This window comes from Pseudophryne corroboree, chromosome 1, assembly GCF_028390025.1.
Source record: "Pseudophryne corroboree isolate aPseCor3 chromosome 1, aPseCor3.hap2, whole genome shotgun sequence".
Taxonomy (NCBI): domain Eukaryota; kingdom Metazoa; phylum Chordata; class Amphibia; order Anura; family Myobatrachidae; genus Pseudophryne; species Pseudophryne corroboree.
The window spans coordinates 945,344,170-945,416,258 of record NC_086444.1 but is presented as its reverse complement, the minus strand read 5'-3'; positions in this window follow the sequence as shown (position 1 = coordinate 945,416,258).

Genomic DNA, 72,089 nt, shown 5'->3' with positions numbered 1-72,089 from the left:
GGAGAAATGGGTGCAGTGTGTGCGGTGTGGCCCCCCTGGACTCAGGGGCAAGTGTGCACTGCACACACTGCACCCATTATAGAAACGCCAAGGATCCAAACATTCCGAAATACGGAATATTCCGAAATAAGGAATTTTTTGAGTGAGATAGTGAAACCTTTGTTTTCGGATGGCTCAATGTACACAAACTTTGTTTAATACACAAACAGAGGTGTAGCTAGGCGCCATGGTGCCCGGAACAAAAGTATGTCTTGACGCCCCCCATCCTCTGTACCGAATTGGGGGCCTGGCCCATATGTGGTGGCATGTTACATTTAGAAAGAAACAATATTTAAAAATCCTAAATTAGTGACAGGGCCGGTTCTAGACCTTGTGGAGCTCAGGATAAAAGTTTCCTTTGGGTGCCCCCATGTTTAAAATAGGGTCAGTGCTTGTCGAAAACATCAATATAGAGGTATGGCTTCATTAGGAAGGTGTGTGGCCACAGTACAGTACCAATTCACATTACACCGCACAGTAGTGTCCGTTATTCATGTTACGCCACACAGTAGAGCCCCTTATACACGTTACACTATGGTTGAGCCCCTTATGCATGTTACACTATGGTTGAGCCCCTTATACACATTACACTATGGTAGAGCCGCTATGGAAGTAGCTGTATTTAACTATTTACTTGTTTAATTCAAATAAATGAAAAACAATATATATATATATATATATATATATATATATATACCTGACCTCACAACCCCCCAATTCCTCAATGAAAATAAATACCTAAATGTGACTTGAAACCCCCCAAACTCCCAATGAAAATAATGCACCAAATTTCCCCCCTCCCATACTTGATAATCCCCCAAAGCCTCAATGAAAATAATACCCTATAACTGCCATCCCAGACCTGATAATCACGCTGTGCTTCAATGAAAATTATGTCCCAGAATTGCCTGCCTCTCTCTGAAGCAGCCGGGGCAGAAAGAGTTGCTGCAGCAGCTGCTGCAGAGTGAGGTGCTTCGGCAGATAGAGGTGCTACAGCAGCCAGGGCAGAGAGAGGTTCTGCAGAAGCCAGGGCAAAGAGAGGTGCTGCAGCAGCTAGGGCAGAGAGAGCTACTGCAGACAGGAAAGAGAGAGGTGCTGCAGCAGCAGAGGTGCTGCAGAAGCGGAGGCAGATAGCGGTGTTGCAGGACAGAAGTAACCCTGTTGCACAGTCTCCAAGTCTGATCAGTGTGTGCCACATCTACTTCTCCTCCTCCTGCTCTGCGGCTGCCAGTACAGTGGCCCGCAGGAAGGGAGGAAGGCGGTGACTGGCAGAGCGCCCTTTAACTTTTTTGGAGCCCGGAGCTCGCGTCCCACTGCAGCCACCCTCGCTACACCTCTGTACACAAAGGCCCTCATTCCGAGTTGTTCGCTCTGTAAATTTCATCGCATCGCAGCGATTTTCCGCTTAGTGCGCATGCGCAATGTCCGCACTGCGACTGCGCCAAGTAAATTTGCTATGCACTTAGGAATTTTACTCACGGCATTTTCATCGTTCTGGCGATCGTAATGTGATTGACAGGAAATGGGTGTTTCTGGGCGGAAACAGGCCGTTTTATGGGCGTGTGGGAAAAAACACTACCGTTTCCGGGAAAAAACGCGGGAGTGGCTGGAGAAACGGAGGAGTGTCTGGGCGAACGCTGGGTGTGTTTGTGACGTCAAACCAGGAACGACAATCACTGAACTGATCGCAGATGCCGAGTAAGTCTGAAGCTACTCTGAAACTGCTAAGAAGTTTGTAATTGCAATATTGCGAATCTTTCGTTCGCAATTTTAAGATGCTAAGATTCACTCCCAGTAGGCGGCGGCTTAGCGTGAGCAACTCTGCTAAAATCGCCTTGCGAGCGAACAACTCGGAATGACCACCAAAGTTATTAAAAATATTGTATTGCTGTGTGTATAAGGTATACAGTATATGAAACATAAATTAATTGTGTGAATGTGCACACACTTTGTTTAATACACAAAGTTATTAAAAATATTGGGTAAAATTACCTTCAGGCTGTGTGTATAAGGTGTATATGAAACATAAATGCATTCTGTGCTTAGACTTAGGTCTAGGGAGGCCAATCCCGGGATCGGGATCGGCGGGATCCCGGGATTTAGGCCCAAAAACGGCCGGGATTCAATCCCGGGATTGGAAGCTCCAATCCCGGGGATTGAGGGATCAGCGTTGAGCGTCCTCAGGACGCTCAGACGCTGCCCGGCTCCCTCCTCCTGTCTCCCCCTGCGCAGCGTGACCTGTGACTGTGAGGTCACGCTGCGCTTTCAGCAGCCGCCGAGCCGGAAAGTACGGCGGTCTTCACCCGCCGCCTCCTCCTGGTTCACCCTGTACTCACCCGCTGCCTCCTCCCGGCTCCCCTACACTCACCCGCCGGCTCCGCTGCACTCACCCGCCGGCTCCTTATCACCCGCTACCTGGCTGTGCAGGTACGGGTTTTTTTTTATGTCTGCAGGGCAGGAGGGGCGGGGCATGGGGGGCGGCCAGACACAGTCTAAAGCCAATCCCGGGATTGACCATTTTTCAATCCCGATACCCGGGATTGAAAAAATGGCCCGGGATTGGCTTCCCTACTTAGGTCCCATCACTATGATATATCATTATGGTGTGCAATTATCCCAAAATACAGAAAAATCCGATATCCAAAATAATTCTGGTCCCAAGCATTTTGGAAAAGGGATGCTCAACCTGTAATAATAAAATGTGAAAGAAATTGGCCCTCATTACGAGTTGTTCACTCGCTAGCTGCTTTTAGCAGCATTGCACACGCTAGGCCGCCGCCCTCTGGGAGGTGTATCTTAGTTTAGCAGAATAGCAAACGAAAGATTAGCAGAACTGCTAATAAATAATTCTTTGCAGTTTCTGAGTAGCTCCAGACCTATTCCTAGATTGCGATCAGCTCAGTCCGTTTAGTTCCTGGTTTGACGTCACAAACACGCCCTGCATTCGGCCAGCCACTCCCCCGTTTCTCCAGACACTCCCGCGTTTTTCCCCTGACATGCCTGCACACTCCCGGAAAACGCTCAGTTACCACCTACAAACGCCACTTTCCTGTCAATCATTCACGATCAGCAGTGCGACTGAAAAGCACCACAGAATCCACAGCAAATCTACTAAGTTTTTAGTTAAATAACTAAGCGCATGCGCCCTGCGTGCCTTGCGCATGTGCATTTTGCAACAAATCGCAGCATAGCGAAAATCGGCAACGACTCGGAATGACCCCCATTGTCTGCATAATTAAATGTTCATTAGGTTGCAGAAAAAAAAATACAATGATTGTAAAAATGGGGTAAAACATTTGTATACTCCAGTTACTTTCTATTTAAGCTGAACAGACAGGACATTTCTCCTATATATAGTCACACTTTTAAAGTACTAAATTTTATACTTTTTATTGAACTATTTGCAATAAAAAGTGATTTTCTTTGACAAATAGCAGTTCATGCCACCGATCCATCAATAAATCTTAAAACTGGAGAGTGATAAACGATTATTAACTTGGTATTATTTTACATATACTTACTAATTAAATTGATGAATGTCACAAATCATTTGACAAGCTTATTATAATTTTTTTTTAATAAATGGAGTGTATGGGAGCAAAGATGATTTAAATGGTTGTTTTTTCCCATGGATATGAATGATATGCCTTATTCACATAGTTTGTTGACTTATACTAAACATCAGAAGAAATCAACATACACAGGACCGTCTTTGGAGTATTGTAGACCCAGGGCCAAGCAGTGCACTAGAACAGTGGTTCTCAAACTCGGTCCTCAGGACCCCACACGGTTCACGTTTTCCATGTCACCCAGCAGCTGCACTGTGTATCACCCAACTGTCACATTTTAAAAATCTACAGGTGACCTGCAAAACATTGACCGTGTGGTGTCCTGAGGACCGAGTCTGAGAGCCTGTGCACTAGAGCCCCTACACACCCATTCACGGGAACCAATAAAAAATAAAAATCATATCATGCACCTCCTGCGGTCCCACACATTCTCTCCACATACTTCCATACAGTGAATGGCTCTCTGATTGTTGGATAGAACCATCAATTTAATGCCACAGCAATGTGTTATGAGTCACCGCTGTGACTCATTCCTATTTGTATTCTGACTGTCTCCTAGCAACCTGGAAGCCGGTTGCTACATATGTAAAACACCTGTTTGAAATGCTTTTGTTACATGACTCCCCCTGTGATTGGTCTCTTTCCCTTATATTAGGGATTCTGCCTTGTTCCTGAGACCGGTGATACTACTAAGTTTCTGCACCTAGTGAGCCTGCCATACGGTCTCTGCATACTCTGTAGTTCCCAGTTCTTGTAACCCTGGTTTGTCTTTCTGAACCCCTCATCTGTTCCTGAGTCTTGGTTCCTTGCCAGTCCTTGGACTCGTGCCTCATTGGCATACCCTCCAACATGACCCGCCCCACTAGGTACAAAATGCTCTGTTTCTGGACTTTCCTCTTAATTTATGATTGCCATCACCTGTGAAGAAACAGCTTTCTAATCATTTAACTACTTCAACACAGGTGATGGAAATCATAAATTAAAGGGAAGTCCAGAAACAGAGCAATTTGTACCTAGTGGGGCGGGTCAGGTTGGAGGGTCTGCTCATTGGATCCTGTCCAGTACCTGCCATCCTGTGCCTGTTTCAGCTCCGTGTCAACATCCACCATAACCATCCAGTTATTCTCATGCATGGCCCTGATACTTGTCTAACTCCTGCCAAGTCTTCGTGAGCTTATCCTGCCACCTCAGGTCTCGTGAACATCCAGCCTGTGTGTTCTTGGTTGTCGGTAACAAACTTTATTCACTACAGCCGTGCCTGTATTCACAGGCCTGCAGCACTTTCTGGCTATCTGTATCAGTACTCAAAGCTACAACTCTGCCTCTGTGTGTTATTACAGCCTAGTCACTATTCATCAAGCAAGTCTCTTTGCTCAAGCTGACAGAACTTTGCTTTTAATCAAAACACACACACACACACACGTACACACACACACACACACACACACACACACACACACACACACACACACTCTTACACTTACTCCCAGCAGTTATCACCTCATTCATTCAATTACCAGTGCATATTCAATCCTGTGGCTTCCAGTTGTCATACCTTGTCAAGCATGTCTGCAGTAACCATTTCAGTATCCTGTTAACCTGACCTGCAATAAACCCATACTTTGCTATCTGGTTAATCAAGTCTTGCTGTCTTCACTTGCATCGCCTTGCCAGTATCACCTAGCAAAAGTGTACAATTAAACCCAGCCTTCCCAAGTCATCTTGCATCCAGCCTGTCTGCAATTAACCCTTGCCTTGCCAGTTGCTATACTCCAGGTAAATTAACCTAGTGGATCTCTGCCAATCCCAAACTTGGCTTATAGACCCAACACACTGGGCGATAATCCTCAAAGATATGAACGATCTTGTTCATTATTGAACAAGATAACGTTCATATCTTTGAGTATGGAGTCCCCAGCGATGAAAGATGCGTGGCCCCATGCTCGTTCATCGCTGGTACCCCGTCGGCTGTGCATGCAGGCCAATATGGACGATCTCGTCCATATTTGCCTGCACTTCTATGGAGCCGGGTGACGGGGGGAGTGAAGAAACTTCACTCCCCTCGTCACTGCCCCCCCCTAACCCTGCCGGGTCGCCCGTCACCCGTATCCGCTGTCGGGCAGCTCGGCGACGGATCGTTAAATGTGTAGGGCCCATTAGGCAAATCATAACTGAATGAGATAAATTAGTAGCTATTGAAATGTTGAGCTATATATATATATATATATATTTATATACATATATATATATATATATTTCTATACAACAGATACTTGATTGGGTGACTGTGACTTCATTAACTGGTCCCAGGGTATAGATGCCCACCTTTGTATTACTTGTGCTAGAAGTTCTCCCTGGGTGATCATTTTCTTTAGGTATACTTAAAGTGCAATAATTCCATTTTGGATTTCATGGTTTAAGATGAAAGCCCAGATTTATATTGTTGCAGAACTTCATTGACATTTATAATATTACAGCCCTTGCAATGAATAAATAATTATAACACAAATAACCAAAATTAACTTTTTATTAATCTTAGCAAGTTTCAACAAAAATATAAATTGTCCTGATTTTTGTGGGACAGTCCCATATTTTTTGGGACTGTCCTGCTGTCCCATCCACGGGCTGCAGTGTCCAGCCGTCGGGGGGCAGTTGGGAGGGTCCTGTCACTCATAGTGAATAGACGCATCTGTGCACTGGGAGAGAGGGACAGGGGGCGTGCCAGCAGCTCACAGAGCGCTGGACATGTCCTCTCTATGATGAAAACAAGGGCATGTCTCATGATCGCAGCACTCCCACAAAGTCACACCCCTTTTACACAGACCACACACCCTTTTGGTTGTCTTTGTTGCACAAGGGAATCACGCTTTACACAGCTTTGATATTGGGAGGTATGGATATGATATATAGTAATGAGGAATTTCTCAAATCTATTTTTGTGTCTTGTTCTTCCTTTTAAGTGGCTGGCTAAGGAAAAACATACTTTTAAACTAAATCTCCTCCAAAGATTAATCTTACAATGGTATGACTTTTAATAATGTAATCAGTAGCATTTTGAGTTACTACACTACTGCCTTTATCTCTCTGTCTAATCAAGAGTGAGGGATTATTCATAAAAGAATTTAAAGTCAATCTCTCATGAGCAAATTATTATATCTTCGTTTCTAAAATTTAATTGTGACAAAGTTTAATAAAATATGAATATACTAGGTGATAGGTGATAAAAACTCTTTACGAAATGGCCTCTCAAATGAGATGGATAATATCCAGATCTAGGTTTTAATAATTGGAGCCTCTTTCACTGTAGATGAGAATGTACAGTACTAGAGTATACAATGGATTACTGCTATATGATATATATATATATATATATATATACATACATATATATATATATATACCCACAGAATGTCCTGCACTCTCATCAGTTCATGGAAACAAGTAGGCGGGTGCTCCCAATGACCTTTTCAGGCCACCAATATACCGCATCTACCACCCATGTGGTGGGTGCACTCTCGCGAAAATCAATCACTTTGGAAAATTGATGTATCATTCAATTTAATCAGGTTCAGTGATGTTGCCTTTAACAATCGACGTTTCGGTCCTATTAATGGACCTTTATCAAGACCGGCAAATCATAACATCTAAACAATCAAGGAAATGTATAAAATCAGTCAATATAAATATCGAATCACACACACACCACCACCACCAGTGCCTCCCAGGCCCTTATAGCAGAAAGGAGTGGCATATGTAATATTAATTAGATGGCAAGCTACTATATCAAAAAAGAGATAGGGGTCAACCTCCACCATATCTACTGCCAGAGGACAGGCATTATAACAAACACTGAACAAGACTAAAATAATTACCTGGGGTAATATTAGGTCACAAAGGGATCAGAAGTAGCTCCTTAAACACAGGACTACTGAAATAGAGAATTCAAAGCTAAACATAAAAAAAAAATAGACATAAAAAATAATTTCAACAATAATAGTGACATAAACAAATATATATAAAGATACTGAAAATAATAACAATAGAAAAAGTATTTTTTTTTTAAATAACTATTTTTTATGTTTATATTTTTCCCAGAACCACCCAGGTCCTTGGCAGAACCCCAGTGTGACCCATTGCATATTATCCCATATAGTGACAGTTGATTGATGGAGTTCTCATTGATAGGTGGCACTCTAGTGTGACCAGTTAAAAATAAAAATTGATGTATTAGGTATTTACTATGTGGGATTCTCTGTGATTGTGTTCCACTGATACTAGGCATTTTTTTCATATGCGAAACCAACATTCTAATTGTCATTCGTGTACACTAAGGTCTACTCAGTTGATTGACAGGCTTATCCTCCTCTCATTGTTGCATATTGAGCTATGATGTCACTTCCGGTCGGGCCGAATAGACACTTGACTAGTTGTGGCAAGATTATGGAGTTTTGAACCCCTGATGCTTTGATGTCTCCCTAAAGTCTGTAGTTGAGTGCTGCTAACTCACTAAAACCTTAGGTCTATGGAGCGGCTTAGCGGAGCTTCCGGTCCGTGGAACGCATCCACTTTCGGCCCGTGGAACGTGGAAGTCGCGTTCCCGGCGGCCGCAATTGTTGTAATTGATGTGTTTCTGAGCGCTACTGGACTGTTACAGCTATTAAATGTGCGGCTTTAAGTACACTGGATATTAGGACATTGAGGCTGTGTGCATCCCCCGTGTGTCATTTGTGCTTTGCACGAATATGCTTATATTCTCTGGTTAAGTGGCATTTCCTGTCTCATGATGTTAAATAGCTGACAGCTGCTGATGTACAGCTGCAGCTACCATTAGTCTTCTGGCAGCAGAGTGGTGAGTAAATTGGCTTATGTGGACACTAGAGGTAGGAATATCTTACTTTATTTGGATTATTAAAACATCCTGTTTGTATTTAGAGTTGTAGACTCTGTTGCTGAACCTATCTGGCATTTGCCGATTGACATGTAGTTGCCACGTGTTGTTTTTTTAAGTTAACCAGGTATGACTCTCATATGGTACTTTTGTGTCTTAATATACATTTTTGTAGGTTAGTGTTTGAGAGGCTTTGAATTCTCTATTTCAGTAGTCCTGTGTTTAAGGAGCTACTTCTGATCCCTTTGTGACCTAATATTACAGTTACAGAGGGAAAAGGGCCCTAATTTGCACACCTTAATTAGGTAGTGAGGTGCTACTCTGCTTGAGACTTAGTAAAGTGTACAGAGGGAAAAGGTAGCAGGTGCACTATCTCACACTAGCTCAACCTGTAGAAACCAGAGGCACTTAGCATATTCCTGGCCAGGGCTATGAGCTTACCCACCGCATCAAGGTAGCCTCTCATTCGGTAAGTCCCTAACACTAACTATAGGGGTTCAGGTCCGGGGGGCAGGACACCCCAGAGCCACCCAGCCAGACAATCCCAGGGCATCGCAGGAGTGATAAAAATATAGGGTTAAAGAGGTAGGAGCAGCTGTTGCTGCATGTGTGAATAATGTGAGGAGTAAAAGAAAATTCTGTGAAGGTGTTACATATATATAAAACAAACTATAAGTGCCATGGAGTGATGAAGTAGTGTTAAATTGCGATGCCCCAGGGACACCCAGCCACGGCAGGCACAGGGAGCCCCGCACCCCAGAGAATTCCCCCCATTATGGACTGCCATATTAAACAAAATGTAGGAGTCTTACCTCAGTGTGCTCATTCCAAATGTAAAGGCTAGAGTGTTGGACTATTTAAAATCAGAGGGGTGGGTGGGGCATGGTGCTAAATTAGGGTGAAGGTGTCTCCTACCTTCAAAAATGTATGAATACATCAGTTACAGAGGGAAAAGGGCCTAATTTGCACACCTTAATTAGGTAGTGAGGTGCTACTCTGCTTGAGACTTAGTAATGTATACAGAGGGAAAAGGTAGCAGGTGCACTATCTCACACTAGCTCAACCTGTAGTAACCAGAGGCACTTAGCATATTCCTGGCCAGGGCTATGAGCTTACCCACCGCATCAAGGAAGCCTCTCATTGGGTAAGTCCCTAACACTAACTATAGGGGTTCAGGTCCAGGGGGCAGGACACCCCAGAGCCACCCAGCCAGACAACCCCAGGGCATCGCAGGAGTAATAAAAATATAGGGTTAAAGAGGTAGGAGCAGCTGTTGCTGCATGTGTGAATAATGTGAGGAGTAAAAGAAAATTATGTGAAGGTGTTACATATATATAAAACAAACTATAAGTGCCATGGAGTGATGAAATAGTGTTAAATTGCGATGCCCCAGGGACACCCAGCCACGGCAGGCACAGGGAGCCCCGCACCCCAGAGAATTACCCCCATTATGGACTGCCATATTAAACAAAATGTAGGAGTCTTACCTCAGTGTGCTCATTCCAAATGTAAAGGCTAGAGTGTTGGACTATTTAAAATCAGAGTGGTGGGTGGGGCAGGGTGCTAAATTAGGGTGAAGGTGTCTCCTACCTTCAAAAATGTATGAATACATCAGTTACAGAGGGAAAAGGGCCCTAATTTGCACACCTTAATTAGGTAGTGAGGTGCTACTCTGCTTGAGACTTAGTAAAGTGTACAGAGGAAAAAGGTAGCAGGTGCACTATCTCACACTAGCTCAACCGGTAGAAACCAGAGGCACTTAGCATATTCCTGGCCAGGGCTATGAGCTTACCCACCGCATCAAGGTAGCCTCTCATTGGGTATGTTCCTAACACTAACTATAGGGGTTCAGGTCCGGGGTGTTCAGGTGGCTCTGGGGTGTCCTGCCCCCCGGACCTAAACCCCTATAGTTAGTGTTAGGGACTTACCCAATGAGAGGCTACCTTGATGCGGTGGGTAAGCTCATAGCCCTGGCCAGAAATATGCTAAGTGCATCTGGTTACTACAGGTTGAGCTAGTGTGAGATAGTGCACCTGCTACCTTTTCCCTCTGTACACTGACCTAATATTACCCCAGGTAATTATTTTAGTCTTGTTCAATGTTTGTTATAATGCCTGTCCTCTGTGAGTAGATATGGTGGAGGTTGACCCCTTTCTCTTTTTTGATATAGTAGCTTGCCATCTAATTAATATTACATATGCCACTCCTTTCTGCTATAAGGGCCTGGGAGGCACTGGTGGTGGTGGTGTGTGTGTGAGATTCGATATTTATATTGACTGATTTTATACATTTCCTTGATTGTTTAGATGTTATGAATTGCCGGTCTTGATAAAGGTCCATTAATAGGACCGAAACGTCGATTGTTAAAGGCAACATCACTGAACCTGATTAAATTGAATGATACATCAATTATCCAAAGTGATTGATTTTCGCGAGAGTGCACCCACCACACGGGTGGTAGATGCGGTATATTGGTGGCCTGACAAGGTCATTGGGAGCACCCGCCTACTTGTCTCCATGAACTGATGAGAGTACAGGACATTCTGTGGGTATTTCTGTTTGAACTGCTTGTGAGAGCAGTTCCTACTTCCTGACACCCATTCTATCATTCGGATTATATTCCTTCACCTGTATCCACCATTGTAACTGGGTAAGATATTGTCTTTGTATCTATTTGTGTTTGTTCTTTTCTGAATATTTTATGTATGTATTAAGTGTTATCACACAAAGTGGGGTGTACTTGTTGGATGATGGGCTTTTGGCCCAGGCCGAAACCGGCACTGTTTCCTTTACTGATGAGGACACTGAAAAGCTTCTATTCGACAAGCTCGAATTTGAAGCGTTACCAGCCAAAACACCTGTTGACCTGTTCTACAAAGTATTAAAACATAAACAAAGAGAAGTTGACCTTACTCTACACGGGCAATTTCTCTCGGAATACTTGAGATGTATACAAATCCTGCGAGGTTTTCGCATTTCCAATGTTACAACATTGGGTAGAAATAACCCGGTCTTCTGCAGCCGGTGGTGTGGAGTATTGAATAAATGCTCGTTAAATCTTATGACCCTTGTGGTAGAAGAAGTGGGTATAGAAATGAAAAAAACAATCCACTGAAGTTGATTCTACCATGAAGTCACACACCACCGTGCTGCAGAATGACAGACCCAAAATTGGACTGAGCGATTGCAGTCCCAAATTGATACCTACAAACGGGATCTGATTTCATTCAAACGGAAAAAATTATCGACAGTAACCAATGACTATCAGACACACACGGTATATAGATGGTTACTAGGTAGCAACACCAGTGACCGCTCTACCAGGCAACCCATAAGACGAAGGGCCCCACCTTTTTCTCAAGAATTCGTATCTTCTGCCTCTACCTCTGATACGGATTATTACGATGGTGTAAGTGAGTCCACTCGTTTTTTAGGAACATGAGGCGAAATAACCTCTACCCACTCCAGGGTATTAAGAAGCGGCACAGACCGCACCCACGGAGAGGGGGGTATCAAGAGAAGAGGCCGGAGGAGACAACATTAAGCACTGTGTTTAATCTATCAGATATTGAATTGAGTGAAGCTGAAATTAAACTTCTCTCACGTGGTCTTTCGTTTGTTCCCACCTGCAGGACCAATTCTTTTAATAGGACCATCGACCAATATAAATTCAGTCGTTCTCTTCGTCTGCGTGAATTCTTTGCCAATAAACCTACTAATGAAAACACATCTGTTTTCAGGCCCAAATCCACATTTGATCCGCCCTCCGCGAACCCCAGTACCAAAACGTTTCTACGACTTGTACAGAAGGATTCCGAAATCCCTCCCCCTAAACGGATGTTTGATAATCTGTCTCCTGCAGAAAGGAAGGCGATTAAAACTTTAAGAGATTCCACCGAGATAGTGATCCGCCCGGCGGACAAGGGCGGTGCTATTGTCGTCCAAAATTAGACTGACTATGATCTTGAGGTTAATAGGCAACTAGCTGATGATTTGACCTACTGCAGGTTGCCTACAAACCCCATACCAAACATTAAATCCAGAATAGATTCGTGTTTGAAACTGGGACTCAAACAGGGCTACATTTGTGAAGACTTATTCAAGTATCTAACGGTTAATTCACCTAAGTGTCCCATCCTGTAAACCAGAGCTGGCCAAACCAGTCCTCAAGATCTACCAACAGTTCACATTTTCCAGAACACCTAGCTGGTGCTCAGGTGTAGTCATTACTAATTAAGATGTGCTGCATTCATTCCTAACTGACAATTCTACAGATCTCCATGAGGACTGGAAAACATGAACTGTTGGTAGAACTCGAGGACCGGTTTGGCCAGCCCTGCTGTACACCCTACCCAAGGTGCATAAAACATTAGTGCACCCACCCGGTAGACCCATCATCGCAGCAGAGGGTTCATTATTGCAGCCCATAGCCATTTTCTTTGACAGTTTCTTACAGCCCTTAGTTTTGGGAACCGAAAGTTGTCTGAGGGATACTGGAGATTTTCTATCACATCTCCAAATATTTGATCAGCTTAGTGAACACACCCTATTAGCCACTATGGATGTGTGCTCCTTGTACACTGTTATACCACACCAACAGGGCATAGAGGTCTTACGGACTCTGTTTTTCAACTCCCCATGCAAAGATTACCCAACTGAGTTTTTGTTGGAATTAACGTCATTGGTACTGACATGTAATAATTTTATGTATAAAAATGATTATTTTTTACAGGTTGCAGGTACAGCAATGGGGTCAAATCTGGCCCCTTCGTATTTTTCAAACGTTTCATTGACGATATCTTTTTACTTTGGGGGGGTACTGAACCTGAATTTATAGATATGGTGAACCAACTTACCTCCCTTGATAGTCCCATCAAGTTTACATATTCAGTTTCAGCCACGTCCATTAATTTTTTGGACGTTAATGTTACTAAAACTGGGAAACAGTTAAATACTACCATGTTCCGTAAAGCAACTGTTCGTAATTTAACCCTACATGCAACAAGCCATCATCCCCCTGCCCTGGAAGAGGGCCTACCCATTTCACAATTCCTTAGAGCTATGAGGATCAATTCGATTCCTGCTTTAAAGGACCAGCAGTGTGCTGAAATAACTACGCGCTTTCTGGAACGAGGTTACTCCAAAAATGTATTGGAACAATGTTTAAGGAAAGCTAATAGTATTTTTCATGGACAACATTCTAAAAGAAAAGTATGTGAGAAGCGTATGATTTTCCCCACGCAGTTTGATGGCACCTCGGACAGAGTGAGGAAGGCATTACGAAAACACTGGCCCATTGTGGCATCTGATGGAAATCTCCCTTTTGCAGGAGCCCCTGCCCCTATGGTGGCCTACCGGCGGGATGCCAATTTAAAACAGCTGTTAATGAGGCCCACTATGTTCCCTGAACAAAAAAAAAAATCAAATTTCCAGCTTATGCAAGCCAGACCAGGCAGTTTTTCTTGTGGAGGATGTACCACTTGTAGATCCATGTTAACCGGACCCTACTTCTATCATCCACATACAGGGAAGAAGATATTTCTTAAGTATCATCTCCACTGTAGATTGGATTATGTAATTTGCATCCTAAAATGCCCGTGTGGGCTTTGTTATGTTGGAATGACTACTCGTCCCTTTTGGGACCGAATGGCCAACCACCGGTCCTCAATCCACACGGCCTTGCTCTCTGGCCACACTGATAAGCCTGTAGCGCAACATTTTTTGTCCGCCAGACATCAAGTTGTGACTATGAAATGTAAACTCATCGACTAGGTCCCACCATCTCAACTAGGAGGGGATAGGACTCGGATCCTTAAACAGAAGGAACGTTTCTGGATACATAAACTTGATACAGTTGCCCCAAGGGGCCTCAATGAGGCAAACCCCTTAAATGTATTTTTATAAGGAACACCTATCTGTTTTTGGTTAGGGACCCTAGTCAGAGTCTATGAGGGTGCTATCCTTGAGGTATACATACACATATTTTGGTTGTCAATACTAAACAAGTACACGTTCATTTAGTGTTATTTTTTTTAAAAAAAAGTATTTTTCTAAAAACTTTTTCTATTATTATTATTTTCAGTATCTTTATATATATTTGTTTATGTCACTATTATTGTTGAAATTATATTTTATGTCTATTTTTTATGTTTATATTTTTCCCAGAACCACCCAGGTCCTTGGCAGAACCCCAGTGTGACCCATTGCATATTATCCCATATAGTGACAGTTGATTGATGGAGTTATCTCATTGATAGGTGGCACTCTAGTGTGACCAGTTAAAAATAAAAATTGATGTATTAGGTATTTACTATGTGGGATTCTCTGTGATTGTGTTCCACTGATACTAGGCATTTTTTTTCATATGCGAAACCAACATTCTAATTGTCATTCGTGTACACTTAGGTCTACTCAGTTGATTGACAGGCTTATCCTTCTCTCATTGTTGAATATTGAGCTATGATGTCACTTCAGGTCGGACCGAATAGACACTTGACTAGTTGTGGCAAGATTATGGAGTAACCCCTGACCCCTGTGCTTTGGTGTCTCCCTAAAGTCTGTAGTTGAGTGCTGCTAACTCACTAAAACCTTAGCTCTATGGAGTGGCTTAGCGGAGCTTCCAGTCTGTGGATCGCATCCACTTTCGGCCTGTGGAACGTGGAAGTCGCGTTCCCAGTGGCCGCAATTGTTGTAATTGATGTGTTTCTGAGCGCTACTGGACTGTTACAGCTATTAAATGTGCGGCTTTAAGTACACTGGATATTAGGACATTGAGGCTGTGTGCATCCCCCGTGTGTCATTTGTGCTTTGCACGAATATGCTTATATTCTCTGGTTAAGTGGCATTTTCTGTCTCATGATGTTAAATAGCTGACAGCTGCTGATGTACAGCATGCAGCTACCATTAGTCTTCTGGCAGCAGAGTGGTGAGTAAATTGGCTTATGTGGACACTAAAGGTAGGAATATCTTACTTTATTTGGATTATTAAAACATCCTGTTTGTATTAATAGTTGCAGACTCTGTTGCTGAACCTATCTGGCATTTGCCGATTGACATGTAGTTGCCACGTGTTGTTTTTTAAGTTAACCAGGTATGACTCTCATATGGTACTTTTGTGTCTTAATATACATTTTTGTAGGTTAGTGTTTGAGAGGCTTTGAATTCTCTATTTCAGTAGTCCTGTGTTTAAGGAGCTACTTCTGATCCCTTTGTGACCTAATATTACCCCAGGTAATTCTTTTAGTCTTTCTCAGTGTTTGTTATAATGCCTGTCCTCTGGCAGTAGATATGGTGGAGGTTGATCCCTATCTCTGTTTTTGATATAGTAGCTTGCCATCGAATTAATATTACATATGCCACTCCTTTCTGCTATAAGGGCCTGGGAGGCACTGGTGGTGGTGGTGTGTGTGTGATCCAATATTTATTGACTGATTTTATACATTTCCTTGATTGTTTAGATGTTATGAATTGCCGGTCTTGATAAAGGTCCCTTAATAGGACCGAAACGTCGATTGTTAAAGGCAACATCACTGAACCTGATTAAATTGAATGATACATCAATTTTCCAAAGTGATTGATTTTCGCGAGAGTGCACCCACCACACGGGTGGTAGATGCGGTATATATATAAATATATATATATATATATATATATATATATATATAAATATTAGTGATGAGCGGGTTCGGTTTCTCGGAATCCGAACCCCCCCGAACTTCAGCCTTTTTACACGGGTCTGAGCCATGCTCGGATTCTCCCGTGTGGCTCGGGTAAACCGAGCGCGCCTGAACGTCATCATCCCGCTGTCAGATTCTCGCGAGACTCGGATTCTATATAAGCAGCCGCGCGTCGCCGCCATTTTCACACGTGCATTGAGATTGATAGGGAGAGGACGTGGCTGGAGTCCTCTCCGTTATAGTAGAAAAGACACAGAGTGACTTAGTTATAATTGTGGGGAGGATTGGGGACGGGGAGCAGCTGTTAGGGAGTACAGTGCAGGGTTTTGATTATAATAGTAGTGACCACCAGTTTAATCCATTGGTTCTCTGCCTGAAAAAAACGCTCCACCATATCTGTGCTCAGTGTGCTGCACTGCTGCATGATATATCTGTGCTGAGTGCACTGCTCACACTGCCTAATTGTGGGGACTGGGGAGCAGTTATAGCAGGAGTACAGTGCACAGTTTTGCTGACAGTGACCACCAGTCCAGTATACGTTTGTCTGCCTGAAAAACACTCCTGTGGTGGCTTTTTTTTTCTTCATACTAGTTTAGCAGTCTGCTGACAGTGTCCACCAGGTCCGTTATTATTATACACGGCTGTACCTACCTCTGTGTTGTCAGTGCACTCGTCGTCCATAAGTAATATAATACTATACTATCCATCCATCTACATTGTATACCTGTGGTGGCTTTTTTTTTCTTCATACTAGTTTAGCAGTCTGCTGACAGTGTCCACCAGGTCCATTATTATTATACAGTATATTATATATATATATATATATATAGCAGTACGGTAGGCCACGGCTGTACCTACCTCTGTGTCGTCAGTGCACTCGTCGTCCATAAGTAATATAATACTATACTATCCATCCATCTACATTGTATACCTGTGGTGGCTTTTTTTTTCTTCATACTAGTTTAGCAGTCTGCTGACAGTGTCCACCAGGTCCGTTATTATTATACAGTATATTATATATATATATATATATATATATATAGCAGTACGGTAGGCCACGGCTGTACCTACCTCTGTGTCGTCAGTGCACTCGTCGTCCATAAGTGATATAATACTATACTATCCATCCATCTACATTGTATACCTGTGGTGGCTTTTTTATTATTCATACTAGTTTAGCAGTCTGCTGACAGTGTCCACCAGGTCCGTTATTATTATACAGTATATATATATATATATATATATATATAGCAGTACGGTAGGCCACGGCTGTACCTACCTCTGTGTCGTCAGTGCACACGTCGTCCATAAGTAATATAATAATACTATACTATCCATCCATCTACATTGTATACCTGTGGTGGCTTTTTTTTTCTTCATACTAGTTTAGCAGTCTGCTGACAGTGTCCACCAGGTCCGTTATTATTATACAGTATAATATATATATATATATATATATATATATATATATAGCAGTACGGTAGGCCACGGCTGTACCTACCTCTGTGTCGTCAGTGCACTCGTCGTCCATAAGTAATATAATACTATACTATCCATCCATCTACATTGTATACCTGTGGTGGCTTTTATCTTCTTCATACTAGTTTAGCAGTCTGCTGACAGTGTCCACCAGGTCCGTTATTATTATACAGTATATATATATATATATAGCAGTACGGTAGGCCACGGCTGTACCTACCTCTGTGTCGTCAGTGCACTCGTCGTCCATAAGTAATATAATAATACTATACTATCCATCCATCTACATTGTATACCTGTGGTGGCTTTTTTTTTCTTCATACTAGTTTAGCAGTCTGCTGACAGTGTCCACCAGGTCCGTTATTATTATACAGTATATTATATATAGCAGTACGGTAGGCCACGGCTGTACCTACCTCTGTGTCGTCAGTGCACTCGTCGTCCATAAGTAATATAATACTATACTATCCATCCATCTACATTGTATACCTGTGGTGGCTTTTTTTTTCTTCATACTAGTTTAGCAGTCTGCTGACAGTGTCCACCAGGTCCGTTATTATTATACAGTATATTATATATATATATAGCAGTACGGTAGGCCACGGCTGTACCTACCTCTGTGTCGTCAGTGCACTCGTCGTCCATAAGTAATATAATAATACTATACTATCCATCCATCTACATTGTTTACCTGTGTTGGCTTTTTTTTTTCTTCATACTAGTTTAGCAGTCTGCTGACAGTGTCCACCAGGTCCGTTATTATAATTATACAGTATATTATATATAGCAGTATGGTAGGCCACGGCTGTACCTACCTCTGTGTCGTCAGTGCACTCATCGTCCGTAAGTAATATAATACTATACTATTCATCCATCTACATTGTATACCTGTGGTGGCTTTTTTTTTCTTCATACTAGTTTAGCAGTCTGCTGACAGTGTCCACCAGGTCCGTTATTATTATACAGTATATTATATATATATATATATATATAGCAGTACGGTAGGCCACGGCTGTACCTACCTCTGTGTCGTCACTCGTCCTCCATATGTAATATAATACTATACTATCCATCCATCTACATTGTATACCTGTGGTGGCTTTTAGTTGTGCGCAATAAAATATGGAGAACAAAAATGTGGAGGTTAAAAAAATAGGGAAAGATCAAGATCCACTTCCACCTCGTGCTGAAGCTGCTGCCACTAGTCATGGCCGAGACGATGAAATGCCATCAACGTCGTCTGCCAAGGCCGATGCCCAATGTCATAGTACAGAGCATGTAAAATACAAAATACAAAAGATCAGTAAAAAAATGACCCAAAAATCAAAATTAAAAGCGTCTAAGAAGAAGCGTAAACTTGCCAATATGCCATTTACGACACGGAGTGGCAAGGAACGGCTGAGGCCCTGGCCTATGTTCATGGCTAGTGGTTCAGCTTCACATGAGGATGGAAGCACTCAGCCTCTCGCTAGAAAAATGAAAAGACTTAAGCTGGCAAAAGCACAGCAAAGAACTGTGCGTTCTTCGAAATCACAAATCCCCAAGGAGAGTCCAATTGTGTCGGTTGCGATGCCTGACCTTCCCAACACTGGACGGGAAGAGCTTGCGCCTTCCACCATTTGCACGCCCCCTGCAAGTGCTGGAAGGAGCACCCGCAGTCCAGTTCCTGATAGTCAAATTATAGATGTCAGTGTTGAAGTACACCAGGATGAGGATATGGGTGTTGCTGGCGCTGGGGAGGAAATTGACAAGGAGGATTCTGATGGTGAGGTGGTTTGTTTAAGTCAGGCACCCGGGGAGACACCTGTTGTCCGTGGGAGGAATATGGCCATTGACATGCCTGGTCAAAATACAAAAAAAAATCAGCTCTTCGGTGTGGAATTATTTCAACACAAATGCGGACAACAGGTGTCAAGCCGTGTGTTGCCTTTGTCAAGCTGTAATAAGTAGGGGTAAGGACGTTAACCACCTCGGAACATTCTCCCTTATACGTCACCTGCAGCGCATTCATCATAAGTCAGTGACAAGTTCAAAAACTTTGGGCGACAGCGGAAGCAGTCCACTGACCAGTAAATCCCTTCCTCTTGTAACCAAGCTCACGCAAACCACACCACCAACTCCCTCAGTGTCAATTTCCTCCTTACCCAGGAAAGCCAATAGTCCTGCAGGCCATGTCACTGTCAAGTCTGACGAGTCCTCTCCTGCCTGGGATTCCTCCGATGCATCCTTGAGTGTAACGCCTACTGCTGCTGGCGCTGCTGTTGTTGCTGCTGGGAGTCGATGGTCATCCCAGAGGCGAAGTCGGAAGACCACTTGTACTACTTCCAGTAAGCAACTGACTGTCCAACAGTCCTTTGCGAGGAAGATGAAATATCACAGCAGTCATCCTGCTGCAAAGCAGATAACTCAGGCCTTGGCAACCTGGGCGGTGAGAAAAGTGGTTCCGGTATCCATCGTTACTTCAGAGCCAACTATAGACTTGATTGAGGTACTGTGTCCCCGGTACCAAATACCATCTAGGTTCCATTTCTCTAGGCAGGCGATACCGAAAATGTACACAGACCTCAGAAAAAGAGTCACCAGTGTCCTAAAAAATGCAGTTGTACCCAATAACAAAGCTAAATATTTATCTTATTAAAAACACGTTAAAGGTTAAAGAACACAGTACGCAATTGGCGCAAAAAGTACCGCAAGGGTACTCCCTTAACTATACCTTAAGGAATGTACTTATACTGTAAACCTCTGTGTAGTGGTAGAGTGTAAATGCAACACAGAATAACCTTATTACCTTTAAAGCTGTTCGAGCGTCACCGACGCTCTGAGAATACTTAACACTATAAGAAATACACAGATACCGTGCTCAGGGTCCAACGCCTAATATATATATTATGAATGATATACTTGCAAAAGAATTAATACAAATACAAATCATACACTACAATATAACATAGACTACCTAACCAGATAACTACACAGGAAATACAATACAATACAATACTATTTAAGGGAAAATAAGAGAGAAAGAGGGGAAGAGAGAGAGAGAGAGAGAAATGGCTCACAATAACAAGAAGATCAATATGATTGCAGAGAAGCTTACACGTGTGAGGAACAATCGCTGCGCAGTTAGTCAATGCTGATGAAATACTTGAGCTTACTCATACTGGCTGTCTCTATATACACATCCCTACAATACCGCATGGGACAGAAGCTAGACTCCATTTTATTGAAGCTCCCATGATTCCAAAGACTGCAACACATGGTTGAAAGGGGGAGGGGAAAACACCCGGCAGCAGCCATTTTAGATTTGCAGGTCCAAACACATGGCACTCTCTACTACACCACAATCACATAGCAGAAGACACAAGACTCCATTTTATTCCAAAATGTCCAAGCCTCAGAACAATGCATATGTTCTGATTTTACAATTCCAAACCATCTAAATCACCTTTCACAATTTCAATCCAACTTCCTAGAACCATCTTATTCACTTTCACATTCCAAACAACTTCAGTATCTCAATAACCAGAGCATATTCATCACAAGACCAGATCACAATGTAACCACACATCTCAGCCCGCCACTGCCACAAGCACATGCCCAAATGCAACTGCATGGTGGTATTTATGATTAACAAGATATATATTATAACTAACCAGTACAATCTATTTTAAATCACCATAGGCAAACAAATACCACAAATGCTATGCTACAGGTTGTCTAATGTCCCAGCTACCATCACAGATTCCCAGATCTATCACACAAACACCCAACAATCACACAACCAAGTTACAATATCCTATTTAAACCAGAAAGCAATCTGTCTATATTTCCTTATCTAGCCATGTGAATTCAATACTTAGCCTTTGGTGCCTGGTGATGATCCAGCCATGCTTCTGAGTGCTTTGTTCTGAGTGTAGCTTCATTACATCTGTTCTCTGAGGCCACCAGCAAAAACTGACCCCCAACCCCCCCAGACAGGAACTATCCTCCTGTGTGTCGGTTCCTAGGGGAGGGGTCTCTCTCTCTCCTTTGTATATGTTAATCAGGTTCAGCCCTGAAAATCTTAGTAAAAGGTTAGCTTGATCATCCATTGTTCATCTAACAAAGTGATCTTAACTTTTATACATATAATCATATCTATCCGCTGCAATGTCCCACAACTTCACAACCAGCATCAAACTAACCCACACATCATTCTGCTTGCTTCAATACCAAACATGATGGGCGCATCTGGTTCTGTTCAGATAATACATATTCATGACATCAATTCATCAGCCAATTCTAAATCTCCATGATGTCTGGTGCTTGACATTATTATAACCATGTACTGTATGAAACAAGCGCCGAATCCATCTCCGTGCCATGTCCGAGCAAATGCGTGTGTTTCCATATATTGCTGTGCTCGCTGCACATATTTGCAAGTATAGCGACTTAAATGTGTGTGTGGTTTGTATGTTCTCTCTATGTAATATTTTTGACTTTGACAGTCCACCCTTTGGCAGTCACCAATAACTGCCACTTCCTAAAACATTTCAAAAAGAGAAAAATATATGTCATATGTAAATACATTTCTATGATTGGGTAAGGGAGGAGAGAAGAAGGTGGGAAAAAGGTATGACCTAGTGAGATAGTAGAAGTATGTATGTATGAATCCATGTTTGGGGGGTCATGTATCATCGTGCCGTACGTGTTTTAAATCAAGCTTCGAGGTATTGCGAAGTATACATTTGAATTCCTTCTTATCCCGTACTAAGGGTCTGTGGATGGGCTGTCAAACTTTACCGAGCTCGTTTCGGCTTTTGGTTGCAACAAAATGGGGGAGCACATTTTAGTTGATGATACATGAATGGGGGAATATGTGATTGCTGATATCTGTGCCTGTATTCCCTATCGACTATGTGTGTCACTACCTGAGGGTTGTAGAAATGAAGATAAAGAACACTTATGGTAAATGCAGTGGTATTCTATGTCAGGTTAATGTACATTTGTCGGTTGAAGTCTTGTTCGGTGTCTGTTGGTTGCAGTCTTCTTTGTGCTTTTGCCCATAAGGTGCGGGCAAAAGCTGTCAATGTCCATAGATTTACATAAGTGTTGGGCTAGCGTAATTTTAAAATTTCTAGGGAAACTGGGGATCCATGGCATAGTTCATCAAAAATCTGTGTATAAGGTTGTCAAAACTTCTTCTTTAATCCATCTGTTGTCTGTATATCGGCTCATCAAATTCCTCGTCCAAGTGGGTCTTTTTACCTTGGAGAAAAACGGAAAAACAGGTGAAAGAAACGGACCGTATAATCGCATTTTCATCACATCATTGTTTCTACAGTTGGGTCATAAATCAAATCCATTGAAATTACAGTTTCCTCACTCCTTAGACTCATTACCTCAGGTAGTACTTTTCCAATATAACACATTCCTTCAGAGTTTGGGGCAAGCCGCTCATAAGCCTTTCTCCCGCATATGAAATATGCATCATCGGGGAGAACATATGGGACGGAATATGTCATTACCATGTTACACATTTTCCATGTGAACTCTCCTAACCCTAATTCTCCCATCTGTTTAGTACACCTATCAGTTTGTACGATCTGTGCACTATATCCTAGTGATACCTCTCCAACTCTCGTAATCCTACTTCCTAGGGTATACCTATATCGGAAATATTTTCCACTATCGGCTATGTGGCGTATGAGCTCTGTATCTGTAGGCATTCTATCGGTTCTATATGAAAAGGTCATGGTTTGGTTACTCCATGACACTTCCCAATTTCCCGGCTTTCGGGGATTGGAGATGTTAAAACATAATAGGGACCTATCCACATGATATTGGTGGAGCTTCAAACTAGGAGGGCTGGAGATATTAAACCTCCTGTCCACCGGTCTCCCACCCTTTAGCTCAAGTACCTCCCCTACCGTTAAAGGAAATGGTACTAGCCCTGATTTGCTATGACCTTGAGGTACTTGAGAGCATACCCAACAATCTGTCTTATTTAACACACTACCCACTAAGGAGTGATAGTCACTCAATGGATGCCGGTCCATATGGATATTAAAACTGGATTGGCATTTCTTAATGCACCCATCCTCAACTACGTTGTCACAGAGCCTACAGATACAGTTTTCTTCAGTTAACAATCCAAAAAAAAAATGTTTACAAATAACATGGCTGTTAGATTGTTTCCGGTACTCGCCTTTGTTCGGTGCTTGTGTTGCTATTGGAAATTTACACCTCCGTCTCAGTCGTCAGAACCTTTCTGGATCCTTTCTCGACCTCACTGGTACTCTCACCGAAACAGACTGCTCTGGTCAACATCATGGTCAACAGGAAAAATCCATATCACAGTCTCTTGGGGCAAGTCCATCTTACAGGAGGAGAAAAGAAGAAATTTGTAATGGGGTGCAGAAAATCAGTTTGAGGGGGAGAGAAACTTGTTACGATAATTAGTTCTCTCGTCTTGTTGTTCTTCTTGTTCTGCTGTCTTCTCAAAGGTGCTGTCTCTCAGTCTTCCAAACGAACATTCTGGTGATGCAATATTCCCTCCAAACCAGCGATCTTTCTGTAAGGAGCAAAAATCTTGCATTACCATTTGTCTAACTGATGGGTGACATACCATCTTTAAAACATGAAAGCATGAGTGAGAAGAGAGAGAAAACAACAACAGCAAAAAAAAAAAAAAAAGAGAGAGAACAATTTATATGCATGTGTATATTACTTAAATCAACAATAGCCATCAATAGGAAAAGAGAAAAAAAAAAATTTTTCAAACATTTTAAAACATTGTCAGATCGTCAGGCTGTCATATCTACATGTCCAATGGTTTCTTTGCGCCGCCCCTCCCCCCAGCACCATACTCCACTTTCTGTATCTGGCCAGGATACATTGATGCGGATAGGTCATGCTGGGGTTTGGTAGACTTCTGCAAAGACCAAGCGGATATGCAACGTTTGAGTCCTTACTAATAATCGTCAGAGATGGGGAGATAGAGAGAGAGAGAAAAAAAACATTTCACAGATACATTTACAATGTTTCACCTGGTCATTCCTGTGTCTTCAGGGAATGACCTCCCAATTTATTAACCGTTACCTCAGGCTTACCATCAGTTCTAATGATCACCTTTCCTGACCACATATCATGGGTGTGGCCCAAAATTCTTCCTATATGATCCCTGATTATAATTTGGTGTGTCCTAACTTTTCTCATTTCTTGGTCTAGGGGGTCTGACTTTATGTGGGCTATTACAGTTGCTGGCATAATGCCCTTCTCTTTTGCAAAGATCACAAATCCTTGAGTTCCTCCATGTGCCAATGGCCTGGGGTTTTGGTTGATTTGATGCCTCCTCAAACGCTTGGATGCTCATCACCATCAACCGCTTTCCCTGTACCTACCTGATTCCTTGGATACCATGATTATGTCGTTGTCTAGGGAGTTGATATACCTTCTGTGAATCTTTGATCATACAGTTAGATCTTTCCTAGGATCTGGGTAATCAGACATGATTGATCTCAATTCTGTCCGGGACCAGGGATGGCGCATTGCACTGTCCTTGACGGGAATGGTTCCCTGATCGTCAGTCTTCCCATTGGGGACTGTGATCACCCTGACAGGACTAAACTCAATTACATCACCTTGTTTTGGTCTTACAATATGGGGTACATTTGTTTGTGCGTGATATAAAACATTGTACGTACCTGTGGACACGACCTCACCTGACCCTCCGTTAGGGGGTTTGATTATTGCCTTTACCAATTTGGTCACGTCCACCTGGATGTCTTGTAGGATGGCTTCTGGAAGAGGTGCCGACATCGTTCTGGGCTCACTTTCTTGTTGGTAATCCTGAGGGAAGTTTAACATGGGGTGCGACTTGCACAGGTTAACATTTGTAATTTTTACACTTTCATTTTCATAAACATTATTACATTTAACACTTTCATTCTTAATACAGTTACTAAGTGCATTTTTATCGTACAACATTGTGCCATTTCTCTGCAACCATAATCCTCTCCATTGCCATGTCTCTCCTCTCAAGATGAAAGTTAGGTATGTAAGTTACATTTCTTTGCATTTCACTTTCCTGTTGCCATAACTGCAAACAATCATCATGTTTAACTCGTTTCCAGGATTTTATGAGACAGATCCTCCGCCTTAAATTATGCAACACCTCTGAGTCAAAACTACCTATCCCAGGAAATGGTGCTTTATCCCCCGCAGTCATTCGTGTCCATTCATCACAAAAGGTCTCAGTGTGGGGACCATACTTCCCCCACATTACTAACCGAGCAGACCCTCGGGGTCTGCAAGCCTCTGCAGTCTGAACCCTGACTGCTGAACGTCCCTGTGTTGTGCACTTGGCTGCCATTGTGGACCTCTTTTAACACAGAAAAACTTCCTAAAATGCACCAAACACAGAAGTCTACGGTGGGAATTTTCCAAGCTCTTCCACCAGCTTCTTCTGCTCCGGGTATCTCCGGTCCGCCTTCTAGCAGACACGTGTAGCCGTTGCAGGCCCTATCTCTAGAGATTTTACCAGTGAAAATTCTCTTCCTTTTTTTTTTTTCTTTACACAAATCACGCTTGCATGTGCTTCCCACAACACGTATGAGGGCAATTTACCTCGTATCACGTTGCGTTATTGGTCACACCTACAACCGTGCGGTCCAATCGTACCCCTTATAGACACTTGTTGCCCATAAATGGTAGGATCATTGGAGTCTCCCTACTGTGCTCCAAAACAGCCAGAGCGTAATACAACGAAAACTTTATCACACTCTGTTGCACGTTTTCACTCAGACCGTGCTCATCACGTTCCACTAAAGATCACACAGATCACAAAGTCCACAAAGCGGAATTCAATACCGTTTTATCACATAGATCACAAAGTCCACAAAGCGGGATTCAATACACTCATACCGTTTTCAACCCACTATCATTCTTATAGTTTTCTGATCAGAAAAATCATTTCCCGTAGTCTGATAGCTCTCCCCAGAGGCGTTACAGTAAAGTAAGGTATTTAAACTAAGTTTTGGAAACTGAAATCAATTTGTGCTATGATCACGTGGCTATACTATACCGCCCCCACTAGAACAATGCTATTGTGCGATTTGAGTTTTGGTGGGCGTACCCAGACGCTCCGTTGCGTAATATACGCTGCGTGCGTCGGCCTTTGTGTTGCGTTCGCGAGTCTCAGTCTTTTGTTAGAGACACGTGTACGCTGGCCACAAAAATACAATTAGCACGTTTATCAATGTAGATGATCTTTAACTGTAATCATCTACCAAGCACCACACAGGTCTTTCCTTGTATCTCAGGTAAAGCTGTGCGTGTGTCTTACAATTTACCCCTTAATGTATTACTTTTACACTTTAACTATTTAAATAGCGACAAATCTCTCTTAGCACGTTTATCAATTCAAATGGCAAACAGGAAGGTGAGATATGTAAAAGTACACAGATGAAAATGCAATTCTAAATTTAATCTAATAACATACATTGATGTAAGCACACGCATATAGATTTTACATATAAGTACCAATCACTATTACTTATGATTGACTATGATATAGATTAAATAAATGCATTAAAAAAACTCATTAAATGATGATTTCTTTTTGACAATGGATGGCTGATTATTTCCTGAGTCAACTGAAAATCAGCCGTTCAAAAAAAAAATATTGACCTTCCCAAAATGGCCGCTGCTCCTCCCCCTTCCACCTCCATGAGGGTCACACAAAATGGTGGACAGACCATGCGGCCTCTCCTGCCATAAAGAAAATCACCATGCTAGCTCCCAAAGTAACTTTTAAATGTACTTTTAAACCTACTTAAACAGATAAACAATCTAATCTTAATCAAACACGATATGATCCATTTGAACCTGGTTTTGCGACAATAAAAATACATTTTAGCATCTTAAATATTATGAGAAACGCCTTGTCCCTTAAAATTTCCTATCAGCGTCTTACTGATACCACAATACATTAACGTGGATGTTTTTTTTTTTTTTTTTTTTTCAGCATTTTGCGAGATGTCCATCATTAGCCGGTCAATTACAGCCGCGTTTGTAATGTACAGTGCATCATTAAGATCGTGATATCCCGGACGAGCCCCCATCTAACAAAGCTAAATATTTATCTTATTAAAAACACGTTAAAGGTTAAAGAACACAGTACGCAATTGGCGCAAAAAGTACCGCAAGGGTACTCCCTTAACTATACCTTAAGGAATGTACTTATACTGTAAACCTCTGTGTAGTGGTAGAGTGTAAATGCAACACAGAATAACCTTATTACCTTTAAAGCTGTTCGAGCGTCACCGACGCTCTGAGAATACTTAACACTATAAGAAATACACAGATACCGTGCTCAGGGTCCAACGCCTAATATATATATTATGTATGATATACTTGCAAAAGAATTAATACAAATACAAATCATACACTACAATATAACATAGACTACCTAACCAGATAACTACACAGGAAATACAATACAATACAATACTATTTAAGGGAAAATAAGAGAGAAAGAGGGGAAGAGAGAGAGAGAGAGAGAGAAATGGCTCACAATAACAAGAAGATCAATATGATTGCAGAGAAGCTTACACGTGTGAGGAACAATCGCTGCGCAGTTAGTCAATGCTGATGAAATACTTGAGCTTACTCATACTGGCTGTCTCTATATACACAACCCTACAATACCGCATGGGACAGAAGCTAGACTCCATTTTATTGAAGCTCCCATGATTCCAAAGACTGCAACACATGGTTGAAAGGGGGAGGGGAAAACACCCGGCAGCAGCCATTTTAGATTTGCAGGTCCAAACACATGGCACTCTCTACTACACCACAATCACATAGCAGAAGACACAAGACTCCATTTTATTCCAAAATGTCCAAGCCTCAGAACAATGCATATGTTCTGATTTTACAATTCCAAACCATCTAAATCACCTTTCACAATTTCAATCCAACTTCCTAGAACCATCTTATTCACTTTCACATTCCAAACAACTTCAGTATCTCAATAACCAGAGCATATTCATCACAAGACCAGATCACAATGTAACCACACATCTCAGCCCGCCACTGCCACAAGCACATGCCCAAACGCAACTGCATGGTGGTATTTATGATTAACAAGATATATATTATAACTAACCAGTACAATCTATTTTAAATCACCATAGGCAAACAAATACCACAAATGCTATGCTACAGGTTGTCTAATGTCCCAGCTACCATCACAGATTCCCAGATCTATCACACAAACACCCAACAATCACACAACCAAGTTACAATATCCTATTTAAACCAGAAAGCAATCTGTCTATATTTCCTTATCTAGCCATGTGAATTCAATACTTAGCCTTTGGTGCCTGGTGATGATCCAGCCATGCTTCTGAGTGCTTTGTTCTGAGTGTAGCTTCATTACATCTGTTCTCTGAGGCCACCAGCAAAAACTGACCCCCAACCCCCCCAGACAGGAACTATCCTCCTGTGTGTCTGTTCCTAGGGGAGGGGTCTCTCTCTCTCCTTTGTATATGTTAATCAGGTTCAGCCCTGAAAATCTTAGTAAAAGGTTGGCTTGATCATCCATTGTTCATCTAACAAAGTGATCTTAACTTTTATACATATAATCATATCTATCCGCTGCAATGTCCCACAACTTCACAACCAGCATCAAACTAACCCACACATCATTCTGCTTGCTTCAATACCAAACATGATGGGCGCATCTGGTTCTGTTCAGATAATACATATTCATGACATCAATTCATCAGCCAATTCTAAATCTCCATGATGTCTGGTGCTTGACATTATTATAACCATGTACTGTATGAAACAAGCGCCGAATCCATCTCCGTGCCATGTCCGAGCAAATGCGTGTGTTTCCATATATTGCTGTGCTCGCTGCGCATATTTGCAAGTATAGCGACTTAAATGTGTGTGTGGTTTGTATGTTCTCTCTATGTAATATTTTTGACTTTGACACCAATGTCCACTTAACCACGGACATGTGGACAAGTGGAGCAGGGCAGACTCAGGACTACATGACTGTGACAGCCCACTGGGTAGATGTATTGCCTCCCGCTGCAAGAACAGCAGCGGCGGCACCAGTAGTAGCATCTCGCAAACGCCAACTCGTTCCTAGGCAGGCTACGCTTTGTATCACTGCTTTCCAGAATACGCACACAGCTGAAAACCTCTTACGGCAACTGAGGAAGATCATTGCAGAATGGCTTACCCCAATTGGACTCTTCTGGGGATTTGTGGCATCGGACAACGCCAGCAATATTGTGCGTGCATTACATCTAGGCAAATTCCAGCACGTCCCATGTTTTGCACATACCTTGAATTTGGTGGTGCAGAATTATTTAAAAAACGACAGGGGCGTGCAAGAGATGCTGTCGGTGGCCAGAAGAATTGCGGGCCACTTTCGGCGTACAGGCACCGCGTACAGAAGACTGGAGTACCACCAAAAACACCTGAACCTGCCCTGCCATCAACTGAAGCAAGAGGTGGTAACGAGGTGGAATTCAACCCTCTATATGCTTCAGAGGATGGAGGAGCAGCAAAAGGCCATTCAAGCCTATACATATGCCCACGATATAGGCAAAGGAGGTGGAATGCACCTGTCTCAAGCGCAGTGGACAATGATTTCAATGTTGTGCAAGGTTCTGCAACCTTTTGAACTTGCCACACGTGAAGTCAGTTCAGACACTGCCAGCCTGAGTCAGGTAATTCCCCTCATCAGGCTTTTGCAGAAGAAGCTGGAGACATTGAAAGAGGAACTAAAACATAGCGATTCCGCTAGGCATGTGGGACTTGTGGATGGAGCCCTTCATTCGCTTAACCAGGATTCACGGGTGGTCAATCTGTTGAAATCAGAGCACTATATTTTGGCCACCGTGCTCGATCCTAGATTTAAAACCTACGTTGTATCTCTCTTTCCGGCAGACACAAGTCTGCAGGGGTTCAAAGACCTGCTGGTGAGAAAATTGTCAAGTCAAGCGGAACGTGACCCGTCAACAGCTCCTCCTTCACATTCTCCCGCAACTGGGGGTGCGAGGAAAAGGCTAAGAATTCCGAGCCCACCCGCTGGCGGCGATGCAGGGCAGTCTGGAGCAAGTGCTGACATCTGGTCCGGACTGAAGGACCTGCCAACGATTACTGACATGTCGTCTACTGTCACTGCATATGATTCTGTCACCATTGAAAGAATGGTGGAGGATTATATGAGTGACCGCATCCAAGTAGGCACGTCAGACAGTCCGTACGTATACTGGCAGGAAAAAGAGGCAATTTGGAGGCCCTTGCACAAACTGGCTTTATTCTACCTAAGTTGCCCTCCCTCCAGCGTGTACTCCGAAAGAGTGTTTAGTGCAGCCGCTCACCTTGTCAGCAATCGGCGTACGAGGTTACTTCCAGAAATTGTGGAGAAGATGATGTTCATTAAAATGAATTATAATCAATTCCTCCATGGAGACATTCACCAGCAGCAATTGCCTCCAGAAAGTGCACGGGGACCTGAGATGGTGGATTCCAGTGGGGACGAATTAATAATCTGTGAGGAGGGGGCTGTACACAGTGAAAGGGGTGATGAATCGGACGATGATGATGAGGTGGACATCTTGCCTCTGTAGAGCAAGTTTGTGCAAGGAGAGATTGATTGCTTCTTTTTTGGTGGGGGCCCAAACCAACCAGTCATTTCAGTCACAGTCGTGTGGCAGACCCTGTCGCTGAAATGATGGGTTCGTTAAAGTGTGCATGTCCTGTTTATACAACATAAGGGTGGGTGGGAGGGCCCAAGGACAATTCCATCTTGCACCTCTTTTTTCTTTCATTTTTCTTTGCGTCATGTGCTGTTTGGGGAGTATTTTTTTGAAGGGCCATCCTGCGTGACACTGCAGTGCCACTCCTAGATGGGCCAGGTGTTTGTGTCGGCCACTTGGGTCGCTTATCTTAGTCACACAGCTACCTCATTGCGCCTCTTTTTTTCTTTGCGTCATGTGCTGTTTGGGGAGCATTTTTTGGAAGGGCCATCCTGCGTGACACTGCAGTGCCACTCCTAGATGGGCCAGGTGTTTGTGTCGGCCACTTGGGTCGCTTATCTTAGTCACACAGCTACCTCATTGCGCATCTTTTTTTCTTTGCGTCATGTGCTGTTTGGGGAGTATTTTTTTGAAGGGCCATCCTGCGTGACACTGCAGTGCCACTCCTAGATGGGCCAGGTGTTTGTGTCGGCCACTTGGGTCGCTTATCTTAGTCACACAGCTACCTCATTGCGCCTCTTTTTTTCTTTGCGTCACGTGCTGTTTGGGGAGTATTTTTTGGAAGGGCCATCCTGCGTGACACTGCAGTGCCACTCCTAGATGGGCCAGGTGTTTGTGTCGGCCACTTGGGTCGCTTATCTTAGTCACACAGCTACCTCATTGCGCATCTTTTTTTCTTTGCGTCATGTGCTGTTTGGGGAGTATTTTTTTGAAGGGCCATCCTGCGTGACACTGCAGTGCCACTCCTAGATGGGCCAGGTGTTTGTGTCGGCCACTTGGGTCGCTTATCTTAGTCACACAGCTACCTCATTGCGCATCTTTTTTTCTTTGTGTCATGTGCTGTTTGGGGAGTATTTTTTTGAAGGGCCATCCTGCGTGACACTGCAGTGCCACTCCTAGATGGGCCCGGTGTTTGTGTCGGCCACTTGGGTCACTTATCTTAGTCACACAGCTACCTCATTGCGCCTCTTTTTTTCTTTGCGTCATGTGCTGTTTGGGGAGTATTTTTTGGAAGGGCCATCCTGTCTGACACTGCAGTGCCACTCCTAGATGGGCCAGGTGTTTGTGTCGGCCACTTGGGTCGCTTATCTTAGTCATCCAGCGACCTTGGTGCAAATTTTAGGACTAAAAATAATATTGTGAGGTGTGAGGTGTTGAGAATAGACTGGAAATGAGTGTAAATTATGGTTATTGAGGTTAATAATACTATTGGATCAAAATGACCCCCAAATTCTATGATTTAAGCTGTTTTTTAGGGTTTTTTGAAAAAAACACCCGAATCCAAAACACACCCGAATCCGACAAAAAAAATTCGGTGAGGTTTTGCCAAAACGCGTTCGAACCCAAAACACGGCCGCGGAACCGAACCCAAAAACAAAACCCGAAAAATTTCCGGTGCACATCACTAAAATATATATATATATATATATATATATATACAAACACCAATATTGCCGGCACTCGGTTTGCCCCCATGGGCTGTCTTGCTCTGGTGCCTTCCACTAGGGTGTTATCCCCATATACAGACAGCAAAAGAACGAGGCGGCACTCAGAGACTTGTGGATGCAACGTAACTTTAGTGAAACCACAGCATATCAACGTTTCGGGGCGCAGAGCCCCTTCATCAGGATAACCAGTGCAATACACAAAACCACTTTAAAAGGTACACTCACCCCCTGAAATCCTCCCCATGCCGGATCGCCATGGCCGCGGGGATCCAGGCCCGTCATCCGCCACCCTGGAGTAATCACTTCCGCCGGAAGTGACGTCGCAAGGTGACGACGCGGGTCCCGGTTGCGTTACCATGGTGACCCTGTGAAGCATAACACACTGATTAGGGAGAAGCCGCTGGCAGTAACGTTAATAGGATACTTGGTGTGCATAAGGGTCAAACGGCAGCTCAAAGGTGCCTATGGCTAGAAGGTACATATTGTAACTTCATGATATAAAGTGCATAAAGTGAAAAACATAAACACATATCAATAAAAGCAGTGTAAAAATGTGTAAAACAGTATACAGTCATGTGCTGCAGAACATGTGAGCCTAATCATAAAACCTCTACCTTGTGGGCAGGTAACATACCAAGTCCTCGCTTCCAGATACTGGCCTTCATTCCGAGTTGTTCTCTCGCTAGCTGCTTTTAGCAGCAATGCACACGCTAAGCCGCCGCCCTCTGGGAGTGTATCTTAGCTTAGCAGAATTGCGAACGAAAGATTAGCAGAATTGCGAATAGAAATTTCTTAGCAGTTTCTGAGTAGCTCCAGACTTACTCAGCCACTGCGATCAGTTCAGTCAGTTTCGTTCCTGGTTTGATGTCACAAACACACCCAGCGTTCGCCCAGACACTCCTCCGTTTCTTCAGACACTCCCGCGTTTTTCCCAGAAACGCCAGCGTTTTTCCGCACACTCCCATAAAACGGCAAGTATCCGCCCAGAAACACCCACTTCCTGTCAATCACACTCCGATCACCAGAACGATGAAAAATCTTCGTTAGGCCGTGAGTAAAATACCAAACTTTTGTGCTAATTTACTTGGCACAGGCGCACTGCGAACATTGCGCATGCGCAGTTTGCGACTAATCGCTCCGTAGCGAAAAAAAATAATGAGCGAACAACTCGGAATGACCCCCATAGTGTATTACAGTGCAATGCTGTGCGCAAATAACCTGTAACCTATTACACACCCCATGGCAGCTCCCCAATCTATACCTCTATCACAAAACAATATCAAACTTCATAACCTAAAACACAATCCATCATAGTACAATTTGTGCGTCTTCAACATTTAAATTCATGAATAAAATGTGTCATATAGTTATCACATACATAATGGAAATACTAAACATAAAAACACACGAACAAAGCATGTAAAAAGAGCACATAAAAACTCCACACCGTAGGCAGCAGCATCCTATACAGAACAAAAAAATGTATATTAAACATTTTTACACTGCTTTTATTGATATGTGTTTATGTTTTTCACTTTATGCACTTTATATCATGGAGTTACAATATGTACCTTCTAGCCATAGGCACCTTTGAGCTGCCGTTTGCCCCTCATGCACACCAAGTATCCTATTAACATTACTGCCAGCGGCTTCTCCCTAATCAGTGTGTTATGCTTCACAGGGTCACCATGGTAACGCAGCTGGCACCAGCGTCGTCACCTCGCGACATCACTTCCGGCGGAAGAGATTAGTCCAGGGAGGCGGATGACGGGCCTGGATCACCGCGGCTATGGCGATCCGGCATGGGGAGGATTTCAGGGGGTGAGTGTACCTTTTAAAGGGGTTTTGTGTATTGCACTGGTTATCCTGATGAAGGGGCTCTGCGCCCCGAAACGTTGATATGCTGTGGTTTCACTAAAGTTACGTTGCATCCACAAGTCTCTGAGTGCCGCCTCGTTCTTTTGCTGTATATATATATATATATATATATATATATAAACAAAGGATTACTGGTGTAACCCCTTTTCACTTTTAAAACAATAATAATGTGCACATTAAAGGGCGGGATGTATTAACATACATTGCCGCCTACCGCCGCCCATATGCGATCAACATCGCAATGCGGTGACGGAGGCCCCCGTGATACCTGTGAGGTGGTGTGGGGGGGTCTCTAACTTATAGGGTATCACCATCCAAAGATGGCGATACCCTGGTCAGCGAAAACCCGGCGGCCGGATCTTAGTACATTTGAAAATGCGGTAAAACCCACCTTAAATGTTTATATATGAAGAATTAGTATCTCCCCATCAATTTCGTACAACATCCATAACACTCCCCACAGTCACTAGGTGGGTGGCAGCCAGTGACGTGCAGTGAGGTGAGGCAGAGCCTTTCCTGTCATACTAACATATATGCCAGAGTTTGACTATATAAAGTATATGAAAAAAACAAAGAATATATTAAAAATATCTTCTTTGTATCATTCTAATCATTTTTATAGTCAAAACTCTGACAGGTGACGCAGTGCCTCCCCTACCTATCTTTTCAGCACATCATTTTGGAGCAACACTCACCTTATACTGCTGCACCTGTGTATAATGTCCACATGAACCCTTGGGCTCATGCAGTATATTGTGTGTAAATCTGGTTCTGGTACTAGCCAGCACCTCCTCAGCCATTTACCACACCACACGTTCCTGGTGGGAGCTCAGTCTTTCAATAAACCGATGGATTAGCCAGTACAGTAATCCGGATAAATGAAAATAAGACAAGTGCCTAATAGTGTATTAAATTAGAGAACTCATATATTATTTACATGCTTAAAAGTAATATGCATACCAGAATAATAATATATCTGCATGTAGTGCATTCAATGACATCATGTCTCTTGGCTCCTGGCTCTTTTGGTCGCCCAACCTGAATACATCTTTTAGATAACTGATGTCTTGTGTTGTACCCCCAATCATGTGCGGTGCCAGTGGTATTTGTGACCACACCATTTAAATAAAAACAATCAGCCCCTTTACAGTAATTCCCATTTAGTCAGTCCCTACACTGACACTAGTACCACTGGCACCGCAGATGTATGAGTGCTGTGGATTCTAGGCCTATTGTTTATATAACATTTTTGTGGCCACACTTTTTCTTGCACCTCTATTGTCCATATGTGAATTAAATGTTTAGAAACTCCCCAGTGTTTATTAACTGATATGCTTAGATGTTGTTCCTGTCTTTAAAAGAGTGAGACAGGCCCTAAACCCGTGATAAAAGCATATTGTGTATTTAAAATCCAAAAGATGCCTGAGAGCAATGCTCATATTTTTGAAAGCCAGTGTAGGGACTGACCAAATGGGAATGGCCGTGAAGGGGCTGGTCAGCTTAACAAACTATTGCAATATTTTGGAACTAACATTCCCCGAATTCAGATGAATTACAGATTGAAGTGTTAATATTATTAATATTAGGTGAGTGCTGAATTTGTATGATTATATATATGTGTATATATATATTGTAAGAAGGTCAGGGTAGGCGTGTCATCTCCTGGGCACTGCCAAACACACAAAAAGTCCCACCTGTCCAGGGCTTTTGTGCAATCTAAACGTGACAGTACATCAGATAATACATAAAAACAAATTATAGCCTGTCTGAGCACTAACTAAACATAACACTAAGGACAGTAACATCAAGTTCACCTACAAGGTCAGTGAAAATTGTGTCAACTTCCTGGATGTCCAAGTCTCCCTTGTGGACAATTACCTGCACACCAGCCTTTTCAAAAAAGCTACAGATCGCAACCCCTATTTGCACGCAACTAACCAGCACCCTCTGGCTTGTGTAAAAGTTTTACCCTTTTCTCAATTTTTGAGAGTCTGCTGCATTTCTGATACAAAGCAAAAAGCCTGTGATGCCATTGATGGGATGATATCCCTTTTCCTGTAGAGAGGATACGACCAAAAAGATTTGCTAAGATCCAACAATAAAGCCCTGGCTATGCCGAGGGAGAAACTCCTAGTATCACCACCACGGACTGATAACATGAAAGACAAAATTACATTTGTTCAGCAATATCACCCCAACAGTCAATACAACATGAGTGAAGCTAAACGCCTGTGTCCGGTCGTTACCCTGGATCCTGACCTGAAAGGTTTTAAGAACACCAAGATACAACCTAGCTACACAAGGAACAGGAATTTAAAGGACCTCTTGGTGGTTAACGATACCCATTTACAAACGGTACCAAAGACCAATTTCTTGACTAAAAACCCCGGCTGTTATCGCTGCACGACTTGCAGCTGCCTTGAAACGAGACCTTATTTTACACATCCCAGTATGGGTAAACATATACCCATTAAAAATATATTGACTTGCTCTAGTAAATATGTGATTTATTTCATTCGTTGCCCCATGCAGGCTATTCTATGTGGGGAAAACCACTTGTACTTTTAAGTAGTGATGAGCGGGTTCGGTTTCTCTGAAACCGAACCCCCCCGAACTTCACCTTGTTTACACGGGTCCGAGGCAGGTTAGAACCTTCCCGCCTTGCTCGGCTAACCCGAGCGCGCCCGAACGTCATCATCCCGCTGTCGGATTCTCGCGAGATTCGGATTCTATATAAGCAGCCGCGCGTCGCCGCCATTTTCTCACTCGTGCATTGGAAATGATAGGGAGAGGATGTGGCTGGCGTCCTCTCCGTTTATTGTAGAACTAGAAGTTGATTGGTTTATTGCTTTTGCTTAATTGTGGGGAGGATTGGGGAGCAGCTGTTAGGAGGAGTACAGTGCAGAGTTTTGCTGATAAGTGACCACCAGTTTTTATCCGTTCTCTGCCTGAAAAAAACGCTCCATACCATATCTGTGCTCAGTGTGCTGCATAATATATCTGTGCTGAGTGCTCACACTGCTTAATTGTGGGGACTGGGGAGCAGCTATAGCAGGAGTACAGTGCAGAGTTTTGCTGACAGTGACCACCAGTATACGTTGTCTGCCTGAAGAAAAACACTCCGTATCTGTGCTCAGTGTGCTGCTTTATTGTGGGGACTGGGGACCACCAGTATAATTAATATTATATAGGAGGAGTACAGTGCAGAGTGCACTGCTGTACCTACCTCTGTGTCTTCATCCATTAAGTATACTATCCATCTACATTCTATACCTGTGGTGCATTTTAGTTTTGCAGTTTGCTGACAGTGTCCACCAGTATACTATATATAGCAGTACGGTAGGCCACTGCTGTACCTACCTCTGTGTCGTCACTCGTCATCCATTAAGTGTACTATCCATCTACATTCTATACCTGTGGTGCATTTTAGACAGTTTTGCAGTTTGCTGACAGTGTCCACCAGTATACTATATATATACTTATAGCAGTACGGTAGGCCACTGCTGTACCTACCTCTGTGTCGTCACTAGTCATCCATTAAGTATACTATCCATCTACATTCTATACCTGTGGTGCATTTTAGACAGTTTTGCAGTTTGCTGACAGTGTCCACCAGTATACTATATATATACTTATAGCAGTACGGTAGGCCACTGCTGTACCTACCTCTGTGTCGTCACTCGTCATCCATTAAGTATACTATCCATCTACATTCTTTACCTGTGGTGCATTTTAGACAGTTTTGCAGTTTGCTGACAGTGTCCACCAGTATACTATATAATATACTTATAGCAGTACGGTAGGCCACTGCTGTATCTACTTCTGTGTCGTCACTCGTCATCCATTAAGTATACTGTCCATCTACATTCTATACCTGTGGTGCATTTTAGACAGTTTTGCAGTTTGCTGACAGTGTCCACCAGTTTATTATATATTTACTTATAGCAGTACGGTAGGCCACTGCTGTACCTACCTATGTGTCGTCACTCGTCATCCATTAAGTATACTATCCATCTACATTCTATACCTGTGGTGCATTTTAGACAGTTTTTCAGTTTGCTGACAGTGTCCACCAGTTTATTATATATATACTTATAGCAGTACGGTAGGCCACTGCTATACCTACCTCTGTGTCGTCACTCGTCATCCATTAAGTATACTATCCATCTACATTCTATACCTGTGGTGCATTTTAGACAGTTTTGCAGTTTGCTGACAGTGTCCACCAGTATACTATATATATATACTTATAGCAGTACGGTAGGCCACTGCTGTACCTACCTCTGTGTCGTCACTCGTCATCCATTAAGTATACTATCCATCTACATTCTATACCTGTGGTGCATTTTAGACAGTTTTGCAGTTTGCTGACAGTGTCCACCAGTATACTATATATATACTTATAGCAGTACGGTAGGCCACTGGTGTACCTACCTCTGTATCGTCACTCGTCATCCATTAAGTATACTATCCATCTACATTCTATACCTGTGGTGCATTTTAGACAGTTTTGCAGTTTGCTGACAGTGTCCACCAGTATACTAAATATATATACTTATAGCAGTACGGTAGGCCACTGCTGTACCTACCTCTGTGTCGTCACTCGTCATCCATTAAGTATACTATCCATCTACATTCTATACCTGTGGTGCATTTTAGTTTTGCGCAGTAAATATAGTAGTAGGCCGTTGCTATTGATACTGGCATATAATGCCACACATTAAAAAATGGAGAACAAAAAGTGGAGGTTAAAGGGAAAGATCAAGATCCACTTCCACCTCATGCTGAAGCTGCTGCCACTAGTCATGGCCGAGACGATGAAATGCCATCAACGTCGTCTGCCAAGGCCGATGCCCAATGTCATAGTAGAGAGCATGTAAAATCCAAAACACAAAAGTTCATTAAAATGACCCAAAAATCAAAATTAAAAGCGTCTGAGGAGAAGCGTAAACTTGCCAATGTGCAAATTTACGACACGGAGTGGCAAGGAACGGCTGAGGCCCTGGCCTATGTTCATGGCTAGTGGTTCAGCTTCACATGAGGATGGAAGCACTCATCCTCTCGCTAGAAAAAAAGAAAAGACTTAAGCTGGCAAAGGCACAGCAAAGAACTGCGTTCTTCAAAATCACAAATCCACAAGGAGAGTCCAATTGTGTCGGTTGCGATGCCTGACCTTCCCAACACTGGACGGGAAGAGCTTGCGCCTTCCACCATTTGCACGCCCCCTGCAAGTGCTGGAAGGAGCACCCGCAGTCCACTTCCTGATAGTCAAATTGAAGATGTCACTGTTGAAGTACACCAGGATGAGGATATGGGTGTTGCTGGCGCTGGGGAGGAAATTGACAAGGAGGATTCTGATGGTGAGGTGGTTTGTTTAAGTCAGGCACCCGGGGAGACACCTGTTGTCCGTGGGAGGAATATGGCCATTGACATGCTTGGTCAAAATACAAAAAAAATCAGCTCTTCGGTGTGGAATTATTTCAACACAAATGCGGACAACAGGTGTCAAGCCGTGTGTTGCCTTTGTCAAGCTGTAATAAGTAGGGGTAAGGACGTTAACCACCTCGGAACATCCTCCCTTATACGTCACCTGCAGCGCATTCATCATAAGTCAGTGACAAGTTCAAAAACTTTGGGTGACAGCGGAAGCAGTCCACTGACCACTAAATCCCTTCCTCTTGTAACCAAGCTCCGGCAAACCACACCACCAACTCCCTCAGTGTCAATTTCCTCCTTACCCAGGAAAGCCAATAGTCCTGCAGGCCATGTCACTGTCAAGTCTGACGAGTCCTCTCCTGCCTGGGATTCCTCCGATGCATCCTTGAGTGTAACGCCTACTGATGCTGGCGCTGCTGTTGTTGCTGCTGGGAGTCGATCGTCATCCAAGAGGGGAAGTCGGAAGACCACTTGTACTACTTCCAGTAAGCAATTGACTGTCCAACAGTCCTTTGCGAGGAAGATTAAATATCACAGCAGTCATCCTGCTGCAAAGCAGATAACTCAGGCCTTGGCAGCCTGGGCGGTGAGAAACGTGGTTCCGGTATCCATCGTTAATTCAGAGGCAACTATAGACTTGATTGAGGTACTGTGTCCCCGGTACCAAATACCATCTAGGTTCCATTTCTCTAGGCAGGCGATACCGAAAATGTACACAGACCTCAGAAAAAGAGTCACCAGTGTCCTAAAAAATGCAGTTGTACCCAATGTCCACTTAACCACGGACATGTGGACAAGTGGAGCAGGGCAGACTCAGGACTATATGACTGTGACAGCCCACTGGGTAGATGTATTGCCTCCCGCAGCAAGAACAGCAGCGGCGGCACCAGTAGCAGCATCTCGCAAACGCCAACTCGTTCCTAGGCAGGCTACGCTTTGTATAACCGCTTTCCAGAATAGGCACACAGCTGACAACCTCTTACGGCAACTGAGGAAAATCATCGCAGAATGGCTTACCCCAATTGGACTCTCCTGGGGATTTGTGACATCGGACAACGCCAGCAATATTGTGCGTGCATTACATCTGGGCAAATTCCAGCACGTCCCATGTTTTGCACATACATTGAATTTGGTGGTGCAGAATTATTTAAAAAACGACAGGGGCGTGCAAGAGATGCTGTCGGTGGCCCGAAGAATTGCGGGCCACTTTCGGCATTCAGGCACCGCGTACAGAAGACTGGAGCACCACCAAACATTCCTGAACCTGCCCTGCCATCATCTGAAGCAAGAGGTGGTAACGATGTGGAATTCAACCCTCTATATGCTTCAGAGGATGGAGGAGCAGCAAAAGGCCATTCAAGCCTATACATCTGCCCACGATATAGGCAAAGGAGGGGGAATGCACCTGACTCAAGCGCAGTGGAGAATGATTTCAACGTTGTGCAAGGTTCTGCAACCCTTTGAACTTGCCACACGTGAAGTCAGTTCAGACACTGCCAGCCTGAGTCAGGTCATTCCCCTCATCAGGCTTTTGCAGAAGAAGCTGGAGACATTGAAGGAGGAGCTAAAACAGAGCGATTCTGCTAGGCATGTGGGACTTGTGGATGGAGCCCTTAATTCGCTTAACCAGGATTCACAGGTGGTCAATCTGTTGAAATCAGAGCACTACATTTTGGCCACCGTGCTCGATCCTAGATTTAAAACCTATGTTGTATCTCTCTTTCTGGCAGACACAAGTCTGCAGAGGTTCAAAGACCTGCTGGTGAGAAAATTGTCAAGTCAAGCGGAACGTGACCCGTCAACATCTCCTCCTTCACATTCTCCCGCAACTGGGGGTGCGAGGAAAAGGCTAAAAATTCCTAGCCCACCCGCTGGCGGTGATGCAGGGCAGTCTGGAGCGATTGCTGACATCTGGTCCGGACTGAAGGACCTGCCAACGATTACTGACATGTCGTCTACTGTCACTGCATATGATTCTCTCACCATGGAAAGAATGGTGGAGGATTATATGAGTGACCGCATCCAAGTAGGCACGTCACACAGTCCGTACTTATACTGGCAGGAAAAAGAGGCAATTTGGAGGCCCTTGCACAAACTGGCTTTATTCTACCTAAGTTGCCCTCCCACAAGTGTGTACTCCGAAAGAGTGTTTAGTGCAGCCGCTCACCTTGTCAGCAATCGGCGTACGAGGTTACTTCCAGAAAATGTGGAGAAGATGATGTTCATCAAAATGAATTATAATCAATTCCTCCGTGAAGACATTCACCAGCAGCAATTGCCTCCAGAAAGTACACGGGGACCTGAGATGGTGGATTCCAGTGGGGACGAATTAATAATCTGTGAGGAGGGGGATGTACACAGTGAAAGGGGTGAGGAATCGGAGGATAATGATGAGGTGGACATCTTACCTCTGTAGAGCCAGTTTGTGCAAGGAGAGATTGATTGCTTCTTTTTTGGTGGGGGCACAAACCAACCAGTCATTTCAGTCACAGTCGTGTGGCAGACCCTGTCGCTGAAATGATGGGTTCGTTAAAGTGTGCATGTCCTGTTTATACAACATAAGGGTGGGTGGGAGGGCCCAAGGACAATTCCATCTTGCACCTCTTTTTTCTTTCATTTTTCTTTGCATCATGTGCTGTTTGGGGACAATTTTTTGGAAGGGCCATCCTGCCTGACACTGCAGTGCCACTCCTAGATGGGCCAGGTGTTTGTGTCGGCCACTTGTGTCGCTTAGCTTAGTCACACAGCCACCTTGGTGCGCCTCTTTTTTTCTTTGCATCATGTGCTGTTTGGGGACAATTTTTTGGAAGTGCCATCCTGTCTTGATTGACACTGCAGTGCCACTCCTAGATGGGCCAGGTGTTTGTGTCGGCCACTTGTGTCGCTTAGCTTAGTCACACAGCCACCTTGGTGCGCCTCTTTTTTTCTTTGCATCATGTGCTGTTTGGGGACAATTTTTTGGAAGTGCCATCCTGTCTTGATTGACACTGCAGTGCCACTCCTAGATGGGCCAGGTGTTTGTGTCGGCCACTTGTGTCGCTTAGCTTAGTCACACAGCCACCTTGGTGCGCCTCTTTTTTTCTTTGCATCATGTGCTGTTTGGGGACAATTTTTTGGAAGTGCCATCCTGTCTTGATTGACACTGCAGTGCCACTCCTAGATGGGCCAGGTGTTTGTGTCGGCCACTTGTGTCGCTTAGTTTAGTCACACAGCGACCTTGGTGCGCCTCTTTTTTTCTTTGCATCATGTGCTGTTTGGGGACTATTTTTTTGAAGGGCCATCCTGCCTGACACTGCAGTGCCACTCCTAGATGGGCCAGGTGTTTGTGTCGGCCACTTGTGTCGTTTAGCTTAGCCATCCAGCGACCTCGGTGCAAATTTTAGGACTAAAAATAATATTGTGAGGTGTGAGGTGTTCAGAATAGACTGGAAATGAGTGGAAATTATGGTTATTGAGGTTAATAATACTATAGGATCAAAATGACCCCCAAATTCTATGATTTAAGCTGTTTTTTAGGGGTTTTTGAAAAAAACACCCGAATCCAAAACACACCCGAATCCGACAAAAAATTTTCGGTGAGGTTTTGCCAAAACGCGTCCGAATCCAAAACACGGCCGCGGAACCGAACCCAAAACCAAAACGCAAAACGCGAAAAATTTCCAGTGCACATCACTACTTTTAAGGAAAGGATGACGAACCACAGGATGTCTATCAGACAGGCACTGGAGGCCACAGATTCGGAACAGCCTGTAGCCAGACATTTTAAACATCATAATCACACACTGGCTACCCTCCGTTACAAAATCATTGACCATGTCCCCCCCAACATAAGGGGAGGGGACAGAGGTCGTAAGTTACTGCAGTTAGAATTGAGGTGGATTCACAATCTGAATACAGTTGCCACCATGGGTCTGAATGAGCAACTTAACTGGAGTTGTTTTCTCTGATTGCCTTGCATCTGTAATTCATATTATGTGCTTAATATATTATGTGTCTGTGGGCTGTTTGTTCTACATAGGCATGCCACAATGTATATGTGACTGCTGGGGCTATAAGTTCCGAATGCGGCATCTGATTACCATTTGCTGCAGTACTTTTTTTTTTTCATTTTACATTACACTACATTATATCATATATACAGAGTATCATAGGATTGATTGGTAGCAAACAGCACACAGATACTGTTATCCTGATGACTTTTGTGAGTTAACTGTTCAGATGGTGGTGGCACGATCTCATTTGAAATTAGTTTTTCTGGTTGCTAGGCAACGGCGGCACCGGAAGTAGCGCTGAGAAGCGCACGTCGCGTTCCTGTGACGTCACCGTCCCCGGCGTCCATCATGGAACCACGCTTCACTTGTTCACAGGGTGCTTCCTATTTAGGTAAGATTGTTTTCTCTTATTCTTTGTTCTGACGAAAAACTGAAACGTTAACCTGTTCAACATAGTGCCAGTCGCTTAAATGTATTGATTTCTTGAAAGACCCAGGAGTGCCACCCCACACAAGGACTACTGTACATTGAATCTGCTGCCAAACGATTTGGGAAGGCACCCGGGCACATTACCTATTGATATCTGAGTACCGGTTTTTCTGCATCTATATAAATATACATATATATATATATATATATATATATATATATGTACATATACATATATACTGTAAGAAGGTCAGGGTAGGCGTGTCCTCTCCTGGGCACCTCCAAACACACAAAAAGACACACCTGTCCAGGGCTTTCATGCAATCCAGACGTGACAGTACATCAGATAATACATAAAAACAAATTATAGCCTGTCTGAGCACTAACTAAACATAACAGATTCTCTCTCAGGGTGGTAGGGCCTAATGCCCCTATAACAAACCTGTACTCAGGAACACAGATGTAAAACTGGGCATTGTGATTGTACGCCCAATATAGTGCCTGTTGGGCCTGTTCCAAGTGCTCTCTCACTATCGACACAACTGCAGCAATCCTTTCCTGCATCTGAGAAATATGTATTTTTGGCAATGTCCAGTAATTCCATTGGGTGCCTCCCATATAACATATCAAATGGTGAAAACCCAGTGGAGAATTGGGGAACCTCTCATATGGCCAGCAACATTGTTCCAATTATAAAGCATAACGGAATATGCTGCACTATATAAGAAACTGTTAATAAATAATAATAAATAATAATAAGATAGTAAATAATCCCAAATTCTTCCATCTCTATCCACCACTTTCTTTAGCATGTTTTTTAAAGCTTTTTTAAACCTCTCCATTAACCCATCAGTCTGTTAGTGATACTGAGTAATTTCTGTTCTTCACTGAGTGATTTTAAACAGGCTGCATTATTATTTAATGAATTTTGACATAAATGGAGTACCCTGCTCAGTCAGGATTTCCTTACGTATACCCAACCTGCTAAAGACATGTACAAGTTCTCTAGTAATGTACAAGTGCACTTCTAAACTTTAGAGCCTCTGACATCAATCCTTATATCTTTCAAAACCCGCTGTTCCATGATATATATTATGCATGGCTTGCTGTTAATTAGAAATTTTGCTGAAGCCCGTTAACATCCCCACATATTCCACATTGCAGGTTGAGACCTGGGCCCCTTGCGTAAATCAGCTATACTGTACCTTTCTTTACTATATTGGTAATGGTATCTAAGAAAATAATCCTAACCCATTGGATTTCTAAATCATCCCTTTCGCTCACAGAGGTCCACAGAAAAGCATTGCAAATACTTTTTTTTGATTGGAAATCTGTTCAAACAAATAGAGAATCTGGATAATAAGCTTCTACAAGAAATGGGGGCTTTACATTGAATATTGAGACTGTTACGTATTGGCTCTCAGCCGCTGCCTAGCAAACTCCACTGTGGCTCTTTCCTGTTTGCATTCCAGCTGCTGGAATGCAAACTTGGACACTGGCTGCTACATGCAGAAATACACTTCTTTTGAATACCTTGTTACCTGACTCCAGCCTGATAACTCTTGTCATTGGTCCGCCTCCCTTTCTTTAGGGATTATGGAGATTTCCTGCCTGCCGGTTATATTACCTAGTTCCTTTGTTCTAGTGAAGCCTGTCACATGATCATTGTACACTTTCTGTCTGTTCTTGTGCACTGGTCTGTCTGTACAAGTCCTGCACCCTTGTATCCTGCCTCAGTCCTCTGTGTTCTGTCCCTGATATTCCTGCACCTGTGCCCTGTTGGATCCTACCCTGTACCTGCCATCCTGTGTTCATTCCTGCTTCATGTCCTTGTCTTGCGGTGGCCCTCCAGTCATTCTCTTGCATGGCCCTGAACTTTATCCAACCCCTGTCAAGTCTCTAAATATATATCCTTCCGCACTTCCGGTTCCGGGTGAATGGAGTGAGAAGCTTCCTTTCACAGCTCCGCTCCGTGCCCGGCTACAACTTACCTTTACACGGCTGAAAAGCCTCCCAGAGCTACCACATTGCTCTCCAACCCTCAGTGATTGTCCCTCATGGACAAATTTTTGACCTATTCGCAGCCGCAGCACTCACTCCAACAGACGCTGCGCCAGGTGAAGCGCGCTGTGGATCCCAACATGGCGCCGGAAATAGACGCGCAGACGGCGTCCCCGGCCAACAAGAAATCGGCTGCAGAGGGGGGACCTGACGCTTCCCCTTACTCCCTCTGGTCACCCGACGCTCCCCTCACCTACGCAGATCTGGTGGATGCAGTTATCTCTGTGGTGGGGCCGCTTCTCTCCCAGGCGGTGAGTGACATTTCAGCACAAGTACAGCAGCTCAATGTCCGTGTGTCAGGGGCTGAAAACAGAATAGGCTCCTTAGCCCATGATATGGCTGATGTATAAACCGAGTTAAAACGCTTAGAGAAAGATAATTATATTCTTATTAACCGTATGGAAGACATTGAAAATCGCTCGCGACATAATAACACGCGAGTAGTGGGGCTCCCCGAGTCCATTAAGGGCCCCGACTTGAAAAATTCGTTAAGCAAACTGTGCCACAACTTCTGGGAATTCAGGAACTTTGTAAAGATATGATAATTGAGCGTGTCCACCGGGTGGGTCCTCCACCAAGCCAGAATGACCCCCGGCCACGAGTCACACTTTTTAAATGTCTTAGCTACACGCATAAACTTGAGATATGGAGAGCGTCTCGGAAAATTCCTGTTATAAACTGGGAAGGAGCCAGGCTGCGGATATTCCAAGACTTCTCAGCTGAGCTGACGAAAGCGAGAAAAGCTTTCTCACCCATCTGTTCCAGGCTTGTGCGTAACAAACAGAAGTTCGCCCTAATATACCCTGCAAAGCTACGCATATTCTACAAAGATAGACATTACGACTTTCTCTCTCCTTCTGATGCTGATGACTTTCTTCGTGATGATAATTATGGTGTGTCGGGTGACATCTCGGATCTTCCCCCTTCTGCTGCTTCTCCATGATGTTGGCGACATTACAAGTCTACTACCATTTGACTCTCATTTAGCTCACTTTATTACACCTTACCGGGCACGGTCGGTGCTCATGCTCTGGGTATTATGTTGGTAGCACGTTGGTGCTTGCACTATTGTTGTTTTGTTGTTTTTTTTCCAGAAGTCTAGTGTCTGCTTCCGCTCTCAGACTATCATGCTGCGCGTGAACCCCTTTCTACCAGTCTATTTCTTTTCTATTTTTGACTATTTGTCTGTGTGTTCCCCCCCCTGTTTTTCCCTCCCCCCCCCTTCTACCACTGATAATATTTCGATATATATAGGTATGACATTTCCTTTTTTCTGCTAGCCTGCGTATGGATGGTCTAATTCCCATGTTAGATTCTACATGTCTAGTGTGAAAATAGGATCATGTAATGTAGGGGGCTTTAACTCCCCTGCAAAAAGGAGGAAAATCCTGGTTTACTTTAATGCAATGAAATTAGATATGGTGTTTATACAAGAAGCGCATTTAGTTCCTACAGAAATGGTCAAACTCCAGATGCTGGGTTGGAAACTCCTCGCCTCTGCCTCATTTAACTCCAAGGCCCGTGGGGTGGCGATACTTATTAGACGCAATATTCCCTATACTATACTTCACACAATTACAGATCCTGAGGGTAGATTTACTATCACTAAACTAACGATTCACTCTCAGATATACACTCTCTGTAACGTCTACGCCCCCACTATCTATTGTAAAAGCTTCTTTCTCACCCTTATTGCTAAACTAATCCCGTATATAGATGAGCCCCTTATCATTTGTGGAGACTTTAACCTCATTTCTGATGCCTCCCTGGATAGGTCCAACGCCCATACAATACGCAGGCCCCCTCAAACTTTGCCTAAAATTGGTATCCCTCATTTAATTTCCCAGTTAGCCTTAGTGGATATTTGGAGGTCCTCTAACCCCACCGCACGGGAATACACTTGTCTCTCTGCTGCCTATGGAACATTCTCTAGGATAGACTATCTCCAGATATCTACGACCTTGTTCACAAGAGTATCCTCGGTAACAATTGAACCAATCACTATTTCCGACCATGCCCTGCTGTGGTTCGAGATTGACATCTCGGATGAACGGCCCTCCCATGCTTCCTGGCGCTTCCCCTCCCACCTCCTCACCTCGCCTGATTTTAAATTATTGCTGTCAGACAGCTGGAAAAGCTTTGTCACCGACAATGGTTCCAGTTTGGTAAATGACCCTCCTTTGTTTTGGCAAACCGCCAAGTCGGTCCTTCGGGGCTCTATCATCTCCTATGTGTCCCGTTTGAACAAGGAATACGCAACAACCTACCTCTCCTTGCAGATTGCTCTCACCTCAACTTTTTCCTCCTACCAAAGTAACCCATCCCCATCAACCAAATCAGCTTATCTGTCGGCCAATACTCATTACACTGAGTTTCTCAATAAGAGAGGTAACAAAAACTTATATCGTATGAATTACCGCTACCATCGCTTCGGAAACAAAACAGGTAAACTCCTCACAAATATCCTTAAAGGATCCAGCCCTGCGGCTGTGGTTCATCCTTTACGTACTCCAGATGGCTCACTAACGTCCACCAACAAACAGATAGCTGACACTATGAAGGAATTCTACACTGCTCTATACTCTCCTCCTGATACCCCTCCTAATTCCTGTTTTCCTTCTTCTACAGACCAGGACACAATTTGGTCATCCCTTCCTCTTCCTGCTATTCATTCTGGGCAGGGGGAGGTCTTGTCCGCTCCCATCACACCTGGGGAGGTATCCCGCGTTATAGGCTCTCTTAAGCCTAGTAAGGCTCCCGGACCTGATGGGTTCGGAGGTAGTTTCTATAAGACACTTCATTTGGAGATCTTGGATACTCTTGTTGCCGTCTTTAATCACATTTTGCAATCAGGTACAGCCCCTCTTTACTTTAATTCAGCGTATATTAAAGTCCTTCCTGAGCCTGGCAGGGACCTGACACTGCCAGGCTCCTACAGGCCTATATCCCTCCTCAATTCCGATTATAAGATCCTGGCTAAGATACTCGCAGACCGATTACAGAGCGTCTTACCAACCATCATTCATCCGGACCAAACCGGATTCATTAGAGGCAGACACTCGGTCCTCAATGTACGCAAAGTGCTGTCGGTGGTCCATCATCTCCAAAACTCTCGTGGGATTTCCCCCCCCAGGTGTGATAGTTTCATTGGATGCGGAGAAGGCCTTCGACCAGGTATAGTGGCCTCATCTATATGCTTGTATGTCCCGCTTTGGCCTTCCCCCCTTCTATATCTCCTGTATTAAAATTCTTTACACTAACCCTACCTCCCAAATTCTTTGTAACGGGCAATTGTCTGACTCCTTTCATATCTTCAGGGGAACAAGGCAGGGATGCCCCCTTTCCCCCCTTCTATTTGCTATGGCCATTGAGCCCCTAGCAACAGCCCTTCGCTCCTCTCAAGACTTCAAAGGTGTCCGGATCTCCTCCCAAGAGGTCAAACTATCTCTTTTCGCAGATGATATGCTGCTCTACGTAACTTACCCAATGCATTAACTTCCAAACATTATGGAACTGGTAACGGCCTTTGGGAGGACCTCCGGATATAAAATTAATGTAGACAAGTCTGAGATTCATCCAATTGGCACCTTTTCTTTAGACCTCTCTTCCTCTTCTGTCTTTTCGAAATTTAAAATCGCCTCTACTCATATTAAATATTTAGGCTTACTAGTTCCCAGTAGGACGGATACATTATATTCACTTAATTTCTCACCCTTGACTCGCAAAATTGAAGCGCTTCTCACCTCCTGGAATCCCTTGCCCCTCTCACTGTTAGGTAGAACCGCTGCAGTCAAATCCATCATTTTCCCCAAACTGTTCTATCTCATTCAGATGTTGCCTATTGCTTTGACCAACAGAGACATTTTATCCATAAAATCCATCATCTCCCACTTCCTTTTGAAGGGGAAGCGACCTAGGATTGCCTATACTAAACTGGTCTTGCCCAGGTCCCAAGGTGGGCTTGGCATCCCCGACTTTAAGGCATACACCCTCGCGGTGTTCTTCAGGTATGCTAGTGATTGGTTACTGTCCATGTCCACATATACAGACTACTCCCTAGACTTGGCGGTCCTCCATCCCTTTTCCCCGGCAGCCCTACTACATCTGAAATCTTCAGACGTACCCCGGGCTGTGCTTTCCAACCCTGTTTCGTGATACATACTTTTTCTGGATTGGTCTCCACAAAAAATTTAAAAAAGATTTCCGGTACTCTCCTTATCTCACAATTTGGGGAAACCCTGGTTTCTCCCCTTCCCTCTATAATCCTTGCTACCAACTCTGGAAAGAGAAAGGATTACTTCTTGTGCACAAGGTCTTCGATCCGGGTGGCCTCTTCCCGACATTTCAGGCTCTCCAACAAACCTACTCGCAGCCTAATAGCCATTTTTATTTTTACCTCCAGCTTAAGCATTATATTCAATCCCTTCTGATTGGCTCCCACACACACCCATCCCCTAACCGGATACTCACTACCCTTCAGGCCAATGTTTCTAGGCCGTACAAAGTTAAACATATTTATATGACATTGATAGATTACAGAATAAGACTGACCTCCCATGTTACCTGCATATTCTCCGCATGGAAAAAGGACATTCCCTTTTTGCCAGAGGATTTAGAGAGATTACTGATAGGTTATACTGCTTCCCTTGTTTACTTAAAATCTGCATACCTTCAGGAGGTCCATTTTAGATTTTTATACCGGGCTTATATTGCACCAGCACAAAGGAAATATATGGCGGCTGGTGAATCTGGATGTTGTGTCAAATGTGGAAAGACCAATGCCAAATTTTTTCACTATGTCTGGGAATGTTCTAACATACGTAGATTCTGGAATAAAATATTGATGTATATACGATCTGTCATTGGTTTCAAGCTATCGCTAGACCCCCTGGCGTGTTTACTCCTTAATTTTGATAGTTGGCCCTTACAAAGGTATACACATTGTACCGTCCCCTTCCTTGTAACCGCTCTAACCCTTGCGAAAAAGCTGATCCTTATACACTGGACAAAAAAAATCCGCTCCCTCCATCCATGAGCTCCAACAGAAATTGTTACAAAATCTCTATTTTGATGTGCGATCACTTCTGCTAAATGACGGGTACAACGTGCATTCCTTCCACAAAAAATGGGACCTCTATATTGAAGCATTGGATGATAATTCCCGAGCCTTAATTTTTACATACCTTGGCTCTCATGGATGGTATAGGACGATATTGATTGGTCTCATAACAGAGTAATTCATGATTATGTTTTTTCTAAAGGACTTGGTCTTTAAATGTTTCTTCAAATGTTGCAATCTGAATAATTACAATGCCCTAGGTTCCTCCTTGCTCACTGTTCAAAAATATGCCCTATCCATTTGTACTGTTTTTTTTTTGTTTGTTTTCTCACGGCTGAGCTTTGCCATATAATTTTCTCTAAGCTGACTCATGTCTGAATACCAATTTCCGATGTCACCTCCCCCCCTTCCCCCCTTTCTTCCCCCTTTGTGTCTGTCTTGTCTATGGTTAACTATATTCGTTGACTTGTATCCCTAAATTTACATTGTTCTCTCTACTGTTTATGATGAGTGGGATTGTTGATTTCTGTTCCTTGTAATTCCCTCTTGAAAAACCAATAAACAGAAATAAAAAAAAAAATAAAAAAAATATATATATATATATATATTGCATTGTATAAGTCCGCACTCACAGCTATATCACAGTCATCAGTGGGGTGCTCCACAAGGAGGCCTGTATAGACTTCCACATATACCAGATTATCTTCAAGACCCTGCTGAGGGTCTCAAATAGAGGGCTCTCACCAATCACTTTCCAAAGATAAAAAGTTTTATTTAGACCATTGAAGTCATCACATACATGTCGACGTTTCGGCTTCGCAGAGCCTTTTTCAAGACCACCACAGGAGACATCTGTTCAGCACGCCAGAGAGCAGTATACTGACATCTGCCTCCCGGGCTCCCTTATATAGCACAAACCCAATCACCTTAATGATTTAATTACCTAATTGCCTAGAGCAGCCCTGTCCCAGTGTTCCATATAATTACTGGAGCAGGTAATCAATTAGGACATAAATAACAACCGATACTGATGTACTGCAATACAGGGCATTATTAAATACCTGTACTGGAAAGACCGACATATCACATACTTACAGCACTGTGTTTAATGTGTAAAACTCGCGGTGTGACCGGAAGCGCATCATATGCGCTCCTCTGTTCACCGCTGTGCATTCCACTGACATTGACCGGAAGCGCGTCATATGCGCTCAACCGGTAAGCACTGTGCGTTCCATCAGTACTTCCACCTAGGCACAAATCGTGTGTCTCATAGGGGAAAAATTAACATAGTCATCATCTCCATATTTTAAGCTAATGGTTATACTCATAAATCATAGTCTGACACATTAGACCCGCCATCACATAGGCTGCGGTCTCATTGACTAACTATATATAGGAGCCCGGAAGACAATGCACACATAGTCCCTTTAGGAGTATATACATACAAATATACCAGTGCATCAGAAAACCTGTCATGCTGATGCACAATGGTAAATACCTACATAGAAAAAAACAAACAAAAAAACAAACAACAAACAAAGGTTTAAAATTGCATAGAGAAAAGAGACTTACTATTTCTAAATATTCAATTATTTAAAATAGACACTTCTTGCTAAGACTATATCAGGATCGAAAACGATCCCCGTCTAATGTATGAAGATCTTTAGTGGATTATTTTTATTGAGTCCACGAGGTGTGATGGTGTCCAGTCTGTATATCCATTGTGACTCGTTTTTTTAACGCTAGGACCCTATCACCACCTCTTGTTAATTCCGGTACCTGATCAATGATCATACACCGCAGAGTTGAAACCTGATGATTATGGAGAAGAAAATGTTTGGCAACAGGTTTATCAGTAGTATTTGTCTGGATCGCAGCTCTGATTGAGTAACGGTGGTTTGCCATTCTATCCCTGAATGGTCTACTCGTCATACCCGTGTAGTAGAGACCACACGGGCATATTATCACATAGATGACGAAGGCACTCATACAGGATAGGTTATAACGGATACGAATTTTCGTACCGTTATGTGGGTGCCGGAATTCCTTACCACTCAACATCGAATTACAGGTGGTACAGCCATTGCACTTGAAACAACCCGTCCTGCCAGACCTTAGCCAGTGCGTTGGCGCATGTGTCTGCTGCATAGTTGGACGCAACAGCAATTGACGTAAGTTGGGTCCCCTCCGGTATGCACTCATTGGAGGTTTGGTGCCACCGAGACCAAGCTGGGGATCAGTCGTCAGTAATGGCCAATGCTGACCATAGATGTTTCTTGCTGTGCATGAGGTGTGATCATATGTACTAACATGTACAATTCGATTGTCCTTCTTTGATTTCACAACATTATCAATCGGGTGTTTAAAGCGATGACGTGCTTTTTTAATGCATCTATTCAATGTTGTAAGTGAGTACCCTCTCTGGAGAAACCTGGATTTCATCTCCTCTATTTGAATTTCAGCAAGTTCATCTGTGGAGTTTATCCTCAGTACACGCAGGAATTGGGATATTGGCAAGCTTTCCTTGAGCATAGGTGGATGCTGGCTTGTAGCCTGTAAGATGGTATTGCGATCCGTTGTCTTGCGGTATAGCGTAGTATCAAGCTTCCTACCATTCCGCCGTAACGTCACATCAAGGAAGGTTATTGTAGTTAGATCAATCATATAGGTGAATCTGATGGGTCCCTCAATGTCATTAAGGTTATCAATCATAGCTACCAGCTCGTCCCTAGTGCCTGACCAGAGCAAAAAGATATCATCGATACACCTCATATATCTTAACAATCTATGTCCAAACTGTGAAAATATATATTTACGCTCATAGTCAGCCATGTATAAATTAGCGTAAGCTGGCGCAAGGTTGGAACCCATGGCTGTCCCCTGTATTTGAACATAATAGTCTGCACCATACATGAAATAATTTTTTTTGAGGACTAACTCAATAAGGTTTATCAGAAATTCTACAGGTGGTTTTATATGTTGAGCCTCCACAAGTTGTTTTCTGATTGCATCAATACCATCATAGTGTGGGATTACTGTGTATAATGATTGTACATTGAGGGTCGCAAGCCATACATCAGAATACGGTAATTCAATATCTCTGACCTTAGAGAGGAAGTCAGTGGTATCACGTATATAACTTATTGTATTACCCATTAGAGGCTGTAAAAATTGATCAACATAGATGGCCAGTGGTTGTAACAGGGACCCCTTTGCCGATACAATAGGCCAACCTGGAGGATTGTCCAATCGTTTGTGGACTTTCGGCAGTGTATACAATATTGGTACAACAGGATATTCCACTTTAAGGTATTCCGCTACCGAATCATCAATCCATCCCCCCTGAAGGCCTAGATCAATGACCTCATCGATAATTTTTTTATACATCTGAGTCGGGTCAGTTTTTAATTTGACATATGTGAGTTTATCAGACAATTGGTATCTGATCTCTCTATCATATTGGCTCCAATCCTGGATAACCACCGCCCCGCCTTTATCAGCGGGGCGTATCACAATATTTTTGTTATCCTTAAGAGATTTCAATGCACTTCTCTGTTCAATAGATAAATTAAAGTATTGAGGCTTTACATCAGCCCTCGCCACCATATCTGCTTCTGCTATGCGTACAAATGTTTTAATACTTGCATTGTGTGATATTGGATCATAATAGCTAGGTTTTTTACATACAACTGGCTCACCCTGGTCATTCTTGTTACCAAATTGTTCTCTTAGTCGCAACTTTCGCCCCAATCGAAAGTTATCAACACTCCAATCAAATGGATTATGTGTGGTGGTGGGGACAAAGGATAGGCCGAGGGACAATACTGACGATTCAGATGTACTTAAGATGTGTGAAGATAGATTAAATATAGAGCTTACTTCCAGGGTCGCCGACCCCTTCTTCCTATATTTACCCCCCGCCTCTGCGAGTTCCTTGGGCGCCTCCTCTTCGGAATGGTGGATATAGGTACGTCCCTGTCTCTAAAAAATGTTCCTGTCTGGTGTCATTGGAATCTGTATTTTCACCTTCTGATGATGTTTGTACTGGGGAACTACCCTCTTGGCTGAAAGGTCTCTGTCTATGATACCTATATGGCCGCGTCTACTCTGACCCTCATTAGAATTACCCATTAACCATCTATAAACTGTGTGTAATTTGTAATCCATATTAACTGTTTCCAGTTTTTTCCGTTTAAATTGTAATAATTCCTGTTGGTAAGAATCTATTTGTCCCTTAAGTCTATCCAACCAAGGTTCTGTTTTGTCATTAATTAATTTTTTCAAATATAGACCCTTAAAAGTCTCAATTTCTGACCGTAATTTCAATAGTTCATTGGTAACCTCTTCAATAACAAGCAGGATCAGATCTGACGAGCATTTATTGAGGACAGAACACCATTTGGTGCAAAATGCTGGGTTGTTCCTCCCAAGGGTTTGCACATTATGTACCCTGAATCCCCTGGGGATTATATATATATCCTTCCGGTCCTTGATCCATGCACATCCAGCCTGTTTGTCTGTGGATGCCTTCTGCAATAAAGTATATTAACTCAAGCCATTCATGTAAGTAACAAGCCTGCAGAATATACAGAACTCAATCTACATCTTGCATCTGTGTGTTATTACAGACTGCAGCCTATTCACTTTTCATCTAGCAAGTCTCTCTGCTTCAAGGTTCAAGCTACCAGTACTCTACTTTCAATCAACACCCACTCAGCATCTAGTTATTCCCAACAGTTAACCACCTCATTACTTCAGTTATCATTGTTCAGTTACCAATGCATATTCACTCCTGCAATCTTCTGTCACCATGTATTGTCAAGCCTGACTGCAGTAACCATTTCAGTATCCTGCTAACCCAACCTGCAATTAACTTCTGCTTTGCTGTGTTTCTGGTTTTCATCAAGTCCTATTGTCTTCAGTTACACCAGCCTTGTCTGCATAACCTAGCCAAAGTCTGTTGTTGTTAATCTCAGCCTTGCCAAGTCATCCTGAGTCCAGTCTGTCAGAAACCATCCCTTGCCTTGCCAGCTGCTACACTCCAGGCTAGGGAGGCCAATCCCGCGATCGGAATTGGCAGGATCCCGGGATTTAGGCACATAAACAGCCAGAATTAAATCCCGGGATTGGAAGCTCCAATCCCAGGGATTGAGGTATCAGGTCACGTTGTGCCGTCACCCTCCGCTGGGATGTTTCCTACCCGCTCGCCTTGGATGTATGGTGAGTTATGTGTGCTGGGTGAGGGGGGCGACCACATAGGAAAGAGCCAAACACAGGTATCCCGGGAATGACCATTTTTCAACCTGATACCCGAGATTGAAAAAATGGGCCAGGATTGGCCTCCCAACTCCATGCTAATCACTTTGTGGTCTCTACCTTTTTGTGTGAACCCCTACTGCTCTAGGTTTAAGTCTAAGTGGCCCCCTAAGTACCGGTGTGCATATCAAGCACAAGGGAAGTTGCTATTGACAGAAGACCCTCTTGTGGGCTCTGGGGGTCTCACACACACAGTGCTAGAGTTACCTAACAGAGACCAAGACACCTAATCCAGTATTTGAACAAGCAGAATTGTTTCTCCATAGGCAGATATTGGCAGAATCCTCATCTTGATTTTATGACATAATACAAATGTTATCTTCTGGTATAGTTTACATGGGCATGGAATCTCTCCCTTCCCTCTTTTTTGTGTGCCCCCCCCCCCCCCCCTTGTGTTACATTTACTTTATTTTATTAAAATTCAATCTGACTATATGTAATTCTTTTGAAGAGCTGCCAACCACTTTGTGTTAAGGTTAATATCTTGATAATACTGATGTCTACAACATAACGGGTTTACAGCATCTGCTTACTGTTGAGTTTAATAACCTATCTGTAATTTAATATTTGCTGCAGCAAGATGATGCCTTCACATTTAAGTTTCTTATACCTATATTCAATGTCATGACCTTTGGTTAGCTTTGTGATATCTACAGTATGGTTGTCTTTCTGAAAATGAATAAAAACAGAATTCACAAAAAAAAAGACATAAGCAGTATTACACTGCATAGGTTCAGAGGTAAGCGACCAATTAGCAGCAATATGGCCAAGCCACCAAATCATAAATATTTTATCATATTATATTATCAAGATTTTTATGGGGTAGGTACCTTCTTGGCTCTGCTGGCCTACTTCCAAGTGCTGGCCTACTTCCAGGTTCCAAACCCACAGTCTTAGGCTCATTCAACTGCCCAGCACCCTTTTCCCCTGGAGCAGTCTTACTAGGTGTCAATGGAGATCACCATTGCAAAACTAGGGCCCAGTGGGGTACACTTAATAGTTACTCAGCCGCCACAGAACTGTCCACCATTTCAACCAATTGATTTACTGTTTTATGGTCCGCATGGCTCACTCACTTGCGCAGGGTTGTAGGTAAGGACTGTAGGTATCGATCTTTAATGACCCTTTCCACGATCTGTGGTCCTGTTAGAAACTCAGACTGTAACCACTTTGTGGTAACATGGACGAGGTCATGCATTTGAGAGCGGGAAGCTTTTCTGTTTGGCTTTTCCAGCGGGGAACTTTTTAGGCACAAACAAACCCTGGTACTCCCAATCAAGCTAGGATTTCTTGTTTTAATTTATCATAGTCTTTGGCATCAGTCAGGCATATGTCAGGTATAAGTCAAAATATGCTTTTCTATGGTTCTCCAGACAGGAAGAGTGCCACAAGACTTGCCCACTGACCTTTAGGCCAATTATTTCTCTCAGCTGTTCTTTCGAAAGTAGTAAGATAAACTTCAACATCATCACTCTGGGTAATCTTTTGCAGAAAGCAAGTGGCCCATATGGAGCGAATGTTAGTAGGAACATCAGTGGAAGCATTTCTAAACCGGGCTGCTAGCTGCTGTACCACCTCTCTTAAGGCCTGGCAGTTTTCTTCTATGGCTACTTGCTGTCACCTCTGGTCTGCCTCAAAGGTCAATAATTGCAACCTGACGGCTTCTTGCTGAACCCTGGTAGCTTCATGTTGAATCTTGTTGGTTTCCTGCTGAGCTGACATAGCCTGCCGCAAGGCCTTAACAATTTCTTCCATGTTATCTTTGGGTGTAGATTAGAAGCAGATTCTGGCTTCCATAGGAATCTGCTGATGCCACCACCATAAATTTCCCAGTGTATGAAATTATGTCCAAAATAACAGATTGGTATTGGTTTATTGAAGTGTAACAGGTACAGCCATGCTCATTATTGTATATAAACTGGTGATGGTGGTACTTGAGCAAAGTGAGGTTCTGTAATAGCCAGTGAGTGTATGCTGCTTGCAGGCAGTGGTTCAGGAATGCTGGAACAGATTAATTCAGAAAATTGCTGGGGTCTCATTGGAGCTAAGTGGGAGATTTGTGTCTCCATCATGTCACTTCTCACACAGTCTCACACAGTACTAAGTAAAGATCTACAAGATGGCTAAAGGACATATGCAGTAATACATTAGATCTGCAACCATTCAAAGAGATCTGCAGCAACAATGGACACATGGAGGTCAGGAACCTCATGGAGAATGAGCAGTTCCTTGGCATAATGGGCCTGTAAAGTATTGCAGGGGCCACAGGCAGAGACAACCCGCTCAATGTCAGCAGCCATAGAAGGCCAAAGATGGGGCATCCTTTTGCCACCATATGATGGCCTCATACCTGGAGTGCCCCATGCGGGCCTGCTTAGCATAGAAACCTTTAAGGGCAAACAATATCATGAAACACTGGTAAATATCTTTGCATTTGGGATATCAGCAATTACTTTCTCCACAATCCTGAGGGCAATATGTGGTCTCATTACAGCTCTGTCCAGAGCCATCTTTATTTTACTGCAGCAACCATAGCCAACACCCATGGGGTGGCTTCTTCCACTGAATAATGATGTCCAATGCTCTCATGTAATTTAACTCCAATATCACTTTGTCCTGCATGGCCAGATGCACGTCTGGGAGCATATACTGTGCGAGAAACAGTCTCATCTAAATGCATGCACTGTATAGGTGACTGGAGGTTTACATTGGTATTGCAATTGATCAGCAGTTTTTTTGTCTTCTGGGACATGCTGTTGAAATACATGCACATCAGCACCCCAGTTTTATGCCATCCGACAAAACTAAAAGTGGTTTAATAAATATATAAATATTATTTATATGTAAATCCACAATATTAAACAGTAGCAGGAAAGTTTGTGGATTGCAACGTGGCCACACTGATAGTCTTGATTACATTATCTTATCAATGTAAGCAATTAGATTCACAGTGTGAAAATAGACCATAGGTGTTTTGGGGTTTATACGCTGGAATTCACATGGCATGAATTTACATTTGGTGCCAGTGACAAGTTTTATTTGGATGACAATAATTGTCTCCTTATATAGTATGGTGCTAAATATTTCACCTTCTTCAGCCCTGAGGTCAGTACTCTCGCAGTGGAGAGTGGTGTCTGGGTTTTTTTCAGGCAGAGCATCAGTGTGAACCAGTGCCGTAACTAGACATTTTAGCGCTGCATGCAAGAAACAGCATCAGCGACCCCCCCCCCCCAGTATAGAAAACATGGCCAGTGCGCGCCATGGCCGTGTGCAAAAAAATCATAGGGGTGTGGCTTCATGGGGAATGGTTGTGGTCACATAGCTCCCTTTTACACATTATGGCAGACAGAGCTCTCTTTTACACATTTCGGCAAGTAGAGCCCCTTTTTACGCATTACGCCAGGTAGAGTCACCTTTTACATAATACGGCAGGCGGAGCTACCTTTTACAGAGTATGGCAGGCAAAGCTCCCTTTTACACATTACAGTAGGCAGAGCTCCCTTTTACACATTATAGTAGGCAGAGCTCCCTTTTACACATTACAGCAGGTAGAGTCCCCTTTTACACAGTACAGCAGGTAGAGTCCCCTTAGTCACAGAACAGCAGGTAAAGTCCCCCTAGTCACAGTATAGCAGGTAGAGTCCCCTTTTTTATGCAATACAGCAGCAGAGTCCCCCTTTTTACACATTATGGCAGCAGAGTCCCCCTTTTTTACGCATTATGGCAGCAGAGTCCTCCTTTTTACACATTAGGAAGGCAGAGTCCCTCTTTTTACACATTAGGCCGACAGAGTCCCCCTTTTTACACATTAGGCCAGCAGAGTCCCCCTTTTTACACATTAGGCAGGCAGAGTCCCCCTTTTTACACATTAGGCAGGCAGAGTCCCCCTTTTCACACATTAGGAAGTCAGAGTCCCCCTTTTCACACATTAGGAAAGCAGAGTCCCCCTTTTTACACATTAGGAAGGCAGAGTTCCCCTTTTTTACACATTAGGCAGGCAGAAACCCTCTTTTTTACATGGAGAGTGAAAAAAAGAGAGAGAGGTTTATATCATCATCATCGGCAGGATGAGGTGCCCAGGAGAGCAGTTACCTGGAGATCTCCAGGAGGAAGCTGTGTTGTCTCTTTGGCCAGGCAGCGGCTCTTCCCGGCTCCCAAGCCATCACCCACATGTACAGTAGGCAGTGGTTTGTCAAGAAATAGGTGTCCGGGTGGGGGTTGCTGGAAGGAGGGGAGGATAGCCAGTGGCAAGGCAGCTGATTCAGGATCATGTGATCTTGAAAGGGCCCCCCATCCCCCCTCACACCATTGTCACTACAAGTCTTCTTAGTGGAGAGTGAAAGAGAGAGACAGAGGTTAACAGAGGAAGAGAGCAAGAAGGAGAGAGAGGAGCAAGAAAGAGGGGGGATCAGGGATAGAAAGTGAGGGTTTAATTGAAAAAGAGGGAATTAGAGAAAGAGAGAAAGGGTGTCGGAGAAATGTTTGAGAGGGGAGAGAGAAGCAAGAGAGAGTGTCAGAATAGAGAGAGAGAAGCAAGATAGAGTATTATGGAGAGAAAGAAAGAAAGGCAAAGTCAGTCAGAGAAAGAGGAGGGGGGAGATGGGAGCCAGCATTAGATAGTTACCAACTACAGCACAGCAACAAGTCTCTGATGGGGGCGGGCTCGTCACGGCATTAAGCTCCGCTCCCTAAATAACCGTTAATTGCGGCACTCCCGGGAAGGGGGGTGTTCCAGGATAGAAGTTGGACCCCCACCCCCTTTCCCCGGCTTGTGTGTATAGAGAGGGAAGGGATGGGTCAGCCCACAGCTGAACAGTGCTGCACATTTGATAGGGTGGAAAACCTACCAGGAAGCACAGAGAGACCCATCATACACGGGGCAGTATGGGGAAGGGGAAAGGTCCTCTCATCTGGTGGACCGTACGGCCACCTCACCTCCTCCCTAATTGTGATTGCCAGTTCCGGCTGCCTGCCAGCGTGAGCGTACTAAATGAGTCAGGCTGACTCATTAGTACTTGGCTGCCTTGTATAATGCTGCAGGCACTTAATTGCAGCTCGCTCTGCCCCTACTGTCTCTGCTGCAGTGCGATCGGAGTTGAGCTGAGAGCCAGAGCGGAGCCACCGTCCACCATGTCAGCTGCACCACATACCAACCATCTGTCCGCCCGGCTACAACTTAGTATCATCAGCGAGAGAGGGAGGGAGCCGGCTCTCCTCTCCTCGAGCAGAGCTGGCAGGCGGCAGGTACTGGCCATCACAATTAGGGAGGAGGTGAGGTGGCCATCCAGTCCACCAGAGGAGAGAACCTTTCCCCTTCCCCATCCAGCTACAGTAAATGGCGCAGCTGGCTGGCGGGCAGTAGTATGGCATGGCCCGGCGGGATTCTGTGGAGATTTTTCCACCTCACAGCACATTGCGCTATGTGCAGTGCCACTCTCACCCATACCTAGTTACGGCCCTGGTGTGAACTCAGTGCTTCTGAAGCATACCGTGTAAGGCTGTCTGTCATTAGCTTTAGGCTTAAACCTGCAACAGCATGCAAAATGATTTTGTTTGCCACATATATTGCAGTATATGCAAAAGACAGACAAAATAACCTGTGCCCTCAGACTGAAGCTCAGGTCCACACTTAGGGGTACCACCCCCTTACACAATACAGATAATACACAAGAAGAGTGGTACAGAAAGCACTGTCTCTTGACAAGTAGTGTATTATTCTCCTTCTCTAATGTTCACTCTTGATAGGTGTCCACCATTTTTCTCAGAAGCAAGAGATTGAACAGGACAATGTATTAAATGAATGTGACATTTCTGTTGGTGTTGTAAATTCTCCACCAAACACTCACCTCAAAGAAGTGAGATGCATACACATAAAGGTTTCTTTACAATGGGAATATTTCTTATTGAAAACACCAAGGATACAGGTCCACCCATATGATAACCCCTCAAATTAGACACTCACCTGGGACCAGGTGTAAATGTTCATCAAAAGGTATCTTTATGGTGGCTTCACTCTCCCCAGTGTATTCCTCCCACAATGAATCAGATAATGCGTATTCCTCAGAAAAAAGTGACATTTACTCCAAAGTATAGTCTTTAAAAAGGTCATGATAGATCCAAAAAATTAAAAATATTTATTCAAAGTCTCCACAAACAGTAATTAAAAAACATAAAAATAGCTCTCCAAAAAATATCACAAGGACAGAAACAACACCACATCTCTTTCTCACCCGGACTGAGAGGAGTATATGGTGTTCAAAACCCAGATGGTATTCGGTTAGTCCATGTGCATCAGAGAGCTCACCTTCACTACCAACGTGTATCTGACACACGGTCCTTCCTCAGGGTGTCTTATACGCTGGAGGAGTTCACATGACATGAATTTACATTTGGTGCCAGTGACAAGTTTTATTTTGATGACAAAAATTGTCTCCGTATATAGTATGGTGCTAAATATTTCACCTTCTTCAGCCCTGAGGTCAGTACTCTCGCAGTGGAGAGTGGTGTCTGGGTTGTTTTCTGGCAGAGCATCAGTGTGAACTCAGTGCTTCTGAAGCATGCCGTGTAAGGGTATCTGTCAATAGCTTTAGGCTTAAACCTGCAACAGCATGCAAAATGACTTTGTTTGCAACATATATTGCAGTGTTTATTGAAAGCAGGACATTTGTGGTGAGCATGGGAACAGCGATCACTGTAAATCACACAGTGAGTTTGTTGCTGCGCATATTGCTAGAGTTTGCATCGATCAGACTCTCTTTTGAACTCCATTTCACTGTAATTGGACTACTCTTGTACAGTAGCATGCATATGTATATAGCACTGTTCAGTGTTAATTCCTTTTCACATAATAAATGTGCATGAGTAATCCTGTACATGATGAGCTCACTTACTAATACACCATAATCACATTAATATGCCAGTAGTTTCAGTCTGGCGGGATATGACTGGATCAGTGGTGGAACTTGTGAGGGGTGGGCCCAGATGCAAAAATATAATTTAGACCCCCCTCCTCCACCCAAACCCAAGTTCACAATATGCCACACAGCAATGGGTGACAGGGAGAGGCAGAGGGTGACAGTATAAGGCAGGGGGAGGCAGAGGGTGACAGAGGCAGAGGGTGACAATGTAATGCAAGAGAAGGCAGAGGGAGGGAGTGACAGGGAGAGGCAATGTGGCAGAAGCGGTACAAGTCCTGCACGGTGCAGAGAAAAGGAGGCATGTACCTTGGTGGGGGCAGGAACACAGCAGCCTAGGCTTTGTCTATGACTTGGTCAGGCAGACTCTGAAAGTGCCAGTTACACGGTTGTGAGCTGCCTTTAATTCACAGACAGCAGTGAATCAGAAAAAAATTACAGCTGTCTGGTAAACTTAGGCAGTATGTGACTGTAATCATCAGCGCTGGTAGGTGGCAGGACTCCTCTATCAGTACTGCAAACACAAGGGCAGCCCTACTTACCTTAGGTAAGGGGCAGGTCCCTCAGGCAGTGGGACCTTCCCTGCTCTCTGCACTGTTCCATTCATCTGACTTTGCTCAAAATGGTCTGGGGGGGGGGACGGGAGGCAGAAGATACCTCATTGCTGGTCTGGGCAGCAGTGGGCCCCCTTGTCCTCAGGGGCCCCGATGCAATGCACCTGCCGCACCAATGGTAGTTCCATCTCTTGACTGGATACTCTAAGGGATTCTGCACAGCCGTGTTAAAAGCATGTCTGTTCATTATAGCATTTTTTTACTGGTAAGGATATTCATCAAACAATTTTAATAATGTGTCTGAAACTTCCTGATTCTCCCCCACCAAATAGATAAATGTGTTGGCTTTGTCAACAGCTTCACGAGTTAGGTTATATGCCTGTACCTTACTTGATTTGTCTGAGATCCCACAACAGCTTCTTTAACTTGAGCAATGCATCCGCGATGGCATTGTTGAAAACCAGTGGATCTATTCGTCGGAGACCTTGAGTTAAACAGCCAGAGTTCTGACACCATGTAAAGTGGTCTATGAGCAAATCGCTACATGATTCTGAAGATCTTTAAAAGCATTTCTCAGCTGCAGTCATGCTGAACAATGGCTGTAGAGGCGCTTTCTGTTCAACAAACACTTTATTACTATTATTATTATTATTATTATTAACAGTTTCTTATATAGTGCAGCAAACTTCCATTGCGCTTTACAATTGGAAATAACAATAATATAACAAAACTGGGTAATAACAAATAGTCATAGAGGTAGGAAGGCCCTGCTCGCAAGCTTACAATCTATACACTTCCTTTATATCAAATGCATGGCAATGATGTAACTTCCACCATCCACATACAACAAACATCTACCAGACCCAGACGGCATGACCAGGAGATTTACCAGACCCCTTCTGCTGGTGGGCAACATATATCATTGAAATATGTATATAAAGTATATGGAGTTCCAAACTCAAGAACTAATCTGACAGCTATATTAATTTTATATATATTTTATCACTATAGACCATAGGCAAATCTATAATGAATGCATAACATGCGGAGTACAGTGCAGCATAGTCTGCACCAAAAGCATACCTCACAGGTGTCGTGAAGCAGGTCACCCCATTCTTGTAATGTGCTGGTGGTACTGTCTTTCAAGTGATATCTTTGGAAAGATGGTGCCAAAGTATTTGTGATCTTCCGGCATGTGTTATGTTCCTGAATATAAAAAAGATTTGCTATTCATAGAAGATTGTGGAGCACTCCTCATGGCTCTAGCATGTTGGAGGTGGACCCTGCACGTGCCCCTTTCCCATCCGGGAATTAATACAGAGCTGCTATAGACATAAGAGGGCATATGTAATAGGGTCCGAGTTTGCCAGAGGGGCAGTATATATAGTAAGCACATGCATTATATATAGTAAGCACATAACCAATCTATTTTCAAGTGCCATACATTATTTAAAAATAGACACATTACACAATTACCGGGATACTGAATATTGTTCCAATATTTTTATTATTTTTTTTACAACAAAAATACAGTGTTTATTAATATCCCACAGCAGCAGTATTCAATATGTGGGTGACACTGATAGATCGTCACTGTAGTCATCTTGTCCTTTGAGTTTGTGTTACACCAGGAGTTGTCAGGGCATTATTGTGGCTTCCAGTTGTGCGTCATAACAACTCTTGTAGGGTCAGTTAAATATGACCTTGAAATAGAATACCTTTAATAAAAGGCAATTAGGAAAGACATTTTACATTTACTAGCAATCCAAAGTATTACTGTCTGTGAAATTCCAGTGCAATAATAAAGATTTGCTTTAATTATTAAAACTGCCGAATTACACACAAGTTGCAGAAAATGTAGAAATAAAAAATGCATTACAGCAATAAAAAACAATTGACTCAACTGGATCATTTCAGGTTTTACAGTTTTATTCCCCGAACTGAAGGCAGCTGGAAAACTTCTTGGCGTGTGTCATAAATTGTTCCCAGAGTTTATTGCAGATTTCTAATGCACCTTTTTTATGATTCTTAAGGCATTCTCTGATTTTGCTTTGACTCTTATCACCTTTTCTTGGCAAGTTCAATACTTGGTTGGCAGTTCTTGTGTCATACGGGAGTCTCTCTCATATCTCTGGGCAGCACTGGTACAAAACTGTTATCAGGCTACAGTCTCACGGCAGTGCTTTCAGAAGTTCTATATAACTGAAAATATATTTTAGACACCCTGAAAGGCAGAAGCAAAACTGCATTAGGGGATTCTGCTTCTAAAGAATTCCTTAGCGCTGGTTTCCTGAAATAGTTCCTGATAATGCTGGTTCAGGTTGTTTCATCAGCTTCATTTTACAGAGCTTCAAAGTTTTTTTCATTTTCACAAGTCACAGCTTTTAAGTTAACTATATAGAAAACTAACTGCAGCATTTACCTTTATGTGTGAATGATTACATTTATGATATGACTATATACTGTACATACAATGCTGTGCACATTTTTTAGGCAGGTGTGGAAAAAATGCTGCAAAGTAAGGATGCTTTCAAAAATGGTAGTGTTAATCGTTTATTTTTTTATCAATTAACAAAATGCAAAGTGAATTAACAGGAGAGAAATCTAAATCAAATCAATATTTGGTGTGACCACATCTTGGAGAACCACAGATCTTCTGTGGATGTAGGCTTGCTCAAATTCTTCTGTCCCTTTTGCACAGTATTGTTTAATTCTATCTATCTATCTATCTATCTATCTATCTATCTATCTATCTATCTATCTATCTATCTATCTATCCGTCTGTGTCTGTTTGTCTGTCTGTCCGTCTGTCTATCTATCTATCTATCTATCTATCTATCTATCTATCTATCTATCTATCTATCTATCTATCTAGCTATCTATCTCAGGATCCAGCATGGGTAGGCACAACTAGGGTCCACCACATACCTGCCTGCTACATGTGTGTACTCACGTGTTAGCTGACCTTTAGTATTTACCTTACTGCACATCCCTGATATTCTGGGTCTACATTCAATGGTGGCCTTTGAAGAAGTTGTGATCTGACTACTCCCTGCAGTCTATGTTGCATCCGTCCACCTGGTTTTTCTATATCAGCTATTCTTTCTAATAATTCCCTCTGCATTTGGTCAACAGGATATTGTTGTCTGTGTCCATATGGTCTCCTTGGACAGCATGGTGGGTAGTGATGCCTCGAATAAGGCCAGTTCTTCAGGCTCCTCTCCATCTTCATGGAATCAGTAGTTTTGCTGGTAGATATGTGGAGGACCTCTGCAATGTGGATAGTGCCAATAATGATAGCAATCTGCTGCATATCTGAGCATTGAACTGGAACACCACCACCAGTGTTGCCTTCGGCCCACCTCACAGCTCGCCTCCTTAGGGGAAGAAAACAACCTCTGACCACACTGGCCGGGAGATGCATACACAGTTGAAAAACATGGACAATTTGTACAAATATCTCTATTGCGTGTGATTCAGGATGAGGCCCTTAGTTTTAGCTGTAGCCCTGACAACTGTTTTATGCAGTATTTTCCCCATTGCTCCTTCATACTCTCAAAAAACAAGGTACAGTAGGTGCGACTAATCACAAGCCACAATAAAGACATTACAGTGTATGTTTTGCCCTTGCATTCAACCTTCCCACAGCTAGTTCCAATAGAATTAGTTGGGCGATTCTGTATTATTAATCCTTCTAAAGTAATGTGTGGATTAATCCCATAGTAAGAAATACAGCCTTTAACACAAGTGTAAATGGAAACCTCACTAAGAGTCCTTTAAACAGAAGCTGTAGGAATAACAGCTCATTGTAGATGAGAATACATCTTTCATCTTGCAAGATGAAACAGCATCTCAGAAAAGCCAAGCATTATATAGCCCCTAAAAGAATCAATGGAGAGGTGTAGATTATTTCACAAAATACAGGTTGAGTATCTCTTATCCAAAATTCAAAATCCCACATTTTTGGGTCCGCTGTATAGATGAATTGAGGATTGTGTATGACCTTCATATCACATTAATTCCTAATCTTGTAATTTGCATAAATTAAGTTTTGTTTGACTTGTTTTGGGAATTTAAATAGGGAGGGACAGTGGCGCACCCAGGGGGGGTTTCCGAGTACCAAGAAACCCCCCTCCACTAAAAAAAAAAAAATGTTTCTTTTCTTTTTTAGCTGCATGAGTATTATTAATGACTGTCTAGCGTCCTCTGCAGCCTGCTGTCTTCCTGGTGGCACTTGCAAGTGCCATAAAACTTTACTTTATTTTAATTATAGTACATATGTATCCATGTGCATGCATATATACACATGTATATACATACATACATATAAACACACACATATGATATATATATACATGTGTATATATATGTGTACTGCAGGGACGTGCAGTCAGGGGAGGCAGGGGAGGCAGTGCCTCCCCTGTCATAATGATTAAAATAATACAAAGAAGACACTAACAACACATTCTACTTTGTATTATTTTAGTCATTTTTACTTGAGAATGCATCTAAATCTCTATGGGAGGCAGCGAGAGCGCTGCCTCCCAATGACAATGATAAAGTATCTAAAGAGGGGGGCGGGCAGGGGGCGGAGCCAAATCACGGGCTGTAAAAGCCCATTGAAAAACTAATGTACTGCGGCACCACCAGACCTGCCTCATTGACAGGGGATGTGCCTTTAGCTCACATCAAGGCACACCCCTGTCAAATCATTGGTCAGCGGCAGGGGGTAGGCTGGGACTGTGATGGGCAGTGAGTCAGATGCCAGTATTCTGATTAGCCGCATGTACCCGCTGCTCACAGCCGCTTCTACCCTTCCGAGATCCGACAAGTGGGAGCATCTGTGTGCTGCGCTGTGTCCCCCCCTTTACCTCCGCATACTCTGCTGCGCTCCCACCCCCCCCTCTCCTGCTCCCTTATCCCCCGTGTTCCTAGCCTCGGCCCCCTCGCTCTCTTAGTGTTCCGTGCGCTCAACGGCCTGCATCCCCTCCTGGCCCCCATGCTGACTGCTGAGCTCCCGCGGCACCCCCCTCGCACCCGCGGCCCCCCCGCACCCGCCTCCCCCCCTCCCCCCCCCCCTTCCCCCACGGCCTGCAGTGTACAGACTGAGGGAGCGCCGGGTCAGGAGCCTGCAGCAGTGCCAGAAGAACAAATCATGTACGTGCTACACTACACTACACTACCCTACATTACATTACACTACAGTACACTATACTACACTACATTACACTACACTACAGTACACTATACTACATTACATTACACTGCAGTACACTATACTACATTACATTACACTGCAGTACACTATACTACACTACACTACAGTACACTATACTACATTACATTACACTGCAGTACACTATACTACATTACATTACACTGCAGTACACTATACTACACTACATTACACTACACTACAGTACACTATACTACATTACATTACACTGCAGTACACTATACTACATTACATTACACTGCAGTACACTATACTACACTACATTACACTACACTACAGTACACTATACTACATTACATTACATTACACTGCAGTACACTGCATTACACTACAGAACACTACAGTACACCCTAAGGGTAGAGGGGGGGATGTAAAGTGCTCTACCTGCCGTAATGTGTAAAAATAGGGGACGCTGTCTGCCGTAAGGAAACGCTGTCTGCCGTAATGTGTAAAAAAGGGGACGCTGTCTGCCGTAATGTGTAATAAGGGGATGCTGTCTGCCGTAATGTGTAATAAGGGGATGCTGTCTGCCGTAATGTGTAAAAAAAGGAGACGCTGTCTGCCGTAATGTGTAAAAAGGGACGCTGTCTGCCGTAATGTGTAATAAGGGGACGCTGTCTGCCGTAATGTGTAATAAGGGGACGCTGTCTGCCGTAATGTGTAATAAGGGGACGCTGTCTGCCGTAATGTGTAAAAAAGGGGACGCTGTCTGCCATAATGTGTAAAAAGGGGACTTTGTCTGCCGTAATGTGTAATAAGGGCTGCGCTGTCTGCCGTAATGTGTAAAAAGGGGACGCTGTCTGCCGTAATGTGTAAAAAAGGAGACGCTGTCTGCCGTAATGTGTAAAAAGGGGACGCTGTCTGCCGTAATGTGTAATAAGGGGACGCTGTCTGCCGTAATGTGTAATAAGGGGACGCTGTCTGCCGTAATGTGTAAAAAAGGGGACGCTGTCTGCCGTAATGTGTAATAAGGGGACGCTGTCTGCCGTAATGTGTAAAAAAGGGGACGCTGTCTGCCGTAATGTGTAATAAGGGGACGCTGTCTGCCGTAATGTGTAATAAGGGGACTTTGTCTGCCGTAATGTGTAATAAGGGCTGCGCTGTCTGCCGTAATGTGTAAAAAGGGAACGCTGTCTGCCGTAATGTGTAAAAAGGGAACGCTGTCTGCCGTAATGTGTAAAAAAGGGGATGCTGTCTGCCGTAAAGGTGTAAAAAGGGAACGCTGTCTGCCGCTACGTTTAAAAATAGGGACGCTGTCTGCCATAATATGAAAAAAGGGATCTCTACCTGCCGTAATGTGTAATAGGAGGCTGTACCTGCCGTAATGTGTAAAAGGGAGCTCTGCCTGGCGTAATTTGTGTAAGTAATGCTACTGTGCTGCGTAATTTGACTAATGGAAGCCCTGGACAACAAAATTTCAATCATGTCCTCCTCCCACTCCCTTCCCAGTCCCAAACACTAATTTTTTTTTATTTTTTTATAAAAATGTACAATATATCACAATTATGATGAGCAGGCAAGCAGCGGGCATTGGTGGCATCGGACTGAGATGCAAATTAGTGGAGGAGGGCTGGGTCAGTTGATGGTGGGCGAGTTTGTAAGCCATTGACTGTGGCAGCAGGCATCGGTGCAGTGGTAGTAGCGGGCATTGGCTCAGCGGCGGTAGGGGTCATCGGCAGGATTCGGCAGACATTATGGCTGTAGTGCCTCACCAGCCACTGACCTCACCGCACGCCACTGGTGTACTGTATGTGTGTGTACATATATATATATATATATGTATGCATGTTTAATATGCTATGTATATGTATGTGTGTGTGTATGTTTATCTATATATATATATGTGTAGATATATGTATATATATATATATATATATATATATATATATACACACAGACACACTAGTTTTACGGACCCAGCATATACTGGGTCACCTCAGTCCCCACCCCCGTGATTGGCTCCGCCCAGTTCTGGAAACCCCCCCATGCAAATCCTGCGTTTGCCACTGAGGGATAATTGTCTGAGACATGTAATTATGATGTTTTTGCAGAACTTTATGTAACTTTATTAGCAAATAAAGATTATATACAGTAAATCAGGAAAAAATATTTTATTATATGATATTTAAATGAAATCTTTCATGTTTAACTAGAAAGTGGTTGCTCTGCAGGAGCTTTCGCCAACAAATGACTCAAGGTTTCTATATAATTCCTCAAATTAAAATAAAAAAGGAATTTCATATTTACTGTGTCTTCTATAAAATGTGTGCTTGTTTTATAAATTAGCAAAATATTTGTATTACCTGGAAGAGCTTTTCTTGGTTAACAATGGACAGTTTTCTTTTGCAATTC